The following is a 60,000-nucleotide window of genomic DNA, read 5'->3' on the forward strand; positions in this document are numbered from 1 at the left end:
ACTGCTTGGCACACTTTTTACACTTACACATATCTATACGGTTTATATATTGTAAAGTTTTGTTATCAACGCTCAAGTTGTGTGGTTATCAACTGTCAAGTTAAGTTTAATTTCCCCAGTTCTTTGCCCCAACTTTAAAAGGGCCTCGGTCCTTAGAACCAAGAGCAACTCAAATCTTCTTCTTTTTTTCTCTCTCTCTCCTTCCAGTTTGTTGTAGTGTTAATTAGAGGGTGTTTAGGTTGATAACCTTGAAGTAAAACATTGCATTATTTTGAGTTTCAAGTAGTAAAAAAATCATCACAACATTGCTTTAAGTTTAACTAAGTTCATTTATCACACACATGTACCAGTGAAAATACAGCTTGAAAAACGAAGCAACAAGTAAATAAGCAACTTAACTGAGTGTTTAAAAAGTTAAAAGTACCAATGATTGTCAAATTATTGTCAAATTATTCTCTGCATTTGACCCATCACCCTTGATCACCCTTGATCACCCTTGATCACCCTTGATCACCCCCTAGGAAGTGAGGGGAGCAGTGGGCTGCAGCGGTGGCCACGCCCGGGAATCATTTTTGGTGATCTAACCCCATATTCCAACCCTTGATGCTGAGTGCCAAGATAAGCGTAAGACAAACATAAGCATCCACTTTGCCTTTGTTGAAACTTCAAGTTGATAAAGCCACTCAAACTTCAGATAAACACAAAGAACAAAGTTTGTAGCTCAATCCAAACATTTCAAACGAAACTTTACCAAATTTAGAGCTATAGCATCCAAAATCATTTCCTACCAGTTGGGTGTGACCTGGAACTAAGGAGTCTCTTTGGGATTTTTTTTCTTCGTGCTGCTTACTTTGTTTAAGATTGTGTTTCTCTTACTAACAGACTATTTCCTTCTTTGTTCTCCAAGCCCACATGCTGGTCTTTTAGCAAAATGGTTGTCCCTGTCACCTGACAGGAAGTTTGGTGAAATGTGATGTGGCTGTTGTCTTTCTCTGCCCCCTGCTGGTCTGGAGGGGCACACGTGGAAGTGGATAGTTTTTAATCATATTTGTTTTTATAGGTTTTATATTCATTTATTTTTTGTTTTTATTCAGTCATTGGTGGAGCATAATATATATATATATATATATACTTTTTTTTTATTTTATTTTATTTATTTATTTAATTTTTTTTTTTTACAATTGTTTTTAACATGGCTGTGCAGCACTTTGGAAACGTTATTGTTTGTTTAAATGTGCTATATAAATAAAGTGGATTGGATTGGATTGGATATTTTGAATGATACTGCTTCTGTGTTATGTAAATTATATATATATATATATATATATATATTTAAAAAAGGTATATTTAATTTTTATATATGTCAATATATACAGTATATATAAAAAAGTATATACCGTATTTCCTTGAATTGCCGCAGGGCATATAGTATGCGCCTGCCTTGAATTACTGCCGGGTCAAACTCGCTTCGCAAAATTATTAGCGCATGCTTAGTATTACCGCCTGGTCAAACTCGTGACGTCATGAGTGACACTTCCCCTGTCATCATTTTCAAAATGGAGGGGGCTAATTTCAATACCAGTAATTTGAAATCGCATAAAGGGAAGAAGAGAAAGAGCTCAGTAGGATTTAAGGTCCAAGCTTACATCACACTCAAATTTTTACTGCATGCCTTTGGTAAGTGCCGGAGTGAGAAGAGGTTTTAAAATAATTAGCGCAGGCTTACTTTTATTGCATGCCTTTGGTAAGCGCAGGCGTGAGAATAGGTTTTAAATTAATTAGCGCCCCCGCGGCAATTCAAGGAAATACGTTATATATTTTGTTTATATATTTAGATATATACGTTTTAATATATATATATATATATATATATATATATATATATATATATACATACATAATATTTTTTTTTTTTTATCAATAGGCCATCTTCATGCAACTAAAAGGAATTTTTCCAACTTGTATAGAAAAAGTGTAAATACAATTATTATACCCCCCGCGAACCCGAAAGGGACAAGCGGTAGGAAATGGATGGATGGATGATAATCGGTTTGAATCTAGAATCCATCCTAGATTAAATGGTTGCCCCAGGAATGATTCCCACCCCCACTTAACGTGTCTAAAAGCACCATCCAGGATTTCGACGCCTCCTGAAAAAAAAACGTCTTGTGTCTTTGACTTCTTTTTACGCGGCACTTTTAAAAAATTCCCCTGAAGGGAAGCCACAGTTTGACCTCGGAACTGATCAATGCCCTTGTTTGTGTGCCTAATAAAGAGGCCTCTCGATCCACCAGGCACACCTGCCGCCCTAAACGCCGATCATCGGCGTCAGACAGGGGAAGCAGGCCGTCCAAAAAAACAGCAAAAGTAAAAAAAATAAAAATCGGAGGACTAAAGCGGAGCAGAGAGGCTGCGGGGGCCCTGACACGCGTCTATTTTTAGATTCGGGGAGTAATGTTGTTTCCGCGCTCGTCCGGGAGCCTTTCGTTCCGCCGCCGCCTCCGCCTCCTCGCGTGGCGCCTTGAACAAACACAGCTGCTGCCGCCCTGATTGGTCCTCCGTGACCTCGGATGTTCTTTTTCATTTACTTTCACTTTTTCTACGGCGATGACGTTGTCATGTGACCGGACTGGATTAAGCCCCGCCCACTGCCGGGTTAAACAAGCGACTCGACTCGTGCTGTGAAAAGCAAGAACCCTATTGATTTTGGGGGGGAAATCTGAGATCAAAATCAATCGTCAGTCGCCAGCCATCGTCTAAGAACCCTAATTGTATTTGAAGACCAAGGTCAAGGGTGACATTAAAACTTTTGCATTGATCTTTTTTTGTTAACTGGTATAAAAAAAAACACATTCAAGCAAGAACCCTATTGGTTTTGGAATATCTGACATAAAGCGGCATTGAACTGTCGAAGCTAAAGTCAAAGGTCAAACTGAAACATGTGTCTCTGTCCTCATTTTACGACCAATCAGCAATTTATGACTCAAATCTGAGCAAGAACCCTATTGGTTTTTAACAATATATTGTTTTTCTTTGATCCTTTTTCAGACTTCCAATTATTTTGAACCCACCTCATTACCATGAGCACGATTGATTTGTAACACTTATCCAGTACTTTCGTTTTAAACCTCACCCTTTTCTTTTCATCTTTTTTACCAAACTTTCAGTGGTTGTGAGACCACCTCTAGCCAAGAACACTATTGATTTTTTACAATATTCTGTACCATTATCAAGCGGCACATTCAGCACAGTTGTAAAGACAACACTTTCCCTTTTATCTTGTTTTCAAACTGTCGGTGGTAGTGAGCCAACTCTTTTACTAAGAACCCTATTGATTTTAACACTTACTGTGCAGTATTTTATCAATTACGCATAAGTTTTAACCATCACACTTTTCCTTTGATCTTTTTTCCCCTCACCAATGGTCATGAACTCATCTCTTATGCAAGAACCCTATTCATTTTTTAATGACATCAGACACAAAGTTGTAGAGGCTGAGGTTAAAGGTCAAACCAAAGCATGTCATTTGCCAGCACTTCATTTTTCAACAATCAGAAGATGTAAGACTTTTCTCTGAGGAAGAACCCTGTTGATTTTGAACTCATGCGACACAAAATGGCCGAGGTAGCAGAGTTCCAAGGATAATATTTTCCTTCTAAAAGTCACTTTTTTATTTGATATTTCTCCAAATGTTTATCTAGTCAGAACCCTATGTATTTTCACTGGTGCCCGAGAAAATGGGTATGAGTTCAAAGGTCAAATTGTTGTTATAAATGTCCCTTGTGGCGATTTAGCAATCAGTTTTCCTTTGATATTTTCCAAGCCAGTGGCTTGTAATCTGTTTCTCCCCAAGAACCCTATTGGTTTTGGAAAGTGTGAGGCGAACAAAGTAGATGAGTTCAAAGGTCAAATTATGGTAAGGTGTTTATATATATATATATATATATATATATATATATATATATATATATATATATATATATATATACATACACATGTATACATATATACATACATATATATATATATTTATATAAATATGTATATATATACATATATATATACACACATGTATACATATACATATATACATACATACATACATATATATATATATATATATATATATGTATATATGCATGTATATATGTATATGCATGTATGTGTATATATGTATATGTAAATACATCTATATATACTTATAATATATATATACATATATATATATATATATATATATATATATATATATACATATACACACACATATATATATATATATATATATATGTGTGTGTATATGTATGTACATATAATATCTGTATATACTATCTTTTTGTGTGATTTGTCTGAGAGACAACTCTATTGATTTTGAATATTTGTCAACAAAATGTCCAATCATAAAGATACTGTACATTTTCCTGACTGGTGTGCAAGCACTTTAATCTGTTAATCGTTATTAATCTTATTTTGTAAAGATTTGGAGTTTGCAAAAGCCCTGAAAAGGTTTTAGTTGGTGGAATAAAATATTAGTAAAATATAATTACACTGGAAATAGCAATCTAAATATTTTAAACAGCTCATTCACCGGAATTTTAACGTAAACTGTACAATGTTTTTTTTTACTGGCTTGCTTTATATGATTTATGCTTTATATTGATTTTTACTGTTTATTACTTTAATTTTAAAATTTGCCTTTTACAGTAAAATTTTGGCAACTGAGCTGCCGCTTATTACTGTAAAATCTACAGTCGTTTTTACAATGTATTACTGTAAATTGAAACATTTGTGCCACTGTTAATCGTACAGTAAAATTCTGGCAAATTCTAGTTTTTACCTTTAAATCTACAGTCATTGTTTTTCACTTTGTATATCTGCAAAACAGTATTCTTACAGTAAAAAAATGACCACTGAGCTGCCAATTTTTATCAGTAAAACGGTAAAATCTAAGGTCGTCGGTTTTACAGTGCATTACTATTTTGTAAAGATTTGGAGTTTGTAAAAGCCCTAAAAAGGTTTTAGTTGGTGGAATAAAAATATTAATAATTACATTGGGAATAAAAATTTATAGATTTTAAACAGCTCAATCGCCAGAATTGTACTGTAAACTGTACAATAGGTTTTTACTGGATTACTTTATATGGAAAAAATGTAATTTTTTGCGGGAAGATTTTGGCGACTTAGACGCCATTTTTGATTCAAAATCTACAGTCGTTGTTTTTACAGTATGTTACTTGAACAAAAAGCTGACACTTGCCTTTTACAGTAAAATTCTGATAACTGAGATGCTGTTTTTTTTATTGTAAAATCTAAATTAATCGAAAATGAATACCATTGTTATCTTAAAGGTCAAATTCTGGCGACTGAACTGTCAGGTTTCTCTTTTTGTTTTGTTTTTTACCGTAAAATCTATGGTTTTGTTTTTAAAGTGCATTACTGTAAATTGAAAAAAGGTACAAGTTGTATTTTAACAGTAAAATTCTGGCAACTGAGCTGCCAGTTTTTTTTTTTAACCGTGAACTCTATGGTCCTTGTTTTTACAGTAAAAAAAGGTGACACTTACCTTTTACAGTAAAATTCTGCCAAATGAGCGGTCGTTTTTACAGCGCATTACTGTAAATTGAAACATTTCTACCACTGTTAATCTTACAGTCAAATTCTGGCAACAGAGCTTCTAGTTTGTACCTCAAAATCAATCAATCAATCAATGTTTATTTATATAGCCCTAAATTCAAATCGGCGGTTATTGTTTTTACATTGCATATCTGTAAACAGTGTTTTTACAGTTAATCTTACAGCAAAAATCTGGCCACTTATCGTTAAATCTATAGTCGTTCTTACAGGGCATTGCTGTCAATTGAAAAATGGTACCACTTTCCTTTTTCACGGTAAAATTCTGCCAACTGAGCTGCCATTTTTTATCACGGTAAAATCTATGTTCGTTGTTTTTACAGTGCGTTACTGTAAATTGAAATTCAGTACCACAGTTGTTTTTACAAAGAAATTATGGCAACAGAGCTTCTTTTTTTTTTTTAATTTAACCAAATTTATGTTTGTTTTTAAAGGCCTACTGAAATTTGATTTTCTTATTTAAACGGGGATAGCAGGTCCATTCTATGTGTCATACTTGATCATTTCGCGATATTGCCAAATTTTTGCTGAAAGGATTTAGTAGAGAACATCCACGATAAAGTTCGCAACTTTCGGTCCTAAGAAAAAAGCCTTGCCTCTACTGGAAGTCGCAGACGATGACGTCACATGTGTGATGGCTCCTCACATATTCACATTGTTTTTAATGGGAGCTTCCAACAAAAAGTGCTATTCGGACCGAGAAAACGAAAATTTCCCCATTAATCTGAGCGAGGATGAAAGATTTGTGTTTGAGAATATTGATAGCGACGGACTAAAAAAAAAAAAAAAAAAGGGATTGCATTGGGACGGATTCCGATTTTTTTAGACACATTTACTAGGTTAATTCTGGGAAATCCCTTATCTTTGTATTGTGTTGCTAATGTTTTAGTGAGTTAAATAGTACCTGATAGTCGGAAGGGTGTCTCCACGGGTGTCTTGACGAGCAGTGTCTCATGGGAGTCGACGGCAGCTTTATGGACGGCACAAGCTCAGCTTTTCTCCGTGAAGGACTGACTTTTTAACCACAATTTTCTCACCGAAACCTGCTCGTTGACATTTGGTAGGGATCCATGTTGGCTTGACCGCGCTCTGATCCATAGGAAAGTTTCACCTCCAGGAATTTTAAACAAGGAATCACCGTGTGTTTGTGTGGCTAAAGGCTAAAGCTTCCCAACTCCATCTTTCTGCTGTGACTTCTTCAATATTAATTGAACAAATTGCAAAAGATTCAGTAACACAGATGTCCAATATACTGTGTAATTATGCCGTTAAATCAGACGACTTTTAGCTGTGTGTGTGTGCAGCGCTCATACTTCCTAAAAACCCGTGACGTCTTGCGTACACGTCATCATTACACGACGTTTTGAAGACGAAACTCCCGGGAAATTTAAAATTGTAATTTAGTAAACTAAAGCGGCCGTATTGGCATGTGTTGCAATGTTAATATTTCATCATTGATATATAAACTATCAGACTGCGTGGTCGGTAGTAGTGGCTTTCAGTAGGCCTTTAAAGTGTGTTACTGCAGGTTGAAAAAAACAAAAAACCTTTAAATCACAGTGAACAAATGAAATATATCAAGGGGGTTGGATTAAATACGACAATTGTTTGTCTTGTCACGCCTTCCTAAGGAGGTTTTTCGGGCACCTCCGACCGGTAGGAGGCCACGGGGAAGACCCAGAACACGTTGGGAAGACTAAGTCTCCCGGCTGGCCCGGGAACGCCTGGGGATCCCCCGGGAAGAGCTGGACGAAGTGGCTGGGGAGAGGGAAGTCTGGCTTCCCTGCTTAGGCTGCTGCCCCAGCGACCCGACCTCGGATAAGTTGAAGAAGATGGATGGATGGATGGACGTGTGGACACAAACCTCAATTGTTATCCAAATTTAAATTTAAATTGACTGAACTTGTGACGAACCCCAAGATGCAGAGATGGAGGCAGGCATTGAATGAGAAAACATGATTTAATTAAAACATTTGAACAAGAACAAACAAAACGGGTACAACCGAAAAGCGCGCTCGAGGCGGATAACAAACTAAAGGAGCTTAATGGGAGCTAGAGAAATAACAAAGGACCTTAACATGGAAGCTAGCAAAAACAAAAAGGGTCTAGCGTGGAAGCTAGCGGGTAGCGAGCAGGAAAACAGAAGTCGTAACGTGTAGTACAAAACAAGCAGGGAACAAAGAACAGTAAGCTACAAACATCTAATGGATACAGCTACGCTGCAAATACAAGACACGACAGGAGTGACAAGAGTGACATCGACTAGACAATAATCCAGCACTGACTGGAGGAACAAAGCAGGTAAAATAGGAGCTGGAAGACCACAGGTGTGTCCAGGTGCCAATCAGCCACAGCTGAGGGAAAACAGCAAACAGGAAGCTGAACCAAAATAAGAGTGCTGACAAGAACTAAGGACAGGAAATACTAAACACACACAGAGGAAAAACAACTAAAACACAACCAAACTGTCAGTGGCAACCATGACACACACACACACATATATATATATATATATATATATATACATATATATATATATATATACAGTGGGGCAAAAAAAGTATTCAGCCACCGATTGTGCAAGTTCTCCCACTTAAAATGATGACAGAGGTCTGTAATTTTCATCATAGGTACACTTCAACTGTGAGAGACCGAATGTGGAAAAAAAATCCAGGAATACACATTGGAGGAATTTTAAAGAATTTATTTGTAAATTATGGTGGAAAGTAAGTATTTGGTCACTTCAAATACCAAAATGGATACATGGATGATACAGCAGAGGATTGGGAGAATGTCATGTGGTCAGATTAAACCAAAATAGAACTTTTTGGTATAAACTCAACTCGTCCTGTTTGGAGGAAGAAGAATACTGAGTTGCATCCCAAGAACACCAAACCTACTGTGAAGCATGGGGGTGGAAACATCATGCTTTGGGGCTGTTTTTCTGCTAAGGGGACAGGACGATTGATCCGTGTTAAGGAAAGAATGAATGGCGCCATGTATCGTGAGATTTTGAGCTACAACCTCCTTCCATCAGTGAGAGCTTTGAATGGTTGACCAAATACTTATTTTCCACCATAATTTACAAATATTTTTTTTTAAATTCCTACAATGTGAATTCCTGGATTTTTTTTCCACATTCTGTCTCTCACAGTTGAAGTGTACCTATGATGAAAATTACAGACCTCTGTCATCATTTAAAGTGGGAGAACTTGCACAATCGGTGGCTGACTAAATACTTTTTTCCCCCAGTGTATATATATATATACAGTATATATATATATATATATATATATATATATATTGCATTCTATTTTAGTTATTTCATTGATTTTACAACACCCTGGCGCTGATTTGTACTGTTTTTGTACTTATCTTGATTATTATTGTTTCTCGATTGTTTGTAAATGTTGCAATTTATAAATAAAGGTTTCCATCCATCCATCCATTTTCTACCGCTTATTCCCTTTTGGGGTCGTGGAGGGCGCTGGCACCTATCTCAGCAACAATCGGGTGGAAGGTGGGGTACACCCTGGACAAGTCGCGCCTCTCAAAAAAACTCAATTTTTCCATACATCCATCCATCCATTTCCTGCTGCTTATTCCCTTTGGGGTCGCGGGGGGCGCTGGCGCCTATCTCAGCTACAATCGAGCGGAAGGCGGCATACACCGTGGACAAGTCGCCCCTCAAAAAACCTAAAAAAAAAATATTTAGTATTGTTTTATTTGTATTATTTATTTATTTTTTGTGCCATTGATGTAAAACGTACATCAGGGATAATTAGTAACACTATTAAATGAATATTTCTGTGATAAAAGTGAAGGCAGCCAAAATGTGGTTCGGACCAGAAGACCACCGGGGTGGAGGTCTCCTGCAGGCCGCCTGCTGGTGCACTGGACTGGGCGGAGGGAGGGAGACACAGACGATTGGAGGACGGAGCGCCAAACTTGTTGACTCATAACCGAGCTGCTCGTCAGCATCCTCCTCCTCCGCTTCATCATCATCATCATCATCATCCTCCTCCTCCTGCTGGACCACCGAGCTGCTGCCGAACGCACCAAATCCGGGACTACACTCCGATTGCGCGCATTCAGGAGGATTTTTTTTTTTTTTATAGGTTTAAGAATCCATCGAGTCTGCACAACTTCTAGCCCAGGAAGGACCCCCGCCGGACCCACAAAGAAGCGATGGCGTTCATGGTGAAACACGTGGTGGGGGGCCAGCTGAAGAACCTGACGGGCGGGCTGACGGAGGAGAAGCCCGAGGCGGAGAAGACGGACGCGGCGGCGCAGGGGATGACCCAGGAGGAGTTCGAACAGTACCAGCAGCAGCTGGAGGAGGAGAAGTAAGTCGACGTCGAGTTATTCTTCCGTTTTTACGGGGATTTTTCCTCACCGCGATGTAAACTCGTGTTGCGTTCAAAGGCTTCTCGGGGTCCGTGCGTAAAAACGCGCACGGGAGCTCGCGTCCTTTACGCGCGGTCGTGGCGCACAGGAGGACACCTTTTAATGGTGGCCGATACTATGGATTTTCTAACCGATCCGATCCGAAGTTTAAGGATGGGGAAGGATTTTAATGTGTTGACCTTGACTATAAAGCCGATTCTGATTCGAATTGAAGTCAATAAACTGAAACTGAACTGAAATGAGCTGAAACTCACGAAACAGAATCCGACTCTCATTCATATCCTTTGGTTGTTTTTTTAGAATTAGAATTACAATCACAATTAAAATTACAATTAGAAATAATTTAATAATCCCCGTGGGGAAATTAAGATTTTCAGCACAATCCCATTCAAGAGCAGACAAACGTTACGGGAGACAGAACACGATCGCTGACACGATCAACCTCCGGCGTCCCTTACAAAAAAGGTGAAAAAACGGAGGGGCGGGGGGACAGTCTAAACCTGGGCCTCTGTAGAGGGGGTTCAGCCTGAGGCAAAGGGGGAAAAAACCTCCTAGCCATAGCACACATATGCATGTGTGTAAGAGGGAAACTTTAAAGAACACAAAGGACATTAAAGGCCTACTGAAATGAGATTTTGTTATTTAAACGGGGATAGCAGGTCCATTCTATGTGTCATACTTGATCATTTGCTGAAAGGATTTAGTAGAGAACATCGACGATAAAGTTTGCAACTTTTGGTCGCTAATAAAAAAGCCTTGCCTGTATACCGGAAGTAGCAGACGATGTGCGCGTGACGTCACTGGTTGTAGGGCTCCTCACATCCTTACATTGTTTATAATTATAGCCTCCAGCAGCAAGAGGTATTCAGACTGAGAAAGCGACGATTTCCCCATTAATTTGAGCGAGGATGAAAGATTTGTGGATGAGGAAAGTTAGAGTGGAGCACACAAAAAAAAGGCAACAGCTCCAGGCGGCGGCAGTGGGACAGTTTCAGATGTAATTAGACACATTTACTAGGATAATTATGGAAGATCCCTTATCTGCTTATTTTTCTAATAGTGTTTTAGTGAGATTGTAAGGTCATACCTGAAAGTCGGATGGCTGCGGTGAACGACAGTGTCTCTGAGAGAAGCCGAGGAGCCAAGATCACAGCTGCCTTTTTTGAGCAGCAAGAGGAGGTCGCATAATCCACTGAAGTCTCCGGTAAGAGCCAACTTAATATCACATTTTTTCCATCCAAAAACATGTTCGCTTGACCGCTCTGTGTTAAAGCTTCACAACAAACAAAGAAACACCAGCTGTGTTTCGGTGCTAAAGGCAGCTGCAATCCACCGTTTTCCAATAACAGCATTGTTCTTTATAGTCTCCATTATTGATTGAACAAATTGCAAAAAATTCAGCAACACAGATGTCCAAATTACTGTGTAATTATGGTATGAAAAGAGACGACTTTTAGCCGTGTGTGGTGCTGGGCTAATATGTCCGCTACAACCCGAGACGTCACAAACACGCGTCATCATACGTGTCATCATTCCCCGACGTTTTCAACATGAAACTCCGCGGGAAATTTAAAATTGTAATTTAGTAAACTAAAACGGCCGCATTGGCATGTGTTGTAATTTTAAGATATTATCATTGATATATAAACTATCAGACTGAGTGGTCGGTAGTAGTGAGTTTCAGTAGGCCTTTAAAGACATTAAAAGAGCAGAGCTGATGCAAGCAGCCACTTCTACATACTGCTACAAATGTAAAATAACAACAACAACAACAACAAAACATACACACTGTAGTGGCCTCTATGCAGTGTTTCGCGCCATCGTCTGCTGGGGTGGGGGGGAGCATGGCCAGAGACAGGAGCAGACCCAACAAAGCAACCAAGAGAGGCGATTCCCCCCTTGGCCGCCCATTAACTCTCGCCCAGTGTCCAGTCCACATGGATGAGTGGACTTGCTCATTCAGCCAAAACACTTTTGACCCCCAAACCTGTACCTTGTACAAGGTTTGTAAACTATATTCTTCAAAACCACAACGTTAAATGTCAATCTCACCCTCCGATACCATCACAAGCCTGGTATCGATAGTATGGCTCTTCCCACCTCGACTTTAAATCCTTGCTTCAGCGCGGGGGTGTCAAGCTCATTTTAGATCGGGGGCCACATGGAGAAAAATACACTTCCAAGTGGGCCGGATTGGTAAAATCACGGCACGATAACGTAAAAATAAAGAGAACTTCAGATTGTCTTCCTTGCTTAAAAATAGAACAAGCACATTCTGAAAATGTACACATTTTTTTTACATTTACATGTTGCAGTTAATAGTTTGCTATCTTTATTTGTCTTTATTCATACTTTCTGAATAAATTATGTGATAATGTTGATCAGTCAACTCATTGGTGTTAATTTTATCGCGATAAAAGAATTATATCAAAATCAAATTACAGGATGTTATTTATGTCGTTTGGTAGTTTTCCTCAACTGGTGCACTAACATGTGGTAAAAATGTGTTTTACATATGTAAAATGTGTTTTACATATGTAAAACACATTTTTTCGAACTTGATTAATGAAAACATTAATCAAGTTCGATTAATGAAAACTTGATTAATGAAAACATTGATTAATGAAAAACTTGATTAATGAAAGCATTAATCAAGTTCGATTAATGAAAACATTAATGTTTTCATTAATCGAACTTGATTAATGAAAACATTCTTGGCAAATGCTTTCGCTTTCGTCCGTCTTGCGCCGGTCCAAGAATCTACAAAGATACAAAGAATTGCTATTGCGACATCTAGTGGACACTTTTAGAACAGCAGTTTCTTTCATTTAAAAATTTCAGCTCATTTTTATACTTGGCAAACTCATCCCGCGGGCCGGAAAAAAAACCTTTTGGCGGGCCTTATGTTTGACACCCCCCGCTTTAGCGTGTGTCCACAACTAAACAAGGATCTCATATGTCTCCACCAAGTCCCAATTGACTGTAACTAATACCAGTCTTGCAGTCCACAGCAAAGAACTGTACACAAGTCACCTCTGTGGACGCTTAAATGATGTTTTCAATGTAAAACAATACATTTATGTGCATGAGAACCAGGGCCCTCTGCAGTGGACATTTTCTATGTATTTTGGTATGATTGATGATCATTATCGATTGCCGATGCCATCCATAGCATGTATCACATGTCTCATAAAGTGGCGATACAGCAGTTGGAATAGTGGATCGTTAGTTAACACGCACAGCAAAGGGCACAAGTTCGATCCCGGGCTAAGACCTACAACGCGTGCCGAACTCCCAATGTGCAGTTTTTGATACGTATGGTTGAAGACTACAGACTTGTCTTTGATGTTTGCAAAAGCATGCATGTTGCATGTTATCTCGGTTTAAGACAGGGGTCGGCAACCCAAAACTTTGCAAGAACCATTTTGGACCAAAAAACAAATCTGTCTGGAGCTGCAAAAAATGAAAAGCCGTATATAAGACTTGTAAAGAAAGCAACACATGACATAAGTGTCGTGTATTATATTGTATTTTAGCTATAATAACCTACTATCAAAATGACTATTTGTCGCAAGCTGAAGCAAATCTTCGTTGACAGAAATGTGGAAATGTAATATTTGTTCTACACATTTTTACAACATTACAAACCATTAATAAATCAGAGGCTACTCAGAAGGTGAGATAACAAAGAGGATAAAAGTAAAGGATATTAAATGAGCTCAAATATGAGTTATAATGACACAATATGCACATGCAGCTAGCCTAAATAGCATGTTAGCATTGATTAGCTTGCAGTCATGCACTGACTAAATATGCCTGATTAGCACTCCAACAAGTCAATAACATCAACAAAGCTCACCTGTGTGCATTCACGCACAGTATTAAACATTTGGTGGACAAAATGAGACAAAGGAGTGGAAGATTTTACATGTAAACAAACTTTTGGGACACAGTACACACTATGGTGATTTCAAGAACCGCCGAAGTTCGTAGGACAAAACGATGTTATATCGCGTATCGTATATTAGCTATAATAACCTACTATCAAAATGACTATTTGTCGCAAGCTGAAGCAGATCTTTGTTAACAGAAATGTTGAAATGTAATATTTATTCTACAAATGTTCACAATATTAGAAACCATTAATAAACCAGAGGCTACTCAGAAGGTGAGATAACAAAAAGGATACAAGTAAAGGATATTAAACGAGCTCAAATATGAGTTATAATGATGCGATATGCACATACAGCTAGCTTAAATAGCATGTTAGCATTGATTAGCTTGCAGTCATGCACTGACCAAATATGCCTGATTAGCACTCCAACAAGTCAATAACTTTAACAAAGCTCACCTTTATGCATTCACGCACAGTATAAAACATTTGGTGGACAAAATTAAACAAAAAAGGAGTGGAAGATTATACATGTAAATAAAATTTTGCGTCACAGTCCACACTATGGTAGAACCGCCGAAATTAGTAGGACAAAATGATGTTCACCAAATAGTCTCATCAGTGAAGCATACACACAAACATAATAAACAGAGGGCTTTCTAACAATTAGGAAGGTTTGTGTCATGTTTGTCATTAAACAAAAAACATACTAAAACAAAAACTTTATTTTTCCCCCATCTTTTTCCATTTTCAATCCTTTTTTAAAAGAGTCGCAGGTTGCTGACCCCTGGTTTAAGCTCAAAATATGTAGGCTAGGTTTGTCTTTGATGCTTTTAAAATACGTGTGTTGGATTGGTTAAAGACTAAGTTATGTACGTTATATTGGTAAAAGACTAAATTGTCTTTGATGTTTAAAAAATACATGAGTTCGCTTGGATGAACATTAAAATATGTTAGATAAACACTTGTTTTTGCCGTCTACAGAAAGCACCCGTTTTCTTGTCTAAGACTAAAATACGTAGGTTTGGTTTGTCTTTGATGTTTACAAAATACACAAGTTAGCTTGGTTGAAGACTAAATTATTTTGCTTGGTTAGAAGAAAACTGAATTGTCTTTGATGTTTAGTAAGTTAGCTTGGTTGACTAAAATGTGTACGTCATATTAGCAAAAGACTATGTAGTCTATGATGTTTACAAAATACGTATGTTGCCTTGGTTAAAGACTAAAATATATACGTTATATTAGCAGCAAACATATTAGTCTTTGATGTTTTACAAAATATGTGTTAGCTTGGTTGAAGACTAAAATATGTATGTTGTATTAGCAGAAGACTAAATTATCTGTGATGTTTCCGAAACACATGAGGTAGCTTGTTTGAACACTAAAATATTTTGCTTGGTTGGAAGAAAACTGAATTGTCTTTGATGTTTAGTAAGTTAGCTTGGTTGACTAAAATGTGTACGTTATATTAGCAGAAGACTATGTAGTCTATGATGTTTACGAAATACGTATGTTGCCTTGGTTAAAGACTAAGATAAATATGTTATATTAGCAGCAAACCTGTTAGTGTTTGATGTTTTACAAAATATGTGTGTTAGTTTGGTTGAAAGAATAAAATTTGTATGTTATATTAGCAGAAGACTAAATTGTCTGTGATGTTTACGAAATACCCCGCCTTCTGCCCGATTGAAGCTGAGATAGGCACCAGCGCCCTCCGCGACCCCAAAGGGAATAAGCGGTAGAAAAAATGGATGGATGGATGGGTTTACGAAATGTGTGTGTTAGCTTGGTTGACAACTAAAATACTTAGCTAGGTTAGAAGAAATCTAAATTGTCTTTGATGTTTACGAAATATGTGTTAGCTTGGTTGATGACTTCAAAATTCTACGTTATATTAGCAAAAGTCTAAATAGTCTTTGATGTTTGCAAAATACATATGTTAGCTTGGTTAAAGGGGAACATTATCACAATTTCTGAAGGGTTAAAACCAATAAAAATCAGTTCTCAGTGGCTTATTTTATTTTTCGAAGTTTTTCTCAAAATTTTACCCATGATGCAATATCCCAAAAAACGGCTTCAGAGTGCCTGATTTTAACTGTCGTTATAGCCACCCATCTATTGTCGTGTGACGTCACTGCGTGAAGCCAACAGAAAAAAACATAGCGGATAGCACAGAAAGGTATAGCATAGTAGCTCGGATTCTACTCGGATTTCAGCGGCACAAGCGATTCAACAGATTACGCATGTATTGAAACGGATGGTTGGAGTGTGGAGGCAGATAGTGAAAATGAAATTGAAGAAGAAACTGAAGCTATTGAGCCATATCACGACAGACAGCGGCACGGGAGGAGGCAAGGACAAATTTGGCGATCGCCTTCTAACCAACGATTGGTTTTGATTGATTGATTGATACTTTTATTAGTAGATTGCACAGTACAGTACATATTCCGTACAATTGACCACTAAATGGTAACACCCGAATAAGTTTTTCAACTTGTTTAAGTCGGGGTCCACGTTAATCAATTCATGGTATGTGTTTGTTTGGCATTAAATGTGGGTGGACGGAAAGGCTGGATGCAAATATAGCTACCAATGAGGCATAATGATGCAATATGTACATACAGCTAGCCTAAATAGCAATTTAGCATTGATTAGCTTCCAGTCATGCCGTGAGCAAATATGTCTGATTAGCACATAAGTCAATAACATCAACGAAACTCACCTTTGTGATTTTGTTGACTTTATCGTTGGAAATGCATCTGCTTTGAGTGTTGCAGGATATCCACACATCTCTGTGCCATCTCTGTCGTAGCATCGCTATCGTCGGTAAGGTGTGCAGAACAAACGAGGGACTTTCGCATCGTTTGACCACTGGTGCAACTTGAATCCGTCGATTGGTATGTGTTTGTTTGGCAATAAATGTGGGTGGAGGGAAAGGCTGGATGCAAATATAGCTATAAATGAGGCATAATGATGCAATATGTACATACAGCTAGCCTAAATAGCATGTTAGCATCGATTAGCTTCCAGTCATGCCGTGAGCAAATATGTCTGATTAGCACACTCCACGCAAGTCAACTGGTGCTGTTACACCCTCCGACAACACTTCGACGAGGCATAATGTCTCCAAGGTACGGAAAACAGTCAAAAAAACGGAAAATAACAGAGCTGATTTGACTTGGTGTGTGTAATGTGTTTGAGAAAATGGCGGATTGCTTCCCGTTGTGACGTCACGAGTGAAAGGTCATTGCTCCGACAGCGAACTATTGAAAGGCGTTTCAATCGCCAAATTTACCCTTTTAGAGTTCGGAAATCGGTTAAAAAAATATATGGTCTTTTTTCTGCAACATCAAGGTATATATTGACGCTTACATAGGTCTGGTGATAATGTTCCCCTTTAAAGACTAACATGCACGTAATACTAGCAAAAGACTAAATAGTATTTGATGTTTACAAAATATGGATTTTGGCTTGGTTGAAGACCAAAATATGTGGGTAAGGTTAGCAAAATACAAATTGTCTTTGATGTTTATAAAATTTGTATGTTAGCTTGGTTGCAGATTAAAATACGTAGGATAGGTTAGCAAAAGACTCGTCTTAGATGTTCACGGTATACAAGTGTTGGATAAATTGTCTCTGATGTTAACAAAATATGCATGTTAGCTTGCTTGAAGACTAAATTAAGTAGGATGCGTTAGCAAAAGACTTAATTGTCGAGTTAATACACTGTATACATTAGATTATTTGAAGTCAATAGGAATTATTCCCAGTGTTTGCGAAATATAATGGCAACTCCAAATAGTCTACGAGTACGTTATTTGTTGAAGACTAAACTGTGCTCAAAAGTATGCTAAATGTCTCTTAAGTTTGCGCTGATGTTTACCATGACTTGTGCGTTGGTTTCATCAATGACTCAAAACTGTGTTAAAAAACAAACACTTAAGATTTGTCAAAGGTTGTAAATCGTCTTCAGTGTTTACATAAACACATAAGTAAAGGTTGAAGACGAAATTGTTTATGAAAATATATAAATCACGTTTGATGAAGATTACATCGTCTTCAAACTTTATGGAAATAGAAATATTCCATTTTGGGTTACTCCTATTTTGTGAACACGTATGTTAGATTTGTTGAAGGTTCAACAAAAGTTTTGCATGTAAATTCCATCCAATTATGTATGATAATTTGTCGAAGGTTACAAACGGTCTTTAGTTCTTACGAACAAACAGCAGGTTGTTTACTCTAAATTGTTTCCAAAAAATATGTTTGTCTATTTTTCAAAAAACTCTTAAAGTCTCTAAATCATTTTAGGAAACTAAACAGGTAAAGTTTGTTAAAACAACCATTTTCACTGACAACATCTCTCATGTTAATCAAGGACTGATTTATCTCAAACTTAAAGTTTGTCAAAGACTTGGTGTCAAAATCATAATCAATGTTTGTGGAAACACATAGACTAAGTTGGTAGAGGATGCAAAATTTTCTGAATAACATTTCCGAAAACAGATACATTAAGATTATTATGGACGACTCTCAATCTTTAATGTTTGTGAAAATGTGACAAAATGTGGCGAACTAATATTTGCTCAGATTTGTGCGATAACGTGTATGTAAGGTTTTTTGAAAACAAAATCTTGTGCGATGTTTATGTAAACAAAGGCTAAATCTGGGGAAGACATTAGATCTTTATAATGTCAACAAAAATTAGGGCAATTTATTTATATTTAATTTTTGTGAAAATTTTACAAAAAATGTGTACTTTACCTTCGTAGAAGACTCTGATTGGTTCAAATGTTTTGTGAAACCCGTATGGTTGTTTTTTTGAAGACTAATTTTCTTCGATGTTTACGAAAACAGGCTAAATTTTAAAAGACCCCAAAGTCGTCTCTATAATTTGTACGAAAACTTTAGGATTTACTCGTCGTCTTCAATGTTTACAAAACAGACTAAATTCGGAAAAGACACTAAACGTCTCTATAAGGTCTATAAAAACTTTGGGAATAGCGACTACTCATTGTCCTCAATGTTTACAAAAACAGACTAAATTCGTTTGAGACGCTAAAATTGTCCCTCTAGGATCTACAAAAACTTTAAGATTAGTGATTACTCATTGTCTTCAATGTTTACGAAAACAGACTAAATTTGTTCAAGATGCTAAGGTCGTCTCCATAATGTCTATAAAAACTTTAGGATTAGCGACAACTCATTGTCTTCAATACTTCTGAAAACAGACTAAAGTCGTTAAAGACACTATTCGTCTCTTTAAGATCTACGAAAACTTTAGGATTAGCGACAACTCATCATCCTGTTTAAGACGCTAATATCGTCTCTCTAGAGTCTACGAAAACTATAAGATTAGTAATTACTCAATGTCTACCATTTTTACGAAACAGACTAAACTTGTTCAAGACTTTAAAGTCATCTCTAGAATGATTATGAAAACTTTAGGATTAGCCACAACTATTTGTCTTCAATGCTTACAAAAACAGACTTAATTCGTTAAAGATGCTGACGTTGTCTCTATAAGGTCTATGAAAATGTAAAGATTAGCGACAACTCATTGTCTTCAGTGTTTACAAAAACAGAGTAAATGTGTTCAAGAAGCTAAAGTGGTATATTTAGGGTCTACAAAAACTTGAAGATTAGTGATAACTCATTGTCCTCAATGTTTACGAAAACAGACTAAACTTGTTAAAGACACTAAAGTCGTCTTTATAATTTCTACTAAAACGTAAAGATTAGCGACAACTCATCCTCTCCAATGTTTACAAAAACAGATTTCATTTGTTAAAGACGCTAACGTTGTCTCTATAAGGTCTACGTAAATGTAAAGATTAGCGACAACTCACCTTCAATGTTTACAAAAACAGACTTAATTTGTTAAAGACGCTAACGTTGTCTCTATAAAGTCTACGAAAACATACAGATTAGTGACAACTCATTGTCTTCAAAAAGACTAAATGTGTTTAAGACGCTAAGTAGTCTCTTTAGGGTCTATGAAAACTTTAACATTACTGATAACTCATTGTCATCAATGTTTACGAAAACAGACTAAACTTGTTGAAGACGCTAAAGCCGTCTATAAAACAGTATTCGTCTCTATAAAGTCTACGAAAACTTTGGGATTAGCGACAACTCATCGTCTTCAATGATTACAAAAACAGAATAAATTTGGTAGAAACACTAATTGTTTCTATCAGAGTACGAAAACTTTGGGAATAACGACTACTTATCGTCGTCAATGCTTACGAAAACAGACTCTGTAAAGTCTACGAAAACTTCGGGATTAGTGACAACTCATCGTCTTTGATGTTTACAAAAAACAGACCAAATTTGTTAAAGATGCTAACACTGTCTCTATAAGGTCTGCAAATATTTAAAGATTATCAACAACTCAATACAAAAACAGAATAAATGTGTTTAAGACGCTAAACTCGTCTCTTTAAGGTCTACAAAAATTGTAACATTAGTGATAACTCATAGTCATCAATGTTTATGAAAACAGACTAAACTTGTTTGACGCTAAAGTCGTCTCTATAAAGTCTACGAAAACTTTGGGATTAGTAACAACTCATCGTCTTCAAAGATTACGAAAACAGACTAAATTTGATAGAGGCGCTAATCGTTTCTATAAAGTCTACGAAAACTTTAGGAATAGCGACTACTCATCGTCATCAATGCTTACGAAAACGGACTAAATTCGTTACGGACAGTAGTCGTCTGTAAAGTCTACGAAAGGTTTGAGATTAGTGACAACTCATCGTCTTCGATGTTTATGAAAACAGACTAAGCTTGTTCAAGACGCTAAAGTCATCGCAATAAAACAGTGTTCGTCTCTATAAATTCTAAGAAATCATTGGGATTAGCGACAACTCGTCGTCTTCAATGATTACGAAAACAAATTAAATTTGTTAGACACTAATCGTTTCTATAAAGAGTAAGAAAACTTTGGGAATAACGACTACTTATCATCGTCAATGCTTACAAAAACAGAAAAAATTTGTTAGGGACAGTCGTCGTCTTTGTAAAGTCTACGAAAACTTTGGGATTAGCGACAACTCATCGTCGTCAATGCTTACGAAAACAGACTAAATTCGTTAGGGTCAGTAGTCGTCTCTGTAAAGTCTACAATAACTCTGGGATTAGTGACAACTCATCGTCTTCGATGTTTACAAAACCAGACTTAATTTGTTAAAGATGCTAACGCTGTCTCTATAAAGTCTACAAATATTTAAAGATTAGCAACAACTCATTACAAAAACAGACTATATGTGTTTAAGGCGCAAAACTCGTCTCTTTAGGGTCTACGAAAACTTAACCATCAGAGATAACTCATTGTCATCAATGTTTACGAAAACAAACTAAACTTGTTCGAGATGCTAAAGTCGTCTCTATAAAACAGGGTTCGTCGCTATAAAATCTACGAAAATTTTGGGATTAGCGACAACGCATCGTCTTCAAAGATTACGAAAACAGACTAAATTTGGTAGAGACACTTGACTAATCGTTTCTACGAGGTCTACAAAATCTTTGGGAATAGCGACTACTCATCGACGTCGATGCTTACGAAAACAGAGAAAAATTCGTTAGGGGACAGTAGTTGTCTCTGTAAAGCGTACGAAAAATTTGGGATTAGTGACAACTCATCGTCTTCGATGTTTACAAAAACAGACTTAATTTGTTAAAGATGCTAACGCTGTCTATAAAGTCTACGAAAATTTAAAGATTGGCAACAAATCAGTCCAAAAACAGACTAAATGTGTTTAAGACGCTCAACTCGTCTGTTTAGGGTCTACAAAAACTTTGACATTAGTGATAACTCATTGTCATCAATGTTTACGAAAACAGACTAAACTTGTTCAAGACGCTAAAGCCGTCTATAAAACAGTGTTCGTCTCTATAAAGTCTACGAAAAGTTTGGGATTAGCGACAACTCATCGTCTTCAAAGATTACGAAAACAGACTAAATTTGGTAGAGACACTAATCGTTTCTATAAAGTCTACGAAAACTTTGAGAATAGCAACTACTCATCGACGTCAATGCTTACGAAAACAGACGAAATTCGTTAGGGATAGTCGTCATCTCTGTAAAGTCCACGAAAACTTTGGGATTAGCGACAACTCATCGTCTTCAATGATTACGAAAAAAGACTAAATTTGATAGAGACACTAATCGTTTCTATAAGGTCTACGAAAACTTTAGGAATAGCGGCTACTCACCATCAGTAGTCGTCTCTGTAAAGTCTACAATAACTTTGGGATTAGTGACAACTCATCGTCTTCGATGTTTAGGAAAACTGACTTAATTTGTTAAAGATGCTAACACTGTCTCTATAAAGTCAACAAAAATGTAAAGATTGGCAACAACTCATTACCAAAACAGACTAAATATGTTTAAGACACTAAACTCGTCTCTTTAGGGTCTACGAAAACTTTGGTGATAACTCATTGTCGTCAATGTTTATGAAAACAGACTAAACTTGTTCAAGACGCTAAAGTCGTCTCTATAAATCAGTGTTCGTCTCTATAAAGTCTACGAAAACTTTGGGATTAGCGACAACTCATAGTCTTTAATTTTCCTGAAGGAATCAATAAAGCACTATATATCTATCTAAGATTACGAAAACAGACTAAATTGGGTAGAGACACTTGAGTAATCGTTTCTATAAGGTCTACAAAAACTTTGGGAATACCGACTACTCATCGACGTCAATGCTTACGAAAACAGACGAAATTTGACACTAATGAAAAAAGACTAAATTTGATAGAGACACTAATCGTTACTATAAGGTCTACGAAAACTTTAGGAATAGCGGCTACTCACCATCAGTAGTTGTCTCTGTAAAGTGTACAAAAAATTTGGGATTAGTGACAACTCATCGTCTTCGATGTTTACAAAAACAGACTTAATTTGTTAAAGATGCTAAAGCTGTCTCTATAAAGTCTACGAAAATTTAAACCTTGGCAACAACTCATTGCAAAAATGTGTTTAAGATGTTAAACTTCTCTCTTTAGGGACTACGAAAACTTTAAGATTAGTGATAACACATTGTCGTCAATGTTTACGAAAACAGACTAAACTTGTTCAAGACACTAAAGTCCTATCTATAAAACAGAGTTCGTCTTTAATCGTTTCAATAAGGTCAATATAGCGGCTACTCATCGTCGTCAATGCTTACAAAAACAGACTAAATTTGTTAGGGACAGTAGTCGTCTCTGTAAAGTCTACGAAAGTTTTGAGATTAGTGACAACTCATCGTCTTCGATGTTTACGAAAACAGACTGAACTTGTTCAAGGCGTTAAAGTCGTTTTTGATTGATTGACTGAAACTTGTATTAGTAGGTTGCACAGTTCAGTACATATTCCGTACAATTGACCACTAAATGGTAACACCCGTATAAGTTTTTCAACTTGTTTAAGTCGGGGTCCACGTAAATCAATTCATGGTATTCGGCTCCATAACTTTAGGATTTGTGTTAACTAATTGTCTTCAATGTTTAAGAAGACACTAAATTCATTAGACGTTGAAGTCGTCTCAATTATAGTGTGTAAAAACTTTAGGATTATCGACAACTCATTGTCTTCAATGTTTCCGAAAACACACAAGTTCATAGAAGACGCAAAATCTTCTATTTTTACAGAAATACGTACATAAGGATTATTGACAACTCTCAACCGTCTTCAATGTTTGCGAAAATGTCACAAGAATATGCACAAAGATATTTACAAAAAATCGTGTTCACAGAAACGTACGTTAGTTGTTTTACTGACCAAAAAAACGAGAAAACAATCAAGACTTTGATATTCTCCGAGGACTTCATTGACGTATACAGTAGGTTTATGGGATTCGTGCTGTCTTTTGATGTACTACTGGTGAGGAAATAGTGTTGTGTGCACGTAATGTGACCTTGCAGTGAATTATTAGCGGAAAGACGGCAGCTTTCGTGCTGACATGAAGACATTTCATCAGCCTGAGAGGCCACGCTGGTCATCTCCCGCCCTTGACGGACGTCCACGCCGTTTGGCGTTTGTCCCGATGTGACAGCGCCTCTCAGCGCAGCAAAAAGCACCTTGCGCTGACACATTGGGAGCATCGCCTTCGCATGTCATGATCTTTGTAGTCGAGCGTTGCAGGCCCCCCTCCGTCTGCATATTCTATATTTATTTTATTTGGGTGTTTACTCGTGCTGTTTCGGCTTCACCGCACACGCCACATCTGTCAGACATTATGTCAGCTTGACACACACACACGCACACACACACACACACACAAACGCACACGCACGCGCACACGCACAACCTCCCAACAAATTAAGCAATTTTTCTGAGGCACAACTGTGAGCTAACTGGGGCATAGGAATGTCTCACTGAGGGGGACTTCCATGGAAAGTGGCTCCCTCTGCTGGAGGAATCTTGTAATGACACAACACTGAAAAAGCCCACTATCGAAAATAACAGTATTCAGAGATAATAATTGGACTATTTATTGTTTTAATAGATTATTTACACTGTTAAATTATATAATTTACCTACTCATTTTATCTATTAAATACAGGGGTCGCCAACGCGGTGCCCACGGGCACCAGGTAGCCCGTAAGGACCAGATGAGTCGCCCGCTGGCCTGTTCTAAAAATAACTCAAATAGCAGCACTTACCAGTGAGGTGCCTGTATTTTTTAAATTGTATTTATTTACTAGCAAGCTGGTCTTGCTTTGCTCGACATTTTTAATTCTAAGAGAGACAAAACTCAAATCCAAGAAAATCCAAGAAAATATTCTAAAGACTTGGTCTTCACTTGTTTAAATAAATGCATTTATTTTTTTACTTTCCTTCTTATAACTTTCAGAAAGACAATTTTAGAGAAAAAAATATAACCTTAAAAATGATTTTAGGATTTTTAAACACATATACCTTTTTACCTTTTAAATTCCTTCCTCTTCTTTCCTGACAATTCAAATCAATGTTCAAGTATTATTTTTTTTTTTGTAAAGAATAATAAATACATTTCAATTTAGTTCTTCATTTTACCTTCTGTTTTTTCGACAAAGAATAACTGTAAAATATTTCTTCAAACTTATCATAGTTAGAATTCCAAAAAATTATTCTGGCAAATCCAGAAAATCTGTAGAATTAAATTTAAATCTTATTTCAAAGTCTTTGGGATTTCTTTTAAAATTTTTGTTCTGGAAAATCTAGAAGAAATAATGATTTGTCTTTGTTAGAAATATAGCTTGGTCCAATTTGTTATCTATTATAACAAAGTGCAAATTGGATTTTAAGGTATTTAAAACATTTCATCAAAATTTTAAAATTAATTTTAATCAGGAAAAATTACTAATGATGTTCAATAAATTATTTTTTAAATTTTTTCAAAAAGATTCGAATTAGCTAGTTTTTCTCTTCATTTTTTTCGATTGAATTTATAATTTCAAAAAGTCGATATTGAAGATAAAGTATGTTTCAAAATTTAATTTTAATTTTTTTTCGTGTTTTCTTCTCTTTTAAACCGTTCAATTAAGTGTTTTTTTCATCATTTATTCTCTACAAAAAACCTTCCGTAAAAGGAAAAAAAATGTATTACGGAATGACAGCCAGGTACTATAATACACCGCATGGTGCAACCTGGACACATCATCAGTGATTCTCCCGGGGTCATAGGGTGTTTCGGGTCTTAATCATGAATTGATTAACGTGGACCCCGACTTAAACAAGTTGAAAAACGTATTCGGGTGTTACCATTTAGTGGTCAATTGTACGGAATATGTACTGTACTGTGCAATCTACTAATAAAAGTATCAATCAATCAATCAAAATCAAACACCCTCACCCGGGCGACCCAGCCGAGGATGATCAGTCCCTCGACTTGTGTCCAGGTAGCGCACTACGCCACGCGTCCCCCCTCCTCAACCAGAGCCAACGTGAAGCCTTTTCAGACGCTTCCAAGATGTTTTTTATGGCTCTTCGCCTGTGCAGTCCACAAATCCCAAGGAGCCCCAGGACATGGTGTAAGGACTTGCCTGCAAAACCCCTGCAGCCCACCTCAATAGGCTCACAGCGGGCCTTCCACCCGTTCCTCCGGCAGTCAGCCACAGGATCTGCATATTTCGCCCTCTTCCTTTCCTGAGCTTCCTCCATTCTGTCCTCCCAGGGGACAGTTAGCTCAAGGAGCACCACCTTCTTGCTGGTTCCAGACATCAAGACCATGTCTGGCCAGAGTGTTGTAGTTGCAATGATGTCTGGGAATCGCAACTGCCTTCCTAGATCAACCAAGAGCTGCCAGTCCCTTGCTGTTGTTAGCAGGCCACCCTGGGTCTTCTTGGAGGGTTGAGGTTTCTCTCCTGCTCGGACAAAGGCAATTGTGCTCTTAGTTGGGTGTTGCCGCTTACTGGTGTTGATGCCAGTGCAGATAGTGTCTGCTATTGCCCGCAGGACCTGGTCGTGGCGCCACCGGTACCTGCCATCTCCCAATGCCTTTGAGCAACAGCTGAGGATGTGTTCTAATGATCCTCTTTTCTGACAGAGCTGGCACACAGGTGTGTCTATCAGGCCCAAAGTGTATAAGTTAGCAGGGCTTGGGAGGACATCATAAACTGACTGGACCAAGAACTTAAACTGGTGTGGCTCCGCTTTCCAGAGTTCGGTCCAGGTGATCTTGCGACCAGCTATGTGCTCCCACTTGGTCCAGGCCCCCTGCTTGCTCATTCCCACCACTCTGCTGAAGCGAGCCTCTTCCACCTCGGCGCGAACCTCCTCTTGAACCAACTCTGTCCTTTCCTTTCCTCTGGCTCTGCTGTAGCTTGGTTTGGTGTTACTACCCAGCCCAGCCCGACCAGTAGCTACGGTTCCTACCACGGTGCTGTGCCGCAACCTCGCCTCTGCCCGCTCCACTGCATTCTGGGCACGCCAGTTCCTTCCTGTTCTGACCTCCACACCTGCTGACGATACTTTCCCATCAGCAGAATCTCTGTAGGGCAGGACTTCTCTGGCCCTGGAAACCTTGAACTCCTCTGCCAGACTACTGAAAGGAAGCTGCAGCTTGGTGTTGTGCCCAAACAAAGCAATGCTGCTTAGGCTCCGTGGCAGACCCAGCCACCTGCACAGGGACGAGCTGATCTTCCTCTCGAATCCCTCCACGATGGTCATTGGGAATTCGTACATCAGCAGCGGCCAGAGGATACGAGGGAGGATGTCATGCTGATATATCCAGGCTTTGAACTTCCCTGGAAGTCCCGACTTGTCCACCGCTGAGAGCCACATGTTGAGGTTATCGCTGGTAACTTGACGTGCAGCGGAATCCTTCAGATCACCAGTGAAGAGCTTGCCCAGGCTCTTCACTGGCTTTTTGGATGTCTGCCAGACTGAAGCGAAAGTGGTCGGATACTTTACCTTTCCTCAAGACCAAGGACCTGGACTTAAAGGGCTTGAAACTCATTCTTGCCCAACTAATGAGTCGATCAAGGCCTTGAAGGAGCCATCTGCATCCAGACACTGATGTTGTGGTTACCGTGAGATCATCCATGAATGCTCTAATCGGAGGTTGCCGGGTGCCGGATTTGGACAAAGGACCTCTGCACTCTACTTCCGCAGACTTCACGAGCATATTCATGGCCAGTGCAAACAGGGACACAGAGATTGTACAGCCTGTGATGATGCCTTTCTCCAGACGATGCCAATCTGATGTTGAAGTGCCAGAGGACACCCTCAGACTAAAGTTGTTGTAATAGTCGAGAATGAGATTATGAATCTTCTCTGGAACATGGTATCTGCTCAGAGACAACTCCACCAACTTGTGTGGAATTGACCCATAAGCATTGGCGAGGTCCAGCCACAGTACTGTAAATTCGCCTCTGTTCTCTCGCGCCTCACGGATCAGCTGTGTTACCACACCAGTCTGTTCGATGCACCCTGGAACTCCTGGGACTCCTCCCTTCTGCACCGAGGTGTCAATATAGGTGTTCTTCAGGAGAAATCCCATGAGGCGATTGGAAACGATCTTGAAGACAGTCTTGCACTCAACACTGAGGAGGGAGATTGTCCTGAACTGCTCGATGTTCCTTGCGTTTTCCTCCTTGGGAATCCATACTCCCTCTGCGTACGTCCACTGCTGAGGTACTTTCCCTCTTTTCCAGATCACTCGGAAGATCTTCCAAAGACGCTCCAACAGGCGGGGACACTGTTTGAAGACCTTGTACGGAACTCCACTTGGGCCTGGTGCTGATGCTGTTCTGGCAGATTTGATTACCTCTTTAACTTCTTTCAGGGTTGGTTCACTGGTGTCAAACAGGGTGCAGGGTTCTGGTGGGCATATGAGGGCTGCACAGTGGCCGAAGTCTTGCTCTCTCATGCCGTCGCTGTAGGTGTTCTTGATGTGGAGGTTGATTTCCTCCTCGGGACATGAGAGTTGACCACTGCGTTTTTCTCCCAGCAGCTTCTTTGTGAATCCAAATGGATTTGCAATGAAGGCACTGCACTTGCGGGCCCTTTCCTTGCCTCTCTTCCTGTGCCACTCAGCACGTCGCAGGGTGAGTAGTTTATCCCTTACCACACCCCTCAGTTCTGCCAAGGCTGCCTTCTCATTGTCGCTTGGCTTCCTGTACTGGCTCCTGAGTGCTCTCAGTTCTTGTCTGAGTTGGGAAATCTTGGTTTCTCGTCTGTTTGGAATTGGTGCTGCAGTTGTAGTCTTATATATAGATTTATTTATCAAAGGTAAATTGAGCAAATTGGTTATTTCTGGCAATTCATTTAAGTGTGTATCAAACTGGTAGCCCTTCGCATTAATCAGTACCCAAGAAGTAGCTCTTGGTTTCAAAAAGGTTGGTGACCCCTGTATTAAATATAATTTTTTGTAATCTGCCTGGTCAAAAATCCCCTTTCGGAGACACGTTTATTTATATTTATATATTGTAATTTATTATTATGTACTGTCATCACCATCATTATTTGTATAATCTTAGATGTAGTTTTCTCGTGTTCCTAACTGAAACTAAATTATTATTCTTTTGGATAATCTTGAGTAAATAAAAATATATTTGGAAAAAACATTATTAGCACATTATTATTATTATTATTGCAACCTATGTTATTAGTATTATTATAATTCGCCATAATAGAACGTAGTTAACTAATTAGTAAGGCAATATTTAGATTTTTAAAAGTTTAACATTTCTATTAGTATATATTTACTATTGTTGTCTTATTTTTTTCATTGCATATTTTTTTTAATTGCCTGGGAAAAATCACCTGTTTAAGACAACTTTTATTCATATTTTATTGTATTAATATGTCATTGCCTTAATTATTTTCTATTAAATAGATTGTAGTTTGCACGTTGTTGCTAAATAAGTTAAAATAATTATTGTTTTGGATAATCCTGAATTAGTAAACATTTTATAATAAATTCTGATATAAAATGTTTTTTAGTGTTATTGTACAGTAATTCAAATTAACTAAATGCTAATGCAATCATTTTATTTTATTTTTAAATACTAATCTTATTACTCCATACTACAACAGTGAAATTATTTACTACTGCCGTTACAATAATAATAATAATAATAATTTAATTTGAGAGCGCTTTTTAAAAACTAAAAAAAAAAAAAATATTACAGTAAAAAATAAAAACAAAAATCACAGGAAACATGAAGTTTAAAATGGCTTACAGAGAGCAAGAATAAAATATTATAATTTGATGTTATAACTGATATTATATTATAACTTGCCACAATGTCTTCAAATATTGCATCTTAAAACAACATATTTTTTTCAAATGTTTTTAAATGCATAATTAACAATTTTATGGGTCCTAAATTAAGCATTTCAAGCATAAAAATTAGCCAAAAGAAGTAAAAATATTCATATTACATTAGTATTGGCCACTAGGGGAGACCAAACCACTGGCCTGTATCGTGGCCAATGGTTGGCTCAGCCTCAAGCAGCATTACAATATTGGATTAAAGTGGCTAAAGGGTGTTATTTCATGTCTAAAAACAAATTCAAATATATTTAGAAGGTCATGACTCGTTTTTCGTGCTATAGCTATGAAAATATTAAATTTTTAAACAATAATTTCTACTTTGTGGAAATTAATTTATCATGGTCATGCCCATAACCAATTAACATCGATAAACAGGGGAAAACTGTAGTAGTAAATGAGAACGATTGAAAGCGTTATGACAAAAAGGGCGTATTTAAGTTCATCTTGAAGATGGTAATACTTGAAATATAGTTCATACAGAATATTGCATAATTGTGTTGTTGTTCCAGGCAAGAACGAGAGGCCAGCTTCGCCCAGAAGAAAGCGGAGAGAGCCACAGTGAGGAGTCATTTTCGGGATAAGTACAGACTACCAAAGGTAAACAATAAATACACACCAGCAGATAATTATTAAATGCAGCAGAACCTCGAGTTACAATCTTAATTGGTTCTTGAAGAGGGTCCGTAAATTGAAAAGTTTGTATTGTGAAGCAAGAAAGACTAAAATACGCAGGCTTGGTTAGCAAAAGTCTTTGATGTTTACGAAATATGTGAGTGAGCTAGGTTGAAGACTAAAATACGTAGGCTAGGTTAGCAAAAGTCTGAAAAAGTATCTGATTTTTACGAAATATGTGAGTTAGCTTGGTTGAAGACTAAAATATGTACGTTATATTAGCAAAAGTCTAAAGAGTCTTTGATGTTTATGAAATATGTGAGTTCGCTTGGTTGAAGACTAAAATATGTAGAAGTCTAAAATGTATTTGTTTACCAAATATGTGAGTTAGCTTGGTTGAAGACTAACATATGTAGACTAGGTTAGCAAAATACTAGATAGTCTTTGATGTTTACGAAATACGTGTGTTAGCTTGGTTGATGACTAAAATACGTAGGCTAGGTTAGCAAATGACTAAATAGTGTTTGATGTTTAAAAAATACGTGTGTTAGCTTGAATGACGACTAAAATACGTAGGCTGGGTTAGCAAAATACTAAATAGTCTTTGATGCTTACGAAATATATGACATGAATTGATCAACGTGGACCCCGACTTAAACAAGTTGAAAAACTTATTCGGGTGTTACCATTTAGTGGTCGATTGTACGGAAAATGTACTGTACAGTACTGTACAATCTACTAATAAAAGTTTCAATCATCAATCAACTAGCTTGGTTGACGACTAAAATACGACAGACAGGTTTGCAGAAGACCAAAAAGTCTGATGTTTACAAAATACATGTATTAGCTTGGTTGACGACTAAAATGCATAGGCTAGGTTAGCAAAAGACTAAATAGTCTTTGATGTTTACAAAATATGAGAGTTAGCTTGGTTGAAGACTAAAATATGTACGTTATATTAGCAAAAGACTAAATTGTCTTTGATGTTTACGAAATATGTATGTTAGCTTGCTTGAGAACTAAAATACTTAGCGAGGTTAGAAGAAAAAAAAATATTTCTTAAAGTTTACAAAATCTGTGTTAGCTTGGTTGATGACTAAAATATGTACTTTATATTAGCAGAAGACTAAATATTCTTTGATGTTTTATGTACTATGTGTTTCAGCATGGTTTGCGACTAAAAAACGACGGACAGGTTAGCAGAAGACCAAAGAGTCTGATGTTTACAGAATACATGAGTTAGCTTGGTTGAAGACCAAAATATGTATGTTATATTAGCGAAAGACTAAATTGTCTGTGATGTTTATGAAATACGTTTGTTAGCTTGGTTGAAGATTAAATGAAACGTTAGCATGGGAAATTAAATGCTAACGTTAGCATGGTAACAGTTAGAATGCGTCAAGTACCAAGTCATATGACCAAGAAGTATACACATGTAAAATTAGCTAAAAAAGTTAGCATGCTAACAGAATGCGTCAATTACCAACGATATATATATATCAAAGCTAAAGGTATCCTTGTTGGCCCATGTCGATATGTATACATATGTGTATATGTATACATATGTATACATATACATATATATATATATATATATATATATATATATATATATATATATATATATATATATATATATATATATATCAAAGCTAAAGGTATCATTGTTGGCCCATGTCGATATGTATACATATATCTACATATATATATACATATGTGTATATATATATATATATATATATATATATATATATATATATATATATATGTATATATACATATGTGTATACATACATATATATACATATGTGTATATATACACATATATACATACAGTATATATGTGTATATATATATATAAATATATATATACATATATATACATATGTGTATGTATACACATATATATACATATATATGTGTGTGTGTATATATATATATATATATATATATATACACACATATATGTATATATATATGTGTATATATACACATATGAATATTATATATATGTATATATATATATACACATATATATGTATATATACACATATATATGTATATATACACATATGTATATATATGTATATATACACATATGTATATATATATATATATATATATATATATATATATATATATATATATATATATATATATAAAACCTGTGTCTCAATTCTCAATTTTGTGTTCACGGGTGACAAAATATATTAATTATTAGTGTTATTAGTATCAACATTTTAAGTTTTTCTCGCCTTATTGCATTTGTTTTGGGGTTCTTATGTAATTTTCTTGTTTAGTTGTATTTTAGAAGCAAAGCAAATCAAACAAAAAGAAACAAACAAAAAAATTTGGCAGTACTTTGGACACCAGCTGCTGTACTTAATACAGTGTCTTTTCATTAAATAAAAATGTCATAACTCCTTTAAAATCAAAGCTAAAAGTATCATTGTTGGCCCATGTCGAAATCTATAGTATTGCTCCGAAAACACCAGCTTTGAACACGATCCGAGAAAAATGTGACCTGTGTTCAGCGGACAAAAAACATCGTAAAAACAGGCTATTCAACGATGTGTGTGTACCTATTATTTAGAACGAACTGGACGAGACACAGATCCAGCAGGCGGGCGACGACGTGGTGCTGCCCACCGAGCTGGCCAAGATGATCGCCGAGGACGGCCAGGAGGAGGCACACAAGCAGTCGGTGCTGGGACAGCTGTCCAACCTGCAGAACGTGGACATGGACCAGCTGAAGGACAAGGCCCAGGCCACGCTGGAAGACCTGAAAAAGCAGACGGAGAACTGCAGCCTCATGTGATGTCGTGACGATGAGTGACGGCATCCGGAGGGGCGGAGCTTCTGGAAGGGAAGGAGGAAGTAGCACGTTTGGCTCATTTACAGTAGGGAAGGGATTCATACCGCCCCATTCCTGGGTTGATCGTTTTGCAATGCAGTCTGCTGAAAATGACGGAAAGGGCCACGCTACATAGCAACTGTGGTCAAAGTTGGAATTACCACAAAGCCCATTTTTAAATATTATACACTCTACGGCAGGGGTGTCCAAACTTTTTCCACTCAGGGCCGCACACTGAAAAATCAAAGCAAGCGGGGGCCATTTTCATATTTTTTATTTTAAAAACCAATACAATATATGTATAAAAAAATATACATTTAAGCATCCACTAAGTTATGATCCCGGGGACTCCAAAGGGTTTTGGTAAAAAAATGTTAAAATGTGTCATTATTCAGTATTATTCTTTTCATTATTATTCAAGTTTTAAATCTCTCGATCAACTTTCGGAAAAAAAATGGAAAAAACATAAAATATGCAATATTTTCACCCAATAACTTTTTTAGGTGGAATATTTGGGATTATATAATTATTTGAGCCTTAATTTTGGATTTTGATTCATTGTTGTTTTTTTTAACAATGACACTTAAAAACAAATCACACTAAAATATTTGGGGATCTAAAAGTGTCCTACTCATTAAAGTGTTAAAAAATAAATTATACTTTTTTTTTTTTTATTGTTTACTTTTACCACAATAATCTCGAGATCAACTTCAGATATATCCATCAATTTTAGGTTTTATTGTTGGTTATGTTTTGTTTGTTTGTTTTAGGCCCTTCTTTAAAATAAACAGCTCAGTTTTTTTATATGGCAAAACACAAAATATGCAACATTTTCCCAGAAAAATATCTCAAAGTGGAATATTTAAGGTGACGTAATTGAAGCTTTGAATAAGTCAATACTTCAAAATGACATTGATTTTGATTCATTATTATTTTTTTAAAGAAAGAAACAGCCTGCATGGCAGCTTTGTGTTATTAAAGCATTGCAACATTTTCTCGTTACAGTTCACCTGTTTGCTCTTTTATATCACTTTTTATGTTTTTTCAATTGTATTTTTAAAATGTACCTCGGGGCCGTTAAAAATGACCTGCGGGCCGCAAATGGCCCCCGGGCCGCACTTTGGACACCCCTGCTCTACGGCCTAAAGGAATAGTGCACACCCTAAAATTCTTCACGTTTCACGTGTCAGGTAAACCGTGACGAACAGGGCCATATGAATCCCCTTCCTAATGTACTTTCCTGAGTTATTTTGGCCAAGTTATCACAAAACAGTTTTATGTTTCCAACAAAACAACTAGTCCGTGACAATTTGGGTGTTTTGTATTTACTACAGCGCCGAAAAATACGGAAGAAATAATTTGACAATGACGACATTTTTTGTTTTGTTTTACAACCGCAAAGGAGACATTTTGCGTTTCGTGTTTACATACAATGTTTTCAATCAAGTTACAATCCGACACAAACAGTTTTTTTTGTGCCATGACACAATCTACTAAAAACATTTTTTTTGTTTTGTATTTTTTTAACAAGTGGCACTAAAACAGACGTACAAAAAACGTTGTAATGCCCATAGCTGGCCACTAGTAGCCGATGACACACTTCATATGTACGAACAAACTACTTTACCTCGCAGATCTTATCGAAAACTTTCGCCTTTGTCGACGTTTAGAGTTTGACGTGCATTGGGTAAATGCCCGCTAGAGTACTTAAACGGTACAAGAACAAATTCCGACTTTTTTTTTTGGCACGCTAATGAGTATCTTTGGTTTATCCGGCCGCGCTTTACACGGTAATATTGACAGGGATGTCGTTACCATGAAAACAAACCACAACGAGACTATATTTTCTGCTTAGATCGAGAGAAAAAAAAAACTTTAACATTTTCGGAAAATGGCCGAAATGATAGCTAACTAACATTAGCGGCGAGCTTGTTTGTGGTAGAGTAGCTAACATGTGAATTTATTAATAATACATTTTAATTATCGTGCATTTTACATTTCAACAACATCTCAAAATGCTGAAGTAAATCATTTGGGTAGCAATAATAACAAATAAAAGACAATAAAACCAGACTTTTTCTTGTTGCGTTGAAAGTAATGGTCACTGTCCATCAAATAAGTCCCGCCTCTCTGATAAGACATCAGTGGCTGCTTTTAACAAACGCTTACCGTTTCTTTTTATCGTTTACTCAAACCTTTTTTTTTTTTTTAATAATAACAGGCCTCTTTTTGGACTTTACTGTGTGCAATAAATATTCTGCACATTAAGAGCATCTTGCAGCATTACACTATCTTTGCAAGCAGGAAGTGTGCTCTTTGTGTGCAGTTTGTGTTCGTGCTCCCAAACTGGGACAGCTGTCTTAATGAAATATTGTAAACGCTCTGATTATTATCATTTATTGTTATTATTATCATTATTATCATCACACTACAAACACAAGGAGGGCGAAAAGTCAACCAAGGCTGTAACTGCGTCAAGGAACAAACTTCCCTCTCCGCATTAATAGCGCATGCAGAGGAAGATAATGCCAATAATGCCATATTGTGGAGTTCTTCAATAATCAGGAGGCCGCCTACAGCCGCAGCCCTTAATGCTTTTTGCTTTAGTAGACTATTTTCATGACCTAGATCAGTGGTTCTCAAACTTTTTTCCACCTCAGAAAACACTCGGCTCTCCAAGTACCACCATAATGACCAGCATCGGAATCCAGTAGCGTGGTAGGCCTACATATTCATTAAAAACAATGCAGAGGTTTTATTTAAAGGCCTACTGAAACCCACTACTACCGACCACGCGGTCTGATAGTTTATATATCAATGATGAAATATTAACATTGCAACACATGCCAATACGGTCTTTTTCGTTTACTAAATTGCAATTTTAAATTTCCCGCGAAGTGTCCGGTTGAAAACGTCGTGGTATGATGACGCGTGCGTTTGACGTCTCGGGTTGTAGCGGACATTATTTTCCAGCCCGATCCAAGCTATAAGTAATCTGCTTTAATCGCATAATTACACAGTATTCTGGACATCTGTGTTGCTGAATCTTTTGCAATTTGTTCAGTTAATAATGGAGACGTCAAAGTAGAAAGATGGCAGTGTTTCCTTGTTTAAAATTCCCGAAGGTGAAGCTTTACTATGGAACAGAGCGGTCAAGCGAACATGGATCCCGACCACATGTCAACCGGCAGGTTTCGGTGAGAAAATTGTGATAATAAGTTGGCTCTTACCGTGGTTATGAGCGGAGGCTGCGTCCTGCTGACTATTACCTCCTCCTACGGAGACACTGGCGGTCACTACACCCGTGGCCACACCCCTCCGACTTTCAGGTACTATATAATCTCACTAAAACACTAGCAACACAATAGGCAGAAAAGAGATTTTCCATAATTATCCTAGTAAATGTGTCTGATAACATCTGAATCGCTCCCGCTGCAATTGAATTCATTTTAATTTATTTTTTTTTTACTTTTTTTTCTAGTCATTCACTCTCAATATCCTCATCCACGAATCTTTCATCTTTGCTGAAATGAATGGGGAAATTGTCGCTTTTCGGTCCGAATCGCTTTAGCTGCTGGTGGCTACGATTGTAAACAATGTGAGGATGTGAGGAGCTCTACAACCCGTGACGTCACGCGCACATCGTCTGCTACTTACGGTAAAGGCAAGGCTTTTTTATTAGCGAGCAAAAGTTGCAAACTTTATCGTGGATGTTCTCTACTAAATCCTTTCAGCAAAAATATGGCAATATCGCGAAATGATCAAGTATGACACATAGAATGGACCTGCTATCTCCGTTTAAATAAGAACATCTCATTTCAGTAGGCCTTTAACACGTATATTTATTATTTTTCGGCCACTGTAACATTACACACAGTTTGAACAGCAAAACTGTGATTGGATGTAGGAAAATAAAACACTGTACTTCCATCAAGTAATTCTTTGGCGTATCTCTAGATAAGAGGTCGCCAACCCAAAATGTTGAAAGAGCCATATTGGACCAAAAATAAAATAATAATAATAATTAAAAGCTTTATATACGTCTTATAATGCAGGCTACACATTATGTAAGTGTCTATATTAGCTATTAACTATCAAAATGACTATGTTTCGTAGGCTGATGCAAATCTCTGTTGATAGAAATGTTGAAATGTAATATTTATTCTACACATTTTTGTAAAATTGCAAAACATTAGTAAAACACATACGGCTAACCGAAGTAGCGTGTTAGCATCGATTAGCTTGCAGTCATGCACTGACCAAACGTGCCTGATTAGCACTCCACACAGGTCAATAACATCAACATAGCTCACCTTTGTGCATTCATGCACAGCACGAAACGTTTTGTTGGTCAAAATGAGACAAAAACAAAAGAGTGGAATAAAACACGTCTTTCTGTGGCAGCTAGATGTAAACAAACAACGGTGCGTTTAAGGACCGCCGAAATTAGTAGGACAAAACAGCTCGCCGAAGCCTCTCATCAGTGAAGCGTGTTTAATGTAAACCAGGGGTCACCAACCTTTCTCGTCGAAAAAACAGAAGCTAAAATGAAAAAAATAAATTAAAATGTATTTATAATTCTTTACAATAAAAAAAATAAATTTACTTGAACATTGATTTAAATTGTCAGGAGAGAAGAGGAAGGAATTTAAAATGTAAAAAGGTAAAAGAGTTTAAAAATCCTAAAATCATTTTCAAGGTTGTATTTTTCCTCTAAAATTTTCTTTCTGAAAGTTATAAGAAGCATAGTAAAAAAATATGTTTTTTAATTATTTAAACAAGTGAAGACCAAGTCTTCAAAATATGTTCCTGGATTTTCAAATTATACTTGAGTTTTGTCTCTCTTGGAATTAAAAATGTCGAGCAAAGCGAGACCAGCTTGCTAGTACATAAATAAAATTTGAAAAATTGAGGCAGCTCACTGGTAAGTGCTGCTGTGACGGACTCACGTTGTCGTCTTGCGGGTTCCATGGACCACCAAGGAAGGACATGACTTCGAGCAGGTTTGACTTGCTTTATTTTCCCACACAAGCTTGTCTGCGGTCGGGTAGCTTTTCCGCTGTGTCGCCCGTCTCCCTCTGCTACTCGCTCCGCCGTCTGCTTTTCAGCAGCACGTCCTTCAGTCCGCCTCTTCTTGTCTCCATTGTCTCCACCAGCCCCGTTCTCTCCTCCTTCTCCCCTTTTATACAGCGAGAGGAGATACGTTAATCGTGTACAGATGTGCGATCCGCCACTCGCTCGCAATCCCCGTCTCCTCGCCGCCATCTTGGGCCGGGCTCCAGCGTGCCCTGCCTCTCTGTCGGACCGTCGGCTCCCCCTCTCCGCAGCTGCTATTTGAGCTATTATTAGAACAGGCCAGCGGGCGACTCATCTGGTCCTTACGGGCTACCTAGTGCCCGCGGGCACCGCGTTGGTGACCCCTGATGTAAACAGTGGGATTTTTAACAGTTAGGAAGGTTTCAAAAACAATATTAAAATATATATATATATTTTTTTTCCATCATCTTTTCCATTTTCATACTTTTTTTAAAAAAAGGCTCCAGGGAGCCACTAAGCCGGCGCTAATGAGTTTGAGAACCACTGGACTCGAGGCATTAACCGGAGCGTTTACGGTATGTAAATATGAAAAGAAAAAGCTGCTGTAAGGCGTTAGAGGCCAAAAATGTTGCTGTAAAAAAAGCGTGTCCGATATCCGTGTGGCGTTATTTATGTCGTTAATGTTCGGGGAGGGGGCCCGTCACCTTTAACCCCTCACGCCCCGCAACCGCCGTGTCCTAGTGGTGCCGTTTTCGTATCGATGGATTGCTGTCGTTCAGCCCGTGTTGACGTGACGTCTCGGTGAACCGCTCCTTCGTGGGGTTTTTTTTTGTGCGTGCGCCGGTGGTGCCGAGGCCTGCCCGCTTTAAGTTTCGCCGTGTAAATTAGTGCGTGTTTTCAATGCGAAACGTTGTCGTTGTCCGTCGTTGTGTCGGAGCGGACGAAAGCGTCGGGGCATTTGCGACGTCTCTCGATGCTTTTGTCCGTCACTTTGCTTCTTGTCGTGTGATAGAAGAGCAGTAGAAGAAAAAGTAGCAATAAGTCGTTTTTTTTTTCCAACATGGCTACTACTGTAATACTACTCTTACATAATCATAGTAATACATGGGGAAGTGAAGCCATAAGCTGTACGTGTGTGTGTGTTTACTAACAATAACGGTTACCATGACTACCAGATGTAACAATTATTGTCGTCATCCTGTGCAGGTGGTTTATTCAGGAAGTGGCTGCCAGTTGTGGGGGTCATAAAAATCTTATAAATGTGTGTCATTTCTGTCTTAATATGTGAGGGTTTTTTGTGGTTGAGAAGGGGTTTAAACTGCAATAAAAAAAAAATATTTTTAAGATAACGTTTTCGTTTGGTGTGATCATTTCGATGTTTTTTGGGGGCTCTTCAATGCAAGTAAGCTGTGTGATTAGGAAATAATACACATAGTATTCAGTAGTGTGTCTGAGAGAAAAAACATTTGAGATGTTTATGGGGGAGCATTTTAGTAGTGTGTATAAGAGTGTTTCAGTAGTGTGTATGAGAGTGTTTCAGTCGTGTGTATGAGAGTGTTTCAGTAGTGTGTGAGGGAGAAAAACCTTTCAGTTGTTTATGTGAGAGCATTTCAGTAGTGTGTCTGACTGTTTCAGTAACATGTAGAGGAGTGTTTCAGTCGTGTGTATGAGAGTGTTTCAGTTGTGTGTATGAGAGTGTCTCAGTAGTGTGTATGACAGTACTTCCGTTGTGGGTGTGAGAGAAAAACATTTCAGTTGTTTACGTGAGAGCATTTCAGTAGTGTGTAGAGGAGTGTTTCAGTAGTGTGTATGAGAGTGTGTCAGTAGTGTGTATGAGAGTGTTTCAGTCATGTGTATGAGAGTGTTTCAGTAGTGTGTGAGGGAGAAAAACATTTCAGTTGTTTACGTGAGAGCATTTCAGTAGTGTGTGTTCAGGAGTGTTTCAGTAGTGTGTATGAGAGTGTGTCAGTAGTGTGTATGAGAGTGTTTCAGTCGTGTGTATGAGAGTGTTTCAGTAGTGTGTATGAGAGTGTTTCAGTAGTGTTTATGAGAGTGTTTCAGTCGTGTCTATGAGAGTGTTTCAGCAGTGTGTATGAGAATGTTTAAGTAGTGTGTATGACAGTGTTTCAGTAGTGGGCGTGAGAGAAAAACATTTCAGTTGTTTATGTGAGAGCATTTCAGTAGAGTGTATAAGAGTGTTTCAGTAGTAGGTGTGAGAGTGTTTCAGTAGTGTTTATGAGAGTGTTTCAGTAGTGAGTGAGAGAGAAAAACATTTCAGTTGTTTATGTAAGAGAATTTCAGTAGTGTGTATAAGATTGTTTCAATATTGTGTATAAGAGTGTTTCAGTTGTGTGTATGAGAGTGTTTTAGTAGTGTGTATGACAGTGTTTTAGTAGTGTGTATGACAGTGTCTCAGTAGTGTGTATGAGAGTGTTTCATTAGTGTGTGTGAGAGAAAAACATTTCAGTTGTTTATGTGAGAGCATTTCAGTAGTGTGTGAGAAAAAAACATTTAAGTTGTTTATGTGAGAGCATTTCAGTAGTGTGTATAAGATTTTTTCAGTAGTGTGTATGAGAGTGTTTCAGTAGTGTGTATAAGAGTTTTTCAGTAGAGGGTGTAAGAAAAAACATTTCAGTTTATGTGAGAGCATTTCAGTAGTGTGTATAAGAGTGTTTCAGTAATGTGTATGAGAGTGTTTCAGTAGTGTGTGTGAGAAATAAAAATTTCAGTTGTTTATGTGAGAGCATTTCAGTAGTGTGTATAAGAGTGTTTCAGTAGTGTGTATGAGAGTGTTTCAGCAGTGTGTATATGAGTGTTTCAGTAGTGTTTGTGAGAAATAAAAATGTCAGTTGTTTATGTTTGAGCATTTCAGTAGTGTGTATAAGAGTGTTTCAGTAGTGTGTGTGAGAGAAAAAACATTTCTGTTGTTTGTGAGAGCATTTCAGTAGTGTGTACAAGATTGTTTCAATAGTGTGTATAAGAGTGTTTCAGGAGTATGTAGTGAGAGTATTTCAGTAGTTTGTAATGAGTGTGTCAGTCGTGTGTATGAGTGTTTCAGTAGTGTGTGTGAGAGGAAAAACATTTCTGTTGTTTGTGAGAGCATTTCAGTAGTGTGTACAAGATTGTTTTAGTAGTGTGTATAAGAGTGTGTCAGTAGTGTGTATGTTTGTCAGTAGTGTGTATGAGAGTGTTTCAGTAGTGTGTGTGAGAGAAAATCATTCCAGTTGTTAATGTGAGAGCGTTTCAGTAGTGTATGTAAGAGGTCATTTTAAATAATGTCCCTTATGGACCCTCATAATTATTGTTGTGTTTTTCATCATGTTTTAGCTTTTTTTAAATAATGTATGGTTTTTATTATCCTAATGAGGTTGCTACCTTTCTCAAAACAGTGTTTATAAAGAGTTATTTCACTTAAATTATCCAGGACCCTTAAACAATGATTTTTATTTTTGTTTTACGTCAACTAAAAGAAAAGCGAGATACATATATAGTTGATTCACTATTTTAGTGTAAATTAATCATTTTAGTATGTTTAAAAAGTGAAACGTATAACAATTAATAGAAAATTTAAAAATACATTAATACAAAAGATGAGCTGATATTTTTATGTTAAACAGATCAAAATATATTACATATGTTCATGAAAATAATCACATTATTGAATAATCTGTGACGGTTTGTCACATTCACATCAGGTTGTGTTTCCTTGGTTGGTGTTTATTTCCTGTCAGCGCTCTTATTTTGGCTCCATTTCCTGCTTGGCTCCCTGACTGCTGTTTCCCCTCACCTGTTACTTAATGGCAGCTGGCTGCTTTTTATGCCTGCCTTGCCCTCCAGTCAGGGCTCGATGATTGGTTTCCTTGTATCCTGTTTCCTGTTTCCTGGTTCGTGTTTTTCCCGCATTTCCTTTTTGACATTAAAGTCATGTTTACCTGCGATACGCCTGCCATCTCTGCATCTTGGGGTTCACCACCAACAGATTATGGCAAAACCTATTATTTTAGGTAAAATCCATTAACACATGTTAGAATATTAGACAAAAATCATGACATTGCTGTGGACAATATATATATTTTTTAATTACATTATTAGAAATACGAGATAATAATAATAGTAATAATAATATTAATATTTCAATTATTCTACATTATTCTTACACTTTTTTATACTAAGTTAAACCTGTGATCAAAATAAGAAATAATCTCAGCAAATAAATGATATTTACATTGTATGGAAATGCAAAAAAATTATGGTTTTAATTATTTTAAAACATGCATACAGTGGCCAATAGAAGGAGTAAGAAGCTTATTTTACCTTTTACCCTTTCATAGCAATTTCTTACATATTTATTTGTTTAATTCCTCGATAGAAAAAAAATAAATACAAAATTATTGGTGTTACTGTTGAAATAAAAGACACGGATAAAACATTTAAAACAATAAACATAATCAGAATGTTTTTCCATGCCAGGGCACCATTTATATTCTCTCCTTGATGTTGTAATCTTGAAGGGAAAAAAGGCCAATATATTGGAACGCAAAAGTGTATAACAGTGTTTCAGTAGTTAGTGTGAGAGATAAACATTTCAGTTGTTTATGTGAGAGCATTTCAGTTGTGTGTATAAAAGTGTTTCAGTAGTAGGTGTGAGAGTTTTTCAGTAGTGTGTATGAGAGTGTTTCAGTCATGTGTATGAGAGTGTTTCAGTAGTGTTTATGACAGTGTTTCAGTAGCGTGTATGAGAGTGGTTCAGTCGTATGTATGAGAGTGTTTCAGTAGTGTGTATGACAGTATTTCCATAGTGGGTGTGAGAGAAAAACATTTCAGTTGTTTACGTGAGAGCATTTCAGTAGTGTGTAGAAGAGTGTTTCAGTAGTGTGTATGAGAGTGTTTCAGTAGTGTGAATGAGAGTGTTTCAGTCATGTGTATGACAGTGTTTCAGTAGTGTGTGTGAGAGTGGTTCAGTCGTATGTATGAGAGTGTTTCAGTAGTGTGTATGACAGTGTTTCAGTAGTGTGTATGACAGTGTTTCAGTAGTGTTTATGACAGTGTTTCAGTAGCGTGTATGAGAGTGTTTCAGTAGTGTTTATGACAGTGTTTCAGTAGTGTGTATGACAGTATTTCCATAGTGGGTGTGAGAGAAAAACATTTCAGTTGTTTACGTGAGAGCATTTCAGTAGTGTGTAGAAGAGTGTTTCAGTAGTGTGTATGAGAGTGTTTCAGTAGTGTGAATGAGAGTGTTTCAGTCATGTGTATGACAGTGTTTCAGTAGTGTGTGTGAGAGTGGTTCAGTCGTATGTATGAGAGTGTTTCAGTAGTGTGTATGACAGTATTTCCATAGTGGGTGTGAGAGAAAAACATTTCAGTTGTTTACGTGAGAGCATTTCAGTAGTGTGTAGAAGAGTGTTTCAGTAGTGTGTATGAGAGTGTTTCAGTAGTGTGAATGAGAGTGTTTCAGTCGTGTGTATGACAGTGTTTCAGTAGTGTTTATGACAGTGTTTCAGTAGCGTGTATGAGAGTGTTTCAGTAGTGTTTAGGACAGTGTTTCAGTAGTGTGTATGACAGTATTTCCATAGTGGGTGTGAGAGAAAAACATTTCAGTTGTTTACGTGAGAGCATTTCAGTAGTGTGTAGAAGAGTGTTTCAGTAGTGTGTATGAGAGTGTTTCAGTAGTGTGAATGAGAGTGTTTCAGTCATGTGTATGACAGTGTTTCAGTAGTGGGTGTGAGAGAAAAACAATTAATCCTATTTATTATTAAATAGGATTAATTGTCTCCATGGAAACATGTTTGACGGATGTATTTTGTTTTTTAAAGTTGCAGTTACCAATTTTAGCCACTAGAGGGCACTTTTGCAGAGTATATCTGTGGCGTGTTGGCATGACTTTGTTGTCGTTGCAGTGTGACGTCATTGCTCATCATCATTGAGAGTATGTTTTACCTTGTCTTCATAATAAAAACAAATTTAAAAATTGTTTATTAAGTTGATGTGTACACACGTGTTTATGTCGTATTCTTAGTTCACAAGTGTTTATCTGTCTCTTTACTCTCCTGACGGTGGTTTTGTGCAAACCTGCCAAGGCCTCCCTGGGGGACAGACATAACGTAAAAAATGCTGTTTAAAAGAAGAAAAAAAAAGAAAAATGAAGGTGATTAGCATGTGAATGGCAGTAAAGGCCGAGCTATTGCGAGTTTTCAAGTGCGGCGTGAAAGGGGCTGGCTGTAAATTATATTGCTGCAGAAGGCCTTCTCCTTTCATAGCAGCAGTGCGTGAACAATCCTCCCTGTGGGGACACTGCATGGCCAATGTGGCACAATGGCAGTGAAACGGGCCAGAAAATAGCATTCTGGCGGGCTGAGGAATGTGTGACAGGAGAGGGAGGGGCCTCGCTGACAATTAGACCGATTGCCAAAAGGAAGACCCTCAGCGATGAGGCCATCACGCTGCTTTGGGTTGAGAACGACATACTTCTCATAATACAGTGCCCAAACTACCCTAAACTATGACTACCACAGTGGTGCTGTGTGAAGGGACTGGCACCTTTGCATGATGCGTGTGTATGGAGGATCGTAATGACGTCGGCATTGTGTGAATGGACTGGCAAGTTTACATCGCTTGTGTGTATAAATTATCATATTGACATTTACACTATGTGAATGGATTGACACATTTACCTTACAAGTGTATATGAATGATCATATTGTTGTTCACAATGTGTGAATGGACTGACACATTTACATTATTTGTGTATATGAATGATCATATTGTTGTTTACAATGTGCGAATGGACTGACACATTTACATTATTTGTGTATATGAATGATCATGTTGATGTTTACCTTATGTGGAAGGACTGACACGTTCACATCACGTGTGTATATGAATGATCATATTGATGTTTGCATTATGTGAATGGACTGGCACGTTTACATTATGTGGGTAGTAGGAGGATCGTAATGACGTCGACATTGTGTGAATGGACTGGCAAGTTTACATCGCTTGTGTGTATAAATTATCATATTGACATTTACACTATGTGAATGGATTGACACATTTACCTTACAAGTGTATATGAATGATCATATTGTTGTTCACAATGTGTGAATGGACTGACACATTTACATTATTTGTGTATATGAATGATCATATTGTTGTTTACAATGTGCGAATGGACTGACACATTTACATTATTTGTGTATATGAATGATCATATTAATGTTTACCTTATGTGAAAGGACTGACACGTTCACATCATGTGTGTATATGAATGAACATATTGATGTTTGCATTATGTGAATGGACAGGCACGTTTACATTATGTGGGTAGTAGCAGGATCGTAATGACGTCGACATTGTGTGAATGGACTGGCACGTTTACATCATGTGTGCATATGAATGATCATGTTGATGTTTACCTTATGTGAATGGATTGACACAATTAACCTATATGTGTTTATGAATGATCATATTGAAGTTTACATTATGTGAATGGACTGACACGTTTACATCCTGTGTGTATGTGAATGATGATATTGATAATTACACTGTGTGAATGGATTGACACATTTACTTTATGTGTGTCTATGTATGATCATATTGGTATTTGGTATTATTGGTATTTATATTGGTAATGGACTGGCACGTTTACATTATGTGGGTAGTAGGAGGATCGTAATGACGTCGACATTGTGTGAATGGACTGACATGTTTACATTATTTGTGTAAATGAATTATCATAGTGATGTTTGCATTATGTGAATGGACCGACAAGTTTACATCACGTGTGTATATAAATTATCATATTGAAATTTACATTATATGAATGGATGGACAAATTTACCTTACGAGTGTATATGAATAATCGTATTGTTGTTTACAATGTGCGAATGGACTGACCAATTTACATTATTTGTGTATATGAATGATCATATTGATATTTACTTTATGTGAATGGACTGACATGTTCACATCACGTGTGTATATGAATGATCATATTGTTGTTAACATTATGTGAATAGACTGACACGTTTACATCACGTGTGTATGTGGATGATCATATTGATATTTGCATTATGTGAATGGATTGGGACGTATACATTATGTTCAGTAGTGGCTATTAGGAGGATCGTAATGACGTCGACATTGTGTGAATGGACTGGCACGTTTACATCATGTCTGCATATGAATGATCATATTACTATTTACATTATGTGATTGGATTGACACATTTATCTTATGTGTGCATATAATTTATCATATTGAAGTTTACATTATTTGAATGGACTGACATGTTCACATCACGTGTGTATATGAATGATCATATTGTTGTTAACATTATGTGAATAGACTGACACGTTTACATCACGTGTGTATGTGGATGATCATATTGATATTTGCATTATGTGAATGGACTGGGACGCATACATTATGTTCAGTAGTGGGTATTAGGAGGATCGTAATGACGTCGACATTGTGTGAATGGACTGGCACGTTTACATCATGTCTGCATATGAATGATCATATGACTATTTACATTATGTGATTGGATTGACACATTTATCTTATGTGTGCATATAATTTATCATATTGAAGTTTACATTATTTGAATGGACTGACACGTTTACATAGCATGTGTATATGAATGATCATATTGATCTTTACATTATGTGAATGGACTGACAAGTTTACATCACGTGTGTGTAAATAAATAATCATGTTGACATTAACACTATGTGAATGGATTGACACATTTACCCTAGGAGTGTATATGAATGATCATATTGTTGTTTACAATGTGCGAAAGGACTGGCACATTTACATTTATTTGTATATGAATGATCATATTGTTGTTTACCTTATGTGAATGGACTGACACGTTTACATCACATCATGTGTGTATATGAATGATCATATTGATGTTTGCATTATGTGAATGGACTGGCACGTTCACATTGTGTGTGTATATGAATGATCATATTGATGTTTACATCATGTGAATGGATTGACACATTTACCTTATGTGTGCATATGAATGATCATATAGAAGTTTACATTATGTGAATGGACTGGCGCATTTACATTGCGTGTGTATATGGATGATCATATTGATGTTTACCTTATGTGAATGGACTAACACGTTTACATCGCCTATGTACATGAATGACCATATAGATATTTACATTATGTGAATGGACTGACATGTTTACATTATTTGTGTATATGAATGAGCATATCCATGTTTACATTATGTGAATGAACTGGCACATGTACATTACGTGTGTATATGAATGATCATATTGATGTTTACATTATGTGAATGGACTGACAAATTGATATCATGTGTGCATATTGATGTTTACATTATGTGAATGGACTGACATGTTTACATTATTTGTGTATATGAATGAGCATATCCATGTTTACATTATGTGAATTAACTGGCACGTGTACACCACATGTGTATATGAATGATCATATTGATGTTTACATTATGTGAATGGACTGACAAATTGATATCATGTGTGCATATTGATGTTTACATTATGTGAATGGATTGACACATCCACCGTACAAGTGCATATGAATGATCATATTGATGTTTACAATGTGTGAATGGACTGACATGTTTACATTATTTGTGTATACAGGTATGAATGATCATATTGATATTTACATTATGTGAATGGACTGACAAGTTTACATAAGTTATGTATGTGAATGGTCATATTGATGTTTACATTATGTGAATGGACTGACACATTTACATCACGTGTGTATGTGAATGATCATATTGATGTTTACATTATGTGAATGGACTGGCATGTTTATGACACGTTTGTATAAGAATGATCATATTGACGTTTACATTATGTGAATGGACTGGCATGTTTATGACACGTTTGTATAAGAATGATCATATTGACGTTTACATTATGTGAATGGACTGGCATGTTTATGACACGTTTGTATAAGAATGATCATATTGATGTTGACAACATGCGAATGGGCGGACAAATTCATATCACGTGTGTTAATTAATGATCATATTGATGTTTACATTATGTGAATGAACTGGAACGTTTACAATTTAGAATGTGTGTGTGAGAATCGACAAACCGAATGCGGACAAACATAAATGTTTACGTATGAATCAACAAAACATTTGCATCCAGGTAAGACCGATGTTCTAATTACAGTGTGAATGGAAATACGTTTTTTTTTGCAGCACATGTATGTGAATGGACCGACATTATATGTGAGTGAATCAACTTATGTTTATATCATGTGAGTTTTACATTTTGTCTGCAAATTGACATACAAACCTACACATGTGTGAATGGACCATCAAAAGGGTTGGGTCTGAAAATAGAAAAAAAAGTTTTTATCGTATGTACGTACATTTAGACAGACAATATAGAATGCGAATGAACAAAAATGTTTACGTATGAATTGACAAAACATTTCCATCCAGGTACAAACAAATGTTTTAATTACAGAATGGATGGACAGAAAAGCGTTTTTGGAGCTTGTGTATGTGAATGGATCGGCAATATCATACAGTGCATTTAAAAATATTGAATGAGTATGTGAGTTATTGGAATTGTGTTTACATTATGTGTGTATGAGAATGGACTTCCGAGTCTCCAAAAGGCGCACTAATTTCATATTCTTTGGCATATAGTTGGACAGACATCAACATTGCGTGAGTATAGTGTATTATTATGTGTGAATCGACAGAATTGTTTGAATTTTGTGGCGTGAATCGGGATACGTTTATTTTATGTGTGTGTGTTTGAGAATAGAAAAGCGTGTTTTTTTATTGTGTGTATGCGAATACACAGATGAAAGTTCACATAAGTGTACTTGAATGGACAGACAATTTAGAAGGTGTGTGTGAGAATCCACAAACATATTTACATTGTGGGGTGTGAATGGGCAAAAGTTTATTTTACTATGTGTGAGTAAATCAACTAAAGTTTACATCACATGCATTTTACATTTTGTCTGCAAATTGACATACAAACCTACACGTGTGTGAATGGACCGACAAAAGGGTTGAAATACTGTGTGTGTTTGTGTGTGTGTGTGTGTGTTTGAGAATATAAAAACACATTTTTATCATGTGTAAGTACATATAGACAGACAATTTAGAATGTTTGTGTGAGAATCGACAAACTGAATGCGAATAAACAAAAATGGACAGACAGAGATCAAAATTGTCTGTGTATTGTGTATTATTGCGTGTGAATCGACAGACATGTTTGAATTTTGTGGCGTTTGTGCGTTTCACATTTTGTCTGCAAATTGACGTGTGTGAATGGACCGATAAAAGGGTTGACATACTGTATGCGTGTGTTTAAGAATGAAAGTTCACATAAGTGTATTTGAGTGGACAGACCATTTGGAATGTGTGTGTGAGAATCAACAAACTGAATGCGAATAAACAAAACATATTTATGATTGGACAAAACATTTGATTCCATGTTCTAATTACAGTATGAATGGATTTACAAAAAGTGTTTTCGCAGCTCGTGTATGTGAATGGACCGGCAACCTAGTCGTTAGAGTGTCCGCCCTGAGATCGGTAGGTCGTGAGTTCAAACCCCGACCGAGTCATACCAAAGACTATAAAAATGGGAACCATTGCCCCCCTGTTTCGCAATGGAATTGGGGTTTAAATAACCAAAAATGATTCCCGGGCGTGGCCACCGCTGCTGCTCACTGCTCCCCTCACCTTCCAAATGCAGAGAATAATTTCGCCGCACCTAGTGTGCATGTGACAATCATTGTTTAACTTTAATATCATACAGTACATTTAAAAGTACTGAATGAGTATGTGAGTTATTGGATAGATGTTTACATGATGTGTGTGTGAGAATGGACCGACAGGTGCAAGAAGTCCATTTTGTAAATACATTTCCTAAGTAGTTTTGCAGTATTTTTACAGTATGTGTGAAATACTTCATATATATATATATATATATATATATATATATATATATATCCATCCATCCATCCATCCATTTTCTACCGCTTATTCCCTTTCGGGGTCGCGGGGGGCGCTGGCGCCTATCTCAGGTACAATCGGGCGGAAGGCAGGGTACACCCTGGACAAGTCGCCACCTCATCGCAGGGCCAACACAGATAGACAGACAACATTCACACTCACATTCACACACTAGGGCCAATTTAGTGTTGCCAATCAACCTATCCCCAGGTGCATGTCTTTATATATATATATATATATATATATATATATTTATAGTGTACAGTTAGATGCAGTGCAGCCCACTGTACAAGTGAGGGGGCTCTCCGTCCATGAATGCATCATTCCGGGCAGGACTGTACCTGCCTTGCCCGTGTGCCCCCCGGCACGGCAGGTGCGCCCCTGCTCGCTGCGGTCACGGGAGGGGCTTGAGCTGCTCTAAAAGCGACCAATCAGAAGACGCGGTTGGGAAAATGACGGACATGCGTGAGTGAGGAAAGAAAGGAGAGGGGGGGGGGGGGAGTGGGGGTCTAAACTTTTCTTTCTCTTTTCCTTCCCCGGCGGGGAGGGAGGGGGGGGAGGGGTGTTGTGAGGGAATGCTCGGCTGAGCGCGAAGCGGAACAGGCAGACGAGCGAAAGGAGGGACAAAGAACGACGCGCACATTTGCGGGCTCCTAACGGGACACTTTGGTAACTTTTTTTGTTTTGTTTAGTTATTTTGTTTGTTTAAAAGAGAAGAATATGCGCGGCGTGTGTACGTGCGGCTGGTCCGTGAACGCATCGTGGAGGTGAGCGGCACGGTCGAGGCGAGGGGAGCGTTCAGGAGCGTGTTGTGACGGTGGGAAATTTGTGTTGAAGCGCCCACGTTGTCCTCTTGAGGCAACTTGTCGAAGACTTTGTGTTTTTTGGTCAACTTTTTAAGCGTGTGAGAGCTGATTATGTGCTGCTGCTGCTGCTGCTGGAAGGCTAAGCGTTCCCCCCAAGCATGAGATGCCGCTGCCGGGCCCTGGCACTTCTCCCCTGGGTGCTGGTGGCCTTGGACGCTCAGCTCATCTGCTGGCAGGCGCTCCTGCGCTGCCACGACGAGCCCGAGTGCAACCTCGCCTACAGCCAGTACTTCGCGGCCTGTGAGGGCAACATCCGGGGCACCAGGCGCCAGTGCCCCAGCCACTGCATCAACGCCCTCATCCGCCTCAACCACACCCGCAGCGGGCCCGACCTGGAGAGCTGCGAGTGCGCCCAGGACCCGGAGTGCTTGGGCGCCAAGCGGGCCATCGAGCCCTGCCTCCCGCGCAGGCACCCCACGGACGCCGGCGGCATCGGCTGCATGGAGGCCCGCCAGCGCTGCGAGGAGGACAGCCACTGCCACACCTCCCTGGCCGCCTACCTGGCCTACTGCGGGCAGCTCTTCAACGGGCGCAAGTGCTCGTCCAAGTGCAAGGCCACCATCCAGCAGATGCTCTACATCCCCAACGGGGCGCTGCTCAACCGCTGCGTGTGCGACGGCGTGGAGAGGCCCTTCTGCGAGGTGGTCAAGGAGAACATGAGCAAGCTCTGCGCCATGGGGGACCATCACGGGGTCATCTCGGACCAGCCGGAGGTGGACGACGTGTACGAGGATGAGGATTACGACCCCAGGCAGGACAGGGAGGAGGACCCCAGCGACCATTCCGAGGCCGCTCAAAGGTTGTCCGGCTTTGGGACGCTCCTGGTCGTCTCTTTGGGATTTATGTGGCTCTGAGACGGATGGACTAAGCTTGTTTTCTCCCATGGACACCGAAAATGCTCCTAAAGGACTTTCAACAAAAGTCGAACTGAAGACCACCCAAATTTTTCCTCATTGGGAACGTTCAACCTGACATCTGACAGACCAGCATTGACACCTGGAATAAGTGGACTTTTGGATTCCAGGACTGATGTTTTGAACTAGAACACAGGAGCTAAACAAGAACCTCATCCATCCATTCATCTCCTTCTGCTTACCTGAGGTCAGGTCGTGGGGGCAGCAGCGAACTGAAGACCAACGGACCTTTTTCCTAATTGGAACGTTCAACCTGACATCTGACAGACCAGCATTGACACCTGGAATAAGTGGACTCTTGGATTCTGGGACTGATGTTTCGAACTAGAACAAAGGAGCTAAACAAGAACCTCATCCATCCATTCATCTCCTTCTGCTGATCTGAGGTCGGGTCGCGGGGGCAGCAGCCTAAGCAGGGAAGCCCAGACTTCCCTCTCCCCAGCCACTCCGTCCAGCTCCTCCCGGGGATCCCTTAAGGACTTTCAACAAAAGTCGAACTGAAGACCACCGGACCTTTTTTATAAATGGGAACGTTCAACCTGACATCTGACAGACCAGCATTGACACCTGGAAATAGGGGACATTTGAATTCCAGGACTGATGTTTCGAAACAAGAACCACATCCATCCATCGATCTTCTTCCGCTTATCCGAGGTCGGGTCGCTGAGGCATCAGCCCAAAGCAGGGAAGCCCAGACTTCCGTCTCTCCAGCCACTTCGTCCAGCTCTTCTCAAGGGATCCCGAGGCATTCCCAGGCCAGCCGGTAGACATAGTCTTCCCAACGTGTCCTGGGTCTTCCCCGTGGCCTCTTACCGGTCGGACGTGCCCTCAACACCTCCCCAGGGAGGCGTTCAGGTGGCATCTTCACCAGATGCCCGAACAACCTCATCCTGTGGACCGGACACATGACTTGTGGGGTCCCTCCCACCTGCCGGTCATTAGATTCGGGAGTCCCACTGACAGTTTGTCCTGGATTAAGTCCTTAAATCCACCATTGCGGATTACCACAGACTTTTATGGACTGACCGTTATTTGAGGATCTAATCAGACACCGCCACTAAAGTCCGACTGCATCTAAGACTTTGCCCTTTCGGTTTCAGCCGCCATTTGTTTGCTTTGGTGTCAAAGGTCCTTGGAGTGGATTTTTTTTTTTTTTTTAAGACCTTCGACAAATATTTGGCCTCCGCCATTCACCTTCATATTTGTCATAGGACAGAAGTCAAGTACTCCAATTAACTGAAGCACCCAAACACAACTGGGCCCCCCCCCCCCCCCCCTCCCTATTCGGCCCCCCTTGTTCCAACATGTGAGATTGTTTTATGGACCTTTTTCCTCCCAGAACGCCACCCCTCCTTCCTCTTCCTTCCCCTGACTTTGCGCCTTTAAATACTTTTATTACCCTGCTCCTCCACCTTCTCGTCGCCACCTTCACAAAAATAACACCTCTCCTTGCTAAAATATTTGGCTTGCATGACGTAAAATATGAAAGGGCAAACTATTAGAAACAGCTGACTAAGGTTTTGTGTCACCTGCATTTTCTTTCAAGGTCCCATGTTATACCAGGGGTGTCAAACTCATTTTAGATCAGGGGCCACATGGAGGAAAAATCCACTCCCAAGAGGACACGGTATGATAACTTAAAAATAAAGACAACTTTAGATTGTTTTCTTTTGTTTAAAAATAGAACAAGCACATTCTGAAATTGTACAAATCCTTTTTTTTTTTTTTTTACATGTTGCGGTTATATATACTTTTTTTGTCGTTATTTATATTTTCTGAATAAAGTATGTAATAATGTCAATAATCAGTCAACCCATTGGTGTTAATTTTCAATCCATCAAAATGAAAAAATGGTATTAAAATCAAATTACAGGATGTTATTTATGTATTTTCCTCAACTGACGTACTAACATGTGGTTTATTTTGTACATTTGTAGAATCATCCATGGTACAAAGAATTTTGCTGTTGGGACATCTAGTGGACACATTTAGAACTGCAGTTTCTTTCATTCAAAAATTTCAGATTTATTTTTATACTTAGCAAACTAAGGCCGGAAAAAAACCTGTTGGCAGGCTCTAGAGCCGTATGTTTGACACCCCTGACTTAAACTGTGTGCTTGTTGTAAAGCGTTGTTTTACGTGCCTGTAGCTTCAATGCTAACGACTTGCGTTTGTCTCTCGCAGATTAAGTCAGTCTCGAAATACCGCAATAACGTGATGTAAAGGAAAGGGACAGTTAGTGTTAGCGACACTGTCCTAAGTGCTAACATGACTCAGCTACTTAATGGCAGTTTTTCTAAAAAAAAAATCAATTTTTTGTCCTGTCTAGCTGAGAATTTTTTTTTGCAAATTCCGAAAAATGTAAAAAAAAGACGTTTTTTTTTCCATTTTTCGCCAAAGTATCTATTGAAAACTTGAAATAAACAAACAAAAAAAACACTTTAAAAATGTAAATACATTTTATCCATCCACATCCTTCTTTATTGACGTTTGAAGTTTTCATTTTAGCGTTCAATCCTGGTGGCATATTGGAGATTGCATTGCCGTGACTAACTAAGAAGGGGGTGAGTCTTGGGGCATCTAACGATTCAATCTGGTGATGATTTGATTCAGAATCGACTCTTTATAGAAGCCTGATTCTCGCAACGAGTCATGCGGTATATTAATTATAATGACACCTTTTCAAAACAGGTGACATGTTAGAAAATCTATTTTTGGTTGCATAGAATGGCCTAAAAATATATTTTTAAAAATGTATTCTCGTAATTAAAAGTATATATATATATATATATATATATATATCAATGTTTACTTATATAGCCCTAAATCACTAGTGTCTCAAAGGACTGAACAAACCACGACATATATGTATATATATATATATATATGTATATATATATATATATACATATATACACTGTATATATGTCTTAATTAGATTATCCAGAAAATAATGCTCGATAGAGCGCAATATATGTATGTGTGGGAAAAAATCACAAGAGTACTTCATCTCTACAAAACTGTTTCATGAGGGGTTCCCTCAATCCCTCATTAAAATCTCCTGATGATTGAGGGAACCCCTCATGAAATAGTTCTGTACAGATGACGTAGTCTTGTGATTTTTTTCCCACACATACATACATATATATATATACATATATATATATATATATATATGTATGTATATATATATATATGTATATATATATATATATGTATATGTATATATATTTGTGTTTTTTCCCTGTACCCCGGTATTGAGCACTGTATAACAGATAAACCACAGTAACCTCGACTAAATAAAAACATTTTTTTCGACTTTTTGATGCTTTTCACGCTAATGATTAAAGTACTCTTTTTAAAAATATATATATTTTTGATATGTAAACACTTTGAATGCACATATATTGTTCGTATTGTAATATTTATATTTTTTTTACATCACGTAAAGGTTAAACTATTCCAGGGGTGGCCACATTTTTTCCACTGAGGGCCACAGACTGACAAATCAAAGGATGCGGGGGCCATTTTTGGTATTTTCCCCTTCATAACCAGTATAATATATTGATCGCTGTCAAAGAACTGCAAAATGCAATTTCGGTAGAAGTTTTGTGTGAATGCTGAAGACCCAAAGCTGAACTGAATTGCTAACAGTTAGCACACTGGCCAGATGGTAAAGTATCAAAATATGTGAGCTAAAAAAATGTTGTTTTAAAACTAGCATGTTAACAATAACATGTTTACAGTTAGCATTAGTAAAATATGACATTGAGGTATATACTAGCTAATATAGCTAAACAAGTTAGCATGCTAAGTGTGTACTAAACTATGAGTTAGTTGTATGCCTACAAAATTAGCTTGAAAAAAAAAGCTAGCATATCGACGTTAACATCCAAAAAGGTATTATTGGTCAAGTAACACAATGTTTTGACGCTGAGGTGTATGCTGGCAAAATTAGCAAAAAAAAGCTGGCATGCTAATGCTAACATGCTAAAATGCCAACTGTAACATGCGTCAAAAGTACCAAAATATATCACTCTGAAGTGTGTACCTTAAAATGTTAGTATGCTAACATTACCATGCATCAAGTACCAACATATAAGTGAGTTGTATACCTACAAAATTAGCTTGAAAAAAAAAAACAAGCTAGCATATCCAAGTTAACATCCTAAAAGGTATTATTGGTCAAGTAACACAGTGTTTCGACGCTAAGGTGTATGCCGGCAAAATTAGCAAAAAATAAAAGCTGGCATGCTAAAATGCTAACTGTAACATGCGTCAAAAGTACCAAAACGTATTACCTTGAAGTGTGCCTGAAAAAAATGTTTTGAAGTTAGCATGCTAACATTACCATGCATCAAGTACCAAAATATAAGTGAGCTGTATACCTACAAAATTAGCTTAAAAACCCAAATAACTAGCATATCCACATTAACATACTAAAAGGTCTTATTGGTCAAGAAACACAATGTTTTGATGCTGAGGTGTATGCCGGCAAAATTAGCACAAAAAAAGATGGCATGCTAATGCTAATGTGCTAAAATGCTAACTGTAACATGCGTCAAAAGTACCAAAATATATTACTCTGAAGTATGTACCTGAAAATGTTATTCACGTTAACATCCTAAAATGTATTATTGGTCAAGTAACAAAATGTTTTGACGCTGCGGTGTATGCCGGCAAAATTAGCAAAAACAAAAGCTGGCTTGCTAATGCTAACATGCTAACTGTTACATGCGTCAAAAGTACCAAAATACTTTAGTCTGAAGTGTGTACCTGAAAATGTTATCCACGTTAACATACTAAAATGTATTATTGGTCAAGTAACAAAATGTTTTGACGCTGCGGTGTATGCTGGCAAAATTAGCAAAAACAAAAGCTGGCTTGCTAATGCTACCATGCTAAAATGCTAACTGTTACATGCGTCAAAAGTACCAAAATACATTACTCTGAAGTGTGTACCTGAAAATCTTATCCACGTTAACATACTAAAAGGTATTATTGGTCAAGTAACAATGTTTTGAGCTGAGGTGTATGCCGGCAAAATTCGCAAAAAAAAAAAGCTGGCATGCTAATGCTAAAATGCTAACTGTAACATGCATCAAAAGTACCAAAATATATTACTCTGCAGTGTATACCTAAAAATTGTGTCCACTTTTACATCTTAAAAGGTATTATTGGTCAAGTAACAAAATGTTTTGACGCTGCTGTGTATGATGGCAAAATTAGCAAAATAAAGCTGGCATGCTAATGCTAAAATGCTAACTGTAACATGCGTCAAAAGTACCAAAATATATTACTCTGAAGTGTTTACCTGAAAATTTTATCCACCTTGATATCCTAAAAGGTATTATTGGTCAAGTAACACAATGTTTTGAGCTATGGTGTATGCCGGCAAAATTAGAAAAAAAAAAGCTGGCAAGCTAATGCTAAAATGCTAACTGTAACATGCATCAAAAGTACCAAAATGTATTACTCTGCAGTGTATAGCTAAAAATTGTATCCACGTTAACATCTTAAAAGGTATTATTGGTTAAGTAACAAAATGTTTTGACGCTGCTGTGTATGCTGGCAAAATTAGCAAAAAAAAGCTGGCATGCTAATGCTAACATGCTAAAATACTAACTGTAACATGCGTCAAAAGTACCAAAATATATTACTCTGAAGTGTCTACCTGAAAATGTTATCCACCTTAATATCCTAAAAGGTATTATTGGTCAAGTAACACAATGTTATGAGCTATGGTGTATGCCGGCAAAATTAGCAAAAAAAAAGCTGGCATGCTAATGCTAAAATGCTAACTGTAACATGCATCAAAAGTACCAAAATGTATTACTCTGCAGTGTATACCTAAACATTGTATCCACGTTAACATCTTAAAAGGTATTATTGGTCAAGTAACAAAATGTTTTGACGCTGCTGTGTATGCTGGCAAAATTAGCAAAAAAAAGCTGGCATGCTAATGCTAACATGCTAAAATGCTAACTGTAACATGCGTCAAAAGTACCAAAATATATTACTCTGAAGTGTCTACCTGAAAATGTTATCCACCTTAATATCCTAAAAGGTATTATTGGTCAAGTAACACAATGTTATGAGCTATGGTGTATGCCGGCAAAATTAGCAAAAAAAAAAGCTGGCATGCTAATGCTAAAATGCTAACTGTAACATGCATCAAAAGTACCAAAATGTATTACTCTGCAGTGTATACCTAAACATTGTATCCACGTTAACGTCTTAAAAGGTATTATTGGTCAAGTAACAAAATGTTTTGACGCTGCTGTGTATGCTGGCAAAATTAGCAAAAAAAAGCTGGCATGCTAATGCTAACATGCTAACTGTAACATGCGTCAAAAGTACCAAAATATATTACTCTGAAGTGTCTACCTGAAAATTTTATCCACCTTAATATCCTAAAAGGTATTGGCCCTAGTGTGTGAATGTGAGTGTGAATGTTGTCTGTCTATTTGTGTTGGCCCTGCGATGAGGTGGCGACTTGTCCAGGGTGTACCCCGCCTTCCGCCCGATTGTAGCTGAGATAGGCGCCAGCGCCCCCCGCGACCCCGAAAGGGAATTAGCGGTAGAAAATGGATGGATGGATGGTATTATTGGTCAAGTAACACAATGTTATGAGCTATGGTGTATGCCGGCAAAATTAGCAAAAAAAAAGCTGGCATGCTAATGCTAAAATGCTAACTGTAACATGCATCAAAAGTACCAAAATGTATTACTCTGCAGTGTATACCTAAACATTGTATCCACGTTAACATCTTAAAAGGTATTATTGGTCAAGTAACAAAATGTTTTGACGCTGCTGTGTATGCTGGCAAAATTAGCAAAAAAAAGCTGGCATGCTAATGCTAACATGCTAAAATGCTAACTGTAACATGCGTCAAAAGTACCAAAATATATTACTCTGAAGTGTCTACCTGAAAATGTTATCCACCTTGATATCCTAAAAGGTATTATTGGTCAAGTAACACAATGTTATGAGCTATGGTGTATGCCGGCAAAATTAGCAAAAAAAAAAGCTGGCATGCTAATGCTAAAATGCTAACTGTAACATGCATCAAAAGTACCAAAATGTATTACTCTGCAGTGTATACCTAAACATTGTATCCACGTTAACGTCTTAAAAGGTATTATTGGTCAAGTAACAAAATGTTTTGACGCTGCTGTGTATGCTGGCAAAATTAGCAAAAAAAAGCTGGCATGCTAATGCTAACATGCTAACTGTAACATGCGTCAAAAGTACCAAAATATATTACTCTGAAGTGTCTACCTGAAAATGTTATCCACCTTAATATCCTAAAAGGTATTGGCCCTAGTGTGTGAATGTGAGTGTGAATGTTGTCTGTCTATTTGTGTTGGCCCTGCGATGAGGTGGCGACTTGTCCAGGGTGTACCCCGCCTTCCGCCCGATTGTAGCTGAGATAGGCGCCAGCGCCCCCCGCGACCCCGAAAGGGAATTAGCGGTAGAAAATGGATGGATGGATGGTATTATTGGTCAAGTAACACAATGTTATGAGCTATGGTGTATGCCGGCAAAATTAGCAAAAAAAAAGCTGGCATGCTAATGCTAAAATGCTAACTGTAACATGCATCAAAAGTACCAAAATATATTACTCTGCAGTGTATACCTAAACATTGTATCCACGTTAACGTCTTAAAAGGTATTATTGGTCAAATAACAAAATGTTTTGACGCTGCTGTGTATGCTGGCAAAATTAGCAAAAAAAAGCTGGCATACTAATGCTAACATGCTAAAATGCTAACTGTAACATGCGTCAAAAGTACCAAAATATATTACTCTGAAGTGTCTACCTAAAAATTGTATCCATGTTAACATCCTAAAAGGTATTATTGGTCAAGTAACAAAATGTTTTGACGCTGATGTCCATGCAAATATTAGAGTGCTAACTAGTGGGCATTAAAAAAAAATAGCTACGGGCCGCAAATGGCCCCCAGGCCGCACTTTAGACACACTTAACTGTTCCCTGAGGAGAAACAAAATGATAAAAACTTACA

General features: G+C 37.7%; 2 protein-coding genes across 2 annotated transcripts; both read left to right on the forward strand.

Moving 5' to 3' along the window:
- The first annotated feature begins 9,619 nt into the window (after nucleotides 1-9,619).
- On the forward strand, nucleotides 9,620-38,295 carry cplx3b (complexin 3b). The gene is made up of 3 exons (XM_061876517.1): nucleotides 9,620-9,977; nucleotides 30,195-30,282; nucleotides 32,891-38,295. Exons 1-3 carry the CDS (start codon nucleotides 9,820-9,822, stop codon nucleotides 33,113-33,115), a joined length of 471 nt encoding a protein of 156 aa, XP_061732501.1. The 5' UTR covers nucleotides 9,620-9,819; the 3' UTR covers nucleotides 33,116-38,295.
- Nucleotides 38,296-50,752: 12,457 nt separating this feature from the next.
- si:ch1073-459b3.2 (growth arrest-specific protein 1) lies at nucleotides 50,753-52,407 on the forward strand. Its single transcript, XM_061876501.1, has one exon. The coding sequence runs from the start codon at nucleotides 51,157-51,159 to the stop codon at nucleotides 51,910-51,912; it is 756 nt and encodes a 251-aa protein (XP_061732485.1). The 5' UTR covers nucleotides 50,753-51,156; the 3' UTR covers nucleotides 51,913-52,407.
- Nucleotides 52,408-60,000: the final 7,593 nt, after the last annotated feature.

Source organism: Nerophis ophidion, linkage group LG02, assembly GCF_033978795.1.
Source record: "Nerophis ophidion isolate RoL-2023_Sa linkage group LG02, RoL_Noph_v1.0, whole genome shotgun sequence".
NCBI lineage: Eukaryota > Metazoa > Chordata > Actinopteri > Syngnathiformes > Syngnathidae > Nerophis > Nerophis ophidion.

What these genes read in the sequence shown, in the direction of transcription:
- cplx3b (XM_061876517.1), top strand. Translation starts at nt 9,820, where the DNA reads ATGGCGTTCATGGTGAAACACGTGGTGGGGGGCCAGCTGAAGAACCTG. An exon ending in CAGCAGCTGGAGGAGGAGAA is followed by an intron (nt 9,978 to 30,194) that starts GTAAGTCGACGT and finishes TTGTTGTTCCAG; the next exon opens with GCAAGAACGAGAGGCCAGCT. An exon ending in ATAAGTACAGACTACCAAAG is followed by an intron (nt 30,283 to 32,890) that starts GTAAACAATAAA and finishes CCTATTATTTAG; the next exon opens with AACGAACTGGACGAGACACA.
- si:ch1073-459b3.2 (XM_061876501.1), top strand. Translation starts at nt 51,157, where the DNA reads ATGAGATGCCGCTGCCGGGCCCTGGCACTTCTCCCCTGGGTGCTGGTG.